At 40.9% G+C, this 72,089-nt stretch overlaps 3 non-coding genes across 3 annotated transcripts; all 3 read right to left on the reverse strand.

Moving 5' to 3' along the window:
• Nucleotides 1–1,986: 1,986 nt before the first annotated feature.
• On the reverse strand, nucleotides 1,987–2,093 carry LOC127117120 (small nucleolar RNA R71). The gene has a single exon (XR_007801880.1). It is a non-coding gene; the product is annotated as a small nucleolar RNA R71 (small nucleolar RNA).
• Nucleotides 2,094–38,683: 36,590 nt separating this feature from the next.
• Nucleotides 38,684–38,790, reverse strand: LOC127117064 (small nucleolar RNA R71). Its single transcript, XR_007801825.1, has one exon. It is a non-coding gene; the product is annotated as a small nucleolar RNA R71 (small nucleolar RNA).
• A 26,654-nt stretch (nucleotides 38,791–65,444) lies between these two features.
• LOC127116684 (small nucleolar RNA R71) lies at nucleotides 65,445–65,551 on the reverse strand. The gene has a single exon (XR_007801485.1). It is a non-coding gene; the product is annotated as a small nucleolar RNA R71 (small nucleolar RNA).
• Between the last annotated feature and the right edge of the window lie 6,538 nt (nucleotides 65,552–72,089).

A 72,089-nucleotide genomic window follows, 5' to 3' on the forward strand; every position in this document is an offset into this window, starting at 1 on the left:
AGCCATGACTCATTAGCCCTCAACCAATAGGTAACCGCCACGTTCCAATGAACTTTCCCATTTCCACACATGGCGAGCGCCATGAAGGGGTGGCGGGCGCCACCTTTGTATTTCACGTTCCCACTAAGGAGAAGTTGAAGGGCACCGTGGTCTTTGTAAGCTGCTGAATTCCTCTATAAATAGGTCGTTCTAGTTCATTTCCAAATCATCCAACTTAGTTTACAACACTAAAACTAAATTTATCATCTGTAAAAGCGGTAATCCGTCACATCGAGGGGTTATCGCACCTTAGTGAGACTGAGGTGGAGCACTTCGATTTTGTTGTCGTCTTTATCTTCAGAGTCGAAGGTTTATTTTCCTTGTACCAGATTTAAAGCCTCTGTTTAGAGCGGGTTCTTATTTAATCAATTTTATTTATTTTACTTGTCATGCTTTACTTTATTTAATTTCTGTCATGCTTTACTTTATTTAATTTTTGTTCACGCTTTACTTTATTTAATTTTTGTCCCCAATTTACTTTATTTAATTTCTATCCACACTTTACTTTATTTAATTCCTGTCATTGCCTTTACTTTATTTAAATTTCTCGTCGTTATCTTTATTGCTCGTTTTAATTATTTTACACGCTTTACTCGTTCTTTACGCCTTACATTCTAAAACAACTTTTCATCATAATCGATATCGTCGTGATTGTTTGTATTACCATGTCTGGCTAAATCTTTCAAAGGTTAGAATGTAAGGATCGCAGTTAAAGAGATGTTTCACATATTGAATCTGTAGAAATGCTTTAAAGGTTGTTTTGATTTTTAACTTGAGTTTTCTGAAACAAACTTGGTTAGTTTTAACTATTCAAGGAGTGCGAAAGCACCCTGGCTTAGTTAACTAGGAATTTTTATCACTTTACGGAAAAACGATTTTTGAAACTGTTTTCGAACGCGTTGATAGATTTAAAATCAGGAAACTCCTTGGGTAAAACTTTCCAAATCAAAATAACTTTTCAACTAAGTTTACGAGTCTGATTTCTTAAAAATAGGTTTACTACTTTAGCGTTCAGCGCACCTTTTATAAGTGACAATAAAAACACTTAATTTAAGGGTAAACTCGATTCTGAATACGCGAAAGCGACAGTTCCTGTTAAATGGATTCTTTTTAAGAGTAGAAAATATTACCCCATAAGTAGTTCTATTTAGACAATCGAAACATCGTTTACCTGACGTGAAATACATTCAAACCTGTCTTTATCTGCACTGCATTTATTATTTACCGTTATTTTGCAATATCAATATCTCTTTTATACCACCTTAGATAAACATCGTAACGATAGTAATCGATAGATTGACGATTTGGTCTTTGTGGGATCAATATTCTTTTATATTACTCTGACGCGATTCGGGAACTTGCGAACACATCGATCAAGTTTTTGGCGCCGTTGTCGGAGACTAACTTCGTCAAATTTCGTACCCTGTTGTTACACCGTCTAGACTAAGGCATTATTAGCCGGTAAATGCGAAGAACCCATAGTACCGGAAATTTAGTAGATCCTTTACCGGAACCCGAACGTTACACTCGTACACGCCTCTTACTCATCCGAATTAAGAAAGCTATGGCCGAGAATCGCAACCGAAGACCTCTTAAGGAATTTGCCCAACCCTCTGATGCGGAACCTAGTTCTAGTATAGTAAACCCCCTTATTCCTGCCAGCAATTTTGAACTAAAACCATATTTACTGCAATTAGTGCAACAGAACCAATTCGCGGGTCTCGCTACTGAGAACCCAAATCAACATTTAAAAGTCTTTATCCAACTGGCCGACACCTTTAAATCCAACGGTGCTTCACCTGATGCGATCCTTTTAAGATTATTTCCTTTCTCCCTCAGGGATAGAGCATGTTCATGGTTAGATTCACTTCCAGCTAATTCAATAACTACCTGGGAAGACCTTAGGAGAGTATTCCTTGCTAGATATTTTCCCCCAGTAAGACTGCCGTTCTTCGGAACCAAATAACTAGATTTACTCAAAACCAAGGAGAATCACTCTTTGAAGCTTGGGAGAGATATAAAGAGTTGTTAAGAGTCTGTCCACACCATGGCCTAGAACAATGGCTGATCGTTCATACCTTCTACAATGGACTCCATTATAACACAAAGATGAGCATCGACGCTGCCGCTGGTGGCACATTGATGAACAAACCTTACCTTGAAGCTTGTGACCTAATTGAGGATATGGCCCAAAACCATTACCAATGGGGAACTGAACGAGCATCAATAGAGAAAAAGGAGACCCAAGGTGGAATACATGAGATAAGCTCTATGGACATGATGCAGGAGAAAATGGACGCTTTAGCCCTTAAGGTCGAACATATGTCTACAAACACTAACACCGCATCAGTAGTCCACACAGGGTGTGAACTCTGTGGATCTAAAGGACACGAATCGGCGGAATGTAACCTTTTGAACGAACTGAACACCGACCAAGTGAATTACGCCCAAGGTAACCCATATTCAAACACCTACAACCCTGGATGGAAGAATCACCCGAATTTTCCCTATAAAAACCAGAACCCTATCCGAAATTATGCACCTCAGAGACCACAAGGTTATCAAGCCCAAAAACCAAATCAACTTATGCAAGTTGTACCCCAGAAGCCTAACCTTGAGAAGATCATGTAGAGCTTTATATCAGGCTAGACTCAGCAAAATAAAGAATTCCTAAACCAGAACATTCACGTAAACGAACTGATAATGCAATTAGGGACCAAGGTTGATCAGATAACTACTCACAACAAGATGCTTGAAACTCAGATCTCACAGGTAGCACAAAACTAAGCCCCACAAACTACACCTGAAGGACAATTCCTTGGACAACCTCAACCAAACCCTCGAGGGCGAGCTAACGCTATCTCATTACGAAGTAGGACCGCTTACGAGGGGCCTCATAACCCAGCAACGAGCGAGTCAAAAGCTTCTAAAGAAAATATACCTACCAACCAAGAAAAGGGACCGATCGAACCCGAAAAACAAGCCGACCAAGAAGGAGAAGCCAAGGATAAAACTTACAAACCACCACCCCCTTACAAACCACCAATCCCATATCCGCAAAGACTTAAACAAACCAAAATCAATAACCAATAACAAAAATTTATAAAAGTAATAGAGAAGCTTCATGTAGAGATTCCTTTCACCGAAGCCATCATCCATATTCCATCTAACGCCAAATTTCTCAAAGACATCTTAACCAACAAGTGTAGGCTTGACAATCCCAAACCCTTGGAATGCAACTTTATTTCCGAGAATAAACTTGCTAAAAAGGAGAAAGACCCTGGTAGTTTTTCTATACCTTGCATTCTATAGAGTCATGTGATCGACAAAGCTTTCCTAGACTTAGGCGCTAGTGTGAGTTTAATGCCCTTAGCTATGTGTAAAAGGTTAAACTTAGGAGAATTACAACCAACTAAGATATCCCTCCAATTAGTCGATAGGTCTTTTAAGTATCCTGTAGGAATTTTAGAAGATATCCCAGTTAGGATCGGTCAACTTTATATCCCAACAGACTTTGTGGTCATGGATATCAAGGAAGACGACGACATCCTTATCCTTTTAGGTAGACCATTTTTATCAACAGCCGGAGCTACAATAGATGTCAAAAGAGGAAAATTAACTTTCGAAGTAGGGGATGAAAAGATAGAGTTTATTCTTTCAAAATTCCTGATGGCACCAATCATAGGAGACGCATGTTACACGATCGATATCATAGATAAATGCATAAGGGAATTTGATCGAGAAGAACCCGTGATCAAACCATTTTCAAACCCGAATGAAAAGGATGACGAGCTAGAAGAAATGGAACCTCACACTAACGAATGTTTGGATCTTACTCCATACCTTTCACCAAATTCTCAAAAACCAGCTCAAGAACTTAAGGAACTGCCCAATAACCTAAGATATGAGTTTTTGGACAAAGAAATGAACCGCCCACTAATAGTTAGTGCCACCTTAAACCAAAATGAGACAAACCAACTCTTGAATGTTTTACGAAGATACCCCTCTGCCTTAGGATATAACATCTCCGATTTAAAAGGTATAAGCCCATCCGTGTGTATGCACAAGATCTCGCTAGAGGAAGATTCAAAACCTTCCAGAGAACATTAGAGAAGAATCAACCTTGTAATGAGCGATGTGGTAAAGAAGGAAGCCCTTAAACTGCTAGAGGTTGGTATAATCTATCAGATTTCTGATAGTAAATGGGTAAGTCTTGTACATGTGGTACCCAAAAAGGGAGGCATCACAGTCAAGCAGAACAAGAAGGGCGAGCATGTAGCTAAACATATAGAAGGCGGATGGCGTATGTTCGTAGATTATAGGAAGCTCAGTAAGGTAACTAGGAAAGACCATTTCCCCCTTCCATTCATAGACCAAATGCTTGAGCGTCTTGCCAGACACTCTTACTTTTGTTATCTGGATGGATATTCTGGATTTTTCCAAATACCCATACACCGCGAGGATCAAGAGAAAACAACCTTTACCTGTCCTTACGGAACATTTGCTTACAAACGAATGTCATTTGAACTCTATAATGCGCCAGCTACTTTCCAACATTGTATGATGTCAATCTTCGGAGATTATCTCGACGGAATTATGGAAGTATTTATGGACGATTTCTCGGTGTGTGGGTTCGACTTTGAGAATTGCCTCATTAATCTTGATAAAATCCTAGATAGATGCGTAGAAGTTAACCTTGTGTTAAATTGGGAGAAGTGCCAATTTATGGTTAAAGAAGGCATAGTGTTAGGACATATAATATCTGAAAGAGGCATTGAGATCGACAAAGCAAAGATAGAAGTTATAGAAAACCTTAACCCTCCTAAGACAGTTAGAGAAGTCTGTAGTTTTCTTGGACACGCCGGTTTCTACCGACGCTTCATCAAAGATTTCTCTAAAATAACAAAACCCCTGACCGGCCTTCTGATGAAAGACATTGAATTCATTTTCGATGAAAATGTATCGAAGCCTTTAATCAGTTAAAACAAGCACTAATTTCAGCACCCATTTTACAAACTCCGGATTGGACTAAACCCTTTGAAATAACGTGTGATGCTAGCAATTTCGCTATAGGAGCTGTTTTAGGGCAAAGAAAAGATAATAAATTACATGTAATATATTATGCTAGTAGAACCCTAGATGTCGCTCAACTAAATTATACAACAACAGAGAAGGAACTCCTAGCTGTAGTTTTCGCAATCGATAAATTTAGGTCTTATCTTATCGGATCTAAGATTATAGTCTATACAGACCATGCAGCTATTCGTTACCTTCTAAGCAAAAAGGATACGAAACCTAGATTACTCAGATGGATCATTTTGCTACAAGAGTTCGACTTAGATATTCGAGACAAAAAAGGAACAGAAAACGTAGTTGCTGACCATCTTTCCAGACTAGAACATTTGAAGCCAGACCATTCAAGCACATCCAAGACATACGCTAAGATCCTTCAAGCTGGTCTTTATTGGCCAACACTATAGCGTGATGTCCATACTTATATTGTCCAATGTGACCGGTGCCAGCGCGCTGGAAACATCTCAAGATGCGACGAAATGCCTTTGAAGAACATCCAAGAAGTGGAATTATTTGACGTTTGGGGTATTGATTTCATGGGACCTTTTCCATCTTCGATGGGAAACAAGTACATTTTGGTAGTCGTTGACTATGTGTCCAAATGGATAGAAGCTATAGCCTCACCCACTAACGACACAAGAGTAGTCATCAAGATGTTTAAGAATAATATTTTTCCCAGATTTGGAGTACCACGACTTGTCATAAGGGATGGTGGATCACATTTTATATCCAGGATATTTGATAAACTCTTAAGAAAGTATGGAGTAAAACACAGAGTAACAACACCATATCATCCCCAAACTAATGGTCAAGTGGAAGTATCTAACAGAGAGATTAAGCAAATCTTGGAGAAAACTGTTTCAATATCCAGAAAAGATTGGTCCGAAAAGCTAACAGATGCATTGTGGGCTTACAAAACTGCTTACAAAACCCCTATTGGAACTATGCCATACCAGTTAGTCTACGCGAAGTCATGCCACTTACCTTTTGAACTCAAGCACAAGGCATATTGGGCCATCAAGACCCTGAATTTGGATTACCTGGCATCTGACGAGAAGCGAATCCTCGATATCCACAAATTGGAGGAACTCCGCCAGAACGCTTACGAGAATGCCGTTATATACAAAGAAAGAACCAAAGCATGGCATGACAAAAGGGTTGTGAAAAAGGACTTTAATATAGGAGACTCTGTTCTCTTTTTCAATTCGAGATTACGACTTTTTCCAGGTAAGCTACGTTCGAGATGGACAGGCCCCTTTAAGGTTTCCAAAATCCTAAAATCTGGAGCAGTTGAAATTCGGAACAATTCCTGTAATCCGTTTGTGGTAAATGGACAAAGACTGAAGCAATATCAAGGAGGTGACATCCCCACAGAATGCCCTAGCCATACTCTGATCGACCCTCTAGTTTCTGCCTCCGATATATAAAGTTGGAATCGTAAAGCTAACGACGTTAAACAAGCGATGCATGGGAGGCAACCCATGATTTATTTTCCTTTGCTTTACTTTTACTATTTCAATTTATACGTTTATTTGTTATATATATATATATATATATATATATATATATATATATATATATATATATATATATATATATATATATATATATATATATATATATATATATTATATATATATATAATATATATATATATATATATATAATATATATATATATATATATATATATATATATAATATATATATAATATATATATATATATAATATATATATATATATATATATATATGTTTAGACAAACATTTACAATATTTGCGATTTCAGGTGTCCTCTATTTTTAACCTAACTTTTCAGGATGGAGAATTTCGACACTATGCCAGTGATCTTTCGTGACCCAGTTCAGGAGCAGCGCTATGCCATGCTTTTCCAGCGCCCAATGCTGCCCACCAGATATCCTGATTCAAGCTGCATGGAGGCATTAGGCATTGAGCCTAGTGTCAGACATTTGTGCAATCAGTTGCAATGGGATGAGTATACTGATGCGATGCATGGGACTTACAGGAACCTCACTTTGGAGTTCTTGAGCTCGCTGAACTACGAGCCCTATATTGGTCATGCTAGTGATGGTGGCTACATTAATTTCAGGTTGTTTGGGACAGAATACACCTTCAACCACAAGCGTTTCGGTGACTTACTTGGATTTCAGACTGCTTATGATGCCTCATCTGAGCTCCCCATGAGCTATTTCCTGAGTAGAGACGTTGAGAAGTTCTGGAGTGACATTACATATGGAGGTAGCCCTGACCCTTCCACCCAAGTCTCTAACAAGATTCATAATTCTGCTTTCAGATACTTTCAGATGATTATTGCCCACACCTTCCTGGGGAAGAGTGACACTGATACACATGTAAGTGCTGAAGAGATTTTCTTCATGTACTGTACCACTCAGTCACGCCTAGTAGATTGCGGAGCTTTTCTGATCGAGAGTCTCTATCTCAATGCTCGCTCCGCTGTGAGCCCCATATACGTTGGAAGCATGGTGACTCATATAGCCCCCGCCCTAGGACTTGATAGAAGACTATTTCACCTGAAGTCTTACTGTAGCTATACTTTGATGGATATTGACTTCTGTCTTGACCGTGGCCTCATGAGGAGATATTCCTTCCAATTGGATCAATCTTTGCTCCACAATCTTTGATCTTTACTACCATACCAGGATGAGTTCTTCTCAACTTCTGCTTGACCGGCAGGCATTCAAGCTTCAATGACAATCTATGCTCCACAATCTGAGAATTCAAACCAGGAATGTCTTGATAAGACCAAGCAAACATATCAGAATACTCTCGAAGAATATTAATAAACCCCTTTTTAGCTTCTCGACCCAGTTGAGACCCAATCTTGATTTCCCTCACATCATCATCGGAACCCAAGTTGACTACTTCAATATGCTCTTCAAACGACTGAATGCCTTTCTGATCACATTGAATCACACCACATTTTTGACTCGGATTTCACATGTTTATTAGGTCTTTATTATCATTTTTCTTGTGTTATGCTCTCTTTTATGTTGTTTTCATATATTTAGCTCTTTCGGGACCCTTTTCAAAGAAACGAAGCAAAAAGACCAAAAATTAGGGTTTTTCGGCAAATATTGTACACATGGCGGCCGATATAGGAGAAACCATGACTCATCAGCCCTCAACCAGGAGGTAACCGCCACTTTCCCATGAACTTTCCCATTTCCACACATGGCGGGCGCCATGAAGAGGTGGCGGGTGCCACCTTTGTATTTCACGTTCCCACTAAGGAGAAGTTGAAGGGCACCATGGTCTTTACAAGCTGTTGAATTCCTCTATAAACAGGTCGTTCTAGTTCATTTCCAAATCATCCAACTTAGTTTACAACACTAACACTATATTTATCATCTGTAAAAGAGGTAATCCATTACAACGAGGGGTTATCGCACCTTAGTGAGATTGAGTTGGAGCACTTCGATTTTGCTGTAGTCTTTATCTTCAGAGTCGAAGGTTTATTTTCTTTGTACCAGATTTAAAGCCTCCATTTGGAGCAGGTTCTTATTTAATCGCTTTTATTTATTTTACTTGTCATGCTTTACTTTATTTAATTTCTATCATGCTTTACTTTATGTAACTTTTGTCCACGCTTTACTTTATTTAATTTCTGTCCACGCTTTACTTTATTTAATTTTTATCCTTGCTTTACTTTATTTAATTCTTGCCATTGCCTTTAATTTATTTAAGTTTCTCGCTGTTATCTTTATTGCACGTTTTAATTATTTTACACGCTTTACTCGTTCTTTACGCCTTACATTCTAAAACAACTTTTCATCATGATCGATATCGTCGTGATTGTTTGTATTACCATGTCTGGCTAAATCTTTCAAAGGTTAGAATGTAAGGATCGCAGTTAAAGAGATGTTTCACATATTGAATCTGTAGAAATACCTTAAAGGCTGTTTTATTTTTTAACTTGAGTTTTCTGAAACAAACTTGGTTAGTTTTAACTATTCAAGGAGTGCGAAAGCACCCTGGCTTAGTTAACTAGGAATTTTTATCACTTCAAGGAAAAACGATTTTTTAAACTGTTTTCGGACACGTTGGTAGATTTAAAATTAGGAAACTCCTTGGGTAAAACTTTCCAAATCAAAGTCACTTTTCATCTAAGTTTACGAGTCTTATTTCTTAAAAATAAGTTTACTACTTTAGCGTTATACGTACCTTTTATAAGTGACAATAAAAGGCCTTAATTTAAGGGTAAACTCTATTCTGAATACGCGAAAGCCACAGTTCCTGTTAAATGGATTCTTTTCAAGGGTAGAAAATATTGCCCCATAAGTAGTTCTATTTAGACAATCGAAACATCGTTTAACTGACGTGAAATACATTCAAACCTATCTTTATCTGCACTACATTTATTATTTACCATTATTTTGCAACATCAATATCTCTTTTATACCGTCTTAGATAAACATCGTAACGATAGTAATTGATAGATTGACGATTTGGTCTCTGTGGGATCGATATTCTTTTATATTACTCTGACGCAATTCGTGCACTTGCGAACACAACGATCAATTTTTCCTCGTGCTCAAGCAAACGAGATATCTCATCAGATATTTCTTCATCATCATTCTCTTCCTCAACTTCAAACACAGGGAAATCAAAGGTTGGAGAGGGAGTAGGATCATTATATTCAATGGGTTTAAGAACCAACCTGCATAATGATTTGATATTTTGATTTTAGAGAAGTTGAGTGCAAACAAATATTATGTGGATGGAAAGATTATTATTTATTTATGTTTTTTTGTGATTACCATTTCCAGAAAAAACAAAAAGTAAAAATAAAACATCATAGATGTGGATGAAAAAAATTGTATTTCATTGATGATAATAAGGAAAATGCCCAACAATGTTAACTTCTCCCTTAGGCATAGGAGAAGGATTTTTATCAAAAATAATAAAAACAAATTACTTAGAACGGTGAATGACAGTAGGAACATCAACAACAAACCAATTGTTGCTAGTCTAACCATGCATCACAAAGTTGTCACAAACTTCGTCTTCATAACCATTGTCCTCAATAATGGCAACTGAGTGTTGATCATTCTCAAGAATGAACCCTCCACTGCGGAATACTAGTTGCATAACCTTGACATTGGCGTTGAATGACCCCGGTTGAAATCCGAGTCCTTCTCTGTTCTTATTCTCAGCGACTTCCATAACACGGCCCCACTTGTCAATACTGCCAGCCTGAATAGCCTCTTGTGCATCTTTTAAAGAAGACATGGGTGCCCCATCTTTCTTTAATTCGTCAACAATAGACAAAGCTTGGAACGGAATTCCAACTTCCTCCTCATCATCAACGTAAGTGAAAGATGACAAGTGGCTCACCAATAATGCCTTTTCCCCACCAACAACAACAAGCTTACCGTTCTTCACAAATTTCAACTTTTGGTGTAGAGTAGACGTCACAGCTCCAACTTCATGAAGCTATAGGCCGGATGGATATCCATTACCTGGAAAGTAATTTGGAAATCACTCGGACATATGTTCACCGAAAGGTCCACTTCTCCAATGACAGTTTTACGAGAACTGTTAAACACTTTGACAATTGCGCCGTTGTACCTTATTGGCGCCCTTGATAAGAGAGTCTTGATAGAGTAGACTGTGGAAACACATTCAGTGATGATCCAGTATAAAACAAAACATTGGACAAAGCGTCCTCCTTACAATTCATCGAAATGTGCAGTGCCAAATTGCGATTTTTGCCTTCCTCAGGAAGCTCTTCATTACAAAAACTCAAATTGTTACAAGTGATGTTGGCAACAATGTGGTCAAACTGATCAACAGTAACATCGCGTTCAACATAATCCTGTTCCAACCCTTTCTCTTTATTAATCGTAACACCTCATCATCATCGTTAGTCTTCAATTTACTGGATTCACTAGACTGACACGTTGGAGCACTAATCGGATTAACTACAGGAACCTCTGCCTTCTTACTTACGGGAACATCTTCTACAGTGTTTGGAAAAACCGGACTGAACACCCGACCACTACGGGTCACATTTGCAATATATGAAATATTTACCAATGAGCCTGCAACTGGTAGAGGAACCTCTTAACCATTTTAATCATAGTGGCATTATACTGGTATGCCATAACTTTATCGGATTCATAGGGGACAGGGCCCACTAACCATATCACCAAAGGTGATACCGATCCATTGAAATTATTGTTGTTGCTGCTATCAAACTGAATGACTACCCGCTCAGGGGTCTTAAATACTAGCATTATCACATTCACATCATTTCCCATATCCCTTAACTGTTGAATCTGGATTACATTCTCATCCATCAACTTATGGATATCCCTTTTGACAATCATACACGCATGGGGGTTAACACTTCAAATGACACAATCATCATGTTTATGTTCATAGTCACTAATTCAATACAGAGTTCTATGCATTTCCACCAGAGATCTGCGGATACGCCTCACATCAAAAACTCTTAAATTTCTTGGACAGTTGTCCACCATGTTGATAGAAGCGTTACCATGAGCAGGCAACAAATTAGCTTTCACATTTGGCGCTCTGTCCTCAAAGGACACCATACCACTCTTTACAAGCTTCTGGAATTCATACTTCTAAAGGTAGCATTTCTCTATATCATGACCAGGAACTCCCTGGTGAAAAGCACAATGAAGATCGGGCTTGAACCACCATGGTAGTGGCTCAGGAATTTGTGGAGGGTTTCTCGGCTAAATAAGATTCCTGAGTACCAAAGACAGGTATAACTTTGCATACCTCATAGGAATAGGGTAAAAAGAGACCTTCTTCCTCTCGAAGTTTTGTTGATGATTGTTGTTGTTGTAGTTGGTTCTTTGTTGTGGTTATTGCTGATGTTATTGTTGAATTGGAACTTATTTATTGGGTGAATTATTGGAAAAAAAAAACGGAATCACTGGTGAAACTTGGTGTTGATGCTGACGAGGTTGAGAACTTTTCCTTACAATAGGCCTCATTTGCCTACCCACTGCAACTAAATTAGCCTCTCCTTCTTTCTTCTTAGAAAAACTCCCACCATACTTCTTGCTAGCTGACGCCTTATCTTTAGACAAACGCCCTTCACGGACTCCTTCCTCTAGCCTCATCCCCATGTTTACCATTTCGGTAAAATCACTAGGGGCACTTGCAATCATGTGTTCATAATAAAATGAACTCAGAGTTTTCAAGAATATCTTGGTCATCTCCCTTTCTTCTAAAGGTGGACTGATCTGAGCAGCAAGCTCTCTCCATATCTGAGTATATTCTTTAAATGTCTCTTTGTCCTTCTAAGACATAGACCTCAATTGGTCTCTATCTGGTTCCATATTGTAGCACCTCAAATTTGCACCTCCCATTTGTACATTCATTTCATTTTTAGGTCATTAGCATTGCATAGCATGTTGCATTTCATCAGTCAAAACTGATCAGGAGAATCCATCTGTGCAAGAGAGCAAAAGCATTTCCATGAGACAAAGGCCCTATGGTTGTTCTAGAGAGCTTACATGACCCAAGGTTCATTTTGATGCAACTTGACCATTGGTTTGAGGTTCAAAGTCCACAGTGCATGACCAAGTCATCTGAGGCCCATAAAAGTCAACTGAAAGTCAACTGAGGGCTAGGAGATGGAAGAATGGTTTGAGACACTTCATTCATGTCCCAAAGAAGGTTATTCAACATGTCAAACATCTACATTGAAGATTTTGAAGCCAGATCAAAAGTTTCCAAAAATGGAAGGTGACCTATAATTAAAAGCTTCCCAAAATGGAAAGTTTTTGATTCAAATTCAACTTGATCTTGCATCATCAAAGAAGCTTCAAATGAAATTTTGTCCAAAATGAAAGTTGAAGATCTCTTTCTCCCATTTCCAAAAAGTTCAAGATCATGAGCATCTGATGAATGGTTGAGGAGATATGGTCAAATCATTTCCAAGTGTACATGGAACTTCAAATGGCCATAACTTTTGGTTCATAACTCCAAATTTGGTGGTTCTTTTTGCAAAATGCTTGTCATGACATGAAGTTTCCAAAACATCCATCACATTGCATGAAATTTGAACATATGATCATTTATGCAATCAAGTCAATTTTGGAGGGAAAATCATAAATTTGAAATTGGTGCATCATGGGAACAAATGACCATTGCTAACATGTGCATGGGAAGATTTTGAGTGAAAATGAGCTCCCATATGGTACTGTTCACGTTTGGAATTGCCATGCACCACCAAATTTCCATTTTTTGCCATGCACCCTTATTTTGCTTAACTTCAACTAAACCTTGATTAATTTTAATTAAAATAGGATTAGCACATGGTATATATACTAAATCCTAACAGAAATTCAAGAGGTTAATCACAATTCACCATTTCTAGATCTAGTTTTCATCTCCCTCCAAAATTTTCTTCAAATCAAAATCCAATTTCTTCAACATAACACCTTGTTATTGTTGAAGATTCATGATCAGTGAGTTGAATAGAGTGTGAATTAAGTGTTTGTTTGAGGAATTTGTGCAAGAACCAAGCAGTTGAAGCTCAAAACTCAAAGATGGAAATTCAGAATTAAGCTAGATCTACACATTTTCAAACTTCCTTTTCTTCATCAAACATCATCACAAGCATTCTGGACTGGATTTGGATCATTTAAAGCCTTGGATCGTGCGTTTTTAGGAACTGCTCTTCAAGAAGTTCAGTTTTCGAATCTCACAATTCTTAAATCCATTAACATGTTTAGGTAGAGCTTTTCATGCTGGTTAATCTGATATAAAATTTGTGTGAAATGGATGTGAAATGAATGGGTTATGCTTGATTAAAGTTTGACATGTCAAAATGATTTTGCTCGTATCTCTTAATCCATGGCTTGTTAGGCTTAGATATTGATTGATCTGTAACCTACATTGGAAGAGCTTTCTGTTGATGTATGCATTTCGAAATTCTGGAAATAATTTCTGAACACCTGCATTGTAGTGCCACCGTCTTCGCGAAGAAGACGGTGGAAACCTCCACGCAACGTACACGTATGATACGCGTACGACCTGCTATAATTTTGACATTACACGTACCATACGCGTAGCAGCACTAGGGTTTTGTAGGGTTCAGGCGCGCACACGCTTCGATTCCTGCATGCTGCATGTTTTCAAATTTCTTTTCCATTTCTTCTTTCCCTTTAAATTACATGCTACTTGCTTCTTTTCATTTTATTTTTTTCATCAACTTAGAAAAATCATAACAATTTGAAAAATGATCCAAAAAATGCCTGGTTTTTTGCTACTTGTTCCTTAGAATGTCTAGTATTTTATGATGATAATTGCTGAAGTGGTGCATGGCTGGTTCTTTATTTGTGTTAGAGAATGTGAACCTGCGTGCTTTTATGACCTTGCCTTGCTCTTTCTATCATGAAATGCTTGATATTGATCCAAATTGCTTGAAATTTTGCATGATACTTCTTGACATGTTTTTGGACCTTTGAGAATTGATTGTGCATTTTTCCCATTTACCATTTCTGTTTTATGCTTATGTTTGCATGGTGTGACAATTTGTGTCACACATTTGATTGTCTTGCTTATGCAATTTGATTTCCATACCAAATGACCTCTAATGCTTCTGATTTTTTGTGTGATAATCATGTTAGCTGTGTTGAATGTTCATGAATTTTTCCAGAATTATTTGAATCATTTCTGTTTTGATTGGGAATTTTCATTCTTAATGTTCAAATGTGTGCCTTGAATTGGTCATTAACTTCTCTTGCCTATTACATGAACTTGCCTATTGCTTTTGGTTTGGTCCTTTTTAGGAATTGTTCTTGATTGGTTAAATATGATTCATGTTGAGTTTGAAGTTCTGTTTTGGATTTTTGATCCTCTTTTGACTCTAGGCTTTGACCTAGTGGTTTGTTACTTACATTTGAGTTGTGAATTTCAGGTTCAAGTGTACATCTCCATGGTTGATGTTGCTCCTTCATTTGAGCTTGACTATTTGTTGTTGTTGGCTAACATTTGCTTATTTTGTAGGCCTTGAGGACAATTCACTTGTGTTTATGGCTCATGTGTTGCATATTGGGTTGTCTGTCTGATTCTGACTGTTGATTGTTTGTCTGGATTTTGTACTGATTGGTTTAGCTGTTTCCACAGGTACCTAAGTTGCTTTAAGTTCATCTGAACTTTGCTTTGCTTGCTTGTGGTTTGCTTACCACTGAGGTATAATTCCTTGATCTTCATGTAGTCTGGAAGACCTGTCATGTTACTTTGGCGGGCACCTGTCTGAAGCCCTCCTTAAGAGGCAATGTTTGTGGTTGTTTAATTTTGTGCCAAGCAGGTAAAGACCTCTTAAAAGGCAATTGGCAGATAAAAGGGATGTGCAATCCATCCCCTGCTATTCAGTTGTGTCATTCACTTTGCTCACACCATGTATTGATGCACTTTGAATAAGAACCCAAGATCTTGTTGTGTCAGTCATGTGGAGAAGAGTTCCTACATTCTGAACTCCCACACTTTCTATTTGATTCAAGCTCTCCCAGGCCAGGGATAAGAGCTATGAGGCATAACCCTCATCTCCATTTCATCTGCTTCACCCTAACTCTCAATGTTAGGGTTAAGAGCTAACCACACTGAATTCCAGTTGGCTTGTTTGTCGAGGTTGACATGACCCCTTGACTAAAGCCTAGCCTTGTGTGAGCCAATTGTTTGCATATAGTGTGTGCTACTTGTGCTTATGTTTGATGATGTGCTGTTTAGGCTAGCTTGCTTCTGGTGCAAGTTAGGATAGAGACCTCAACATAGGGATCTTATGCATGACAACTTCTAGGCTCGAGTCGTAGTCTCCCTAGTAGCTTGTTATCTCCCTTTGTCTCTGGTTAGGATAGAAGTTCTTTCCCTGTTTAGGGGAACTATGTCGCCCTGATCCTCATACCAGATGAGGTACGTAGGCAAGAGATGAGTTGATCTCTCCGGGCGCCCTTTTTCTTTTTCAACCCTTTGTGTGTCTTGGAGTCTGACATAAGTCCAGCGATTGGCAGTTGGTTTCCTGTGTCTTGTTTGCTTGTTGGAGTCTGACATAAGTCCAGCGATTGGCAGTCGGTTTCCTGTTTGTGTTTTGTTTGGCGTGCGTTAGCCGAGCTACGAGTGCTCTGATTCTTCTCCGGTCAGAGAAGATACGTATGCATAGGATGCGACATCCTAGCGAGCACGTTTCCCCTGTCCCGAACTACGTCGACTCTGATGTCTGTGTCTGACAGACTACGTAGGCCCAGGATACGATATCCTGCCGAGTCCGTTTCTTTTGTCTTTCTGTGTTTCCTTCCAGCCTTGTGCAGTGTTTGAGCAGTCTTTAGCAACCTCTCTTCTATTCTTTCTGAGCGTGGATCCCGTCGAGTACGACGGATGCGTAGGGGTGCTAATACCTTCCCTTCGCATAACCGACTCCCGATCCCATCTTTCTCCGGTCGCGAGACCATTCCTTTCCAGGTTTACTTCGAGCGTTTCCTTTCCCTCTTTGGGATAAATAACGCACGGTGGCGGCTCTGTTGTTTCATTTTCCCGCCGGTTTTTCGCGTAATGCGACAGCTGGCGACTCTGCTGGGGAGAAAGAAAAGTTGACCTCTTGCTGGTCCATCTTCCCTAAGCGAGTCAGTCCTAGCGCTCTTTAGGATAGGGTTTGGTTGCTTTTATTGCTTTATTTATTGCATTTATGATTATTATGTTGTATATATGTGCATTATGTGTTTGCATGCATCATATTATCATTGTGCTGGCTGTGTATCTGTCTCTCTGTGGGGTGGGAGTTACAAGAGGTAAAAGGCCCAATACCCAGGCTATGAGTGAACTTTAGGACACCTAGGAATAGAGTGATTCATGGGAAGCGGGTGGTATTGCGCCACTTAGCGGAACATGATATCACGAGCAGTTCAGACTCTGATGGGGTATTATTGGTACATACATCGGGTGTGTACAGGATGATATTCTTGAAAGGGTTGTTTATCCTGCGTTTCTCTTGACCTTACCCTGGCCTAGATGATACCCGTGAGTGGGGAGGGAATGAATCATTACAGGTACAGTTGGTGACTTGATCTGTTGGTGACTGTATTCTGTTGGTGACTCTTGGCTCCTGTTGATGACTTGGTTCTGCAGAATGGGTTCCAGATGACTTTGGGTTTCAGATGACTTTGTGGTTCCGAATTCAGGCCGAAGCTTTGATCCTGTGCTCCGTGATACACAGCCAACCGGTCGTGTTTGCATCATTTGCATCATAGCATATTTATTTTCAAAAAAAAAATAATGCAATAAAAAAAAGAAATGACAAAAAAGAAGAAAAGAAAAGAAAAAAGCTAATCTCCTCATGCATATCATTTCTCAGGTTCATTCAGGAGTCTATTCACTGTGAGAGATGGCAATCGTTCCAGAGGTGAAAAGGAAGACGTGCACCTACAATTTTCACCGTGAGCCATTGACATCTTTGATAGAGTTGAGCAACCTTGTGACCGACGGTAATCAGAAGGTGTTTGTTGATCAGTATGGGGATTTGTTGACACTGTTGAAGATGGTGGTAGATCCAGTACCGTTGCAGACCCTCCTACAGTTTTATGAACCAGAGCTCCGTTGTTTCACTTTCCAGGATTAACAGTTAGCACCCACTCTTGAGGAGTATTCCATCCTGATGAATGTCCAGATCAGATATCAGGTTCCCTTTATAGATGTGCCAAAGGAGGTTGATTTCAGGGTTGTTGCCAGAGCTCTTTATTTGAGTATCAAAGAAGTGAGTGACAATTGGAAGTCAAGTGGGGATGTTGTGGGTTTGCCTTTGAAGTACCTGGTGAGGATGGCTAAAGAGGAAGCAAAGAAAGGAAATTGGGAAGCGTTCAACGCTCAGTTGGCTATCATGATCTATGGGATTGTGTTGTTTCCAAGTATGCCTAATTTTGTGGACTTTGCGGCTATCACTATTTTCCTTGGAGGAAATCCAGTTCCTACCTTGTTAGCTGACACTTACTATGCTATACACAGTAGACATGGTAAGGGTGGAGCTATCAGATGCTGTCTTTCGTTGCTACTCAGATGGTTCTTGTCCTTGTTGCCAACCAGTGGACCTTTTGTGGATACTCAGAGCACTCGTAAGTAGACTCAGAGGATTATGTCTCACACATCCTATGACATCAAGTGGCAAGCTTACAGGTTGAATGTGTGTAGTGTCATCATGAGTTGTGGGGAGTTTCATAATGTGCCACTCATAGGGACTAAGGGTTGCATCAATTACAACCCGGTTCTTTCTCTTCGCCAGTTGGGGTTTGTTATGAATGGAAGACCACTAGATGCTGAGATAGCTGAGAGTGTGTATTTTGAGAAGCGGAGTGACCCGGCTAGATTGGAGCAAGTGGGAAGAGCTTGGAAGACTATTGGTGTCAAAGGGGGAGCTGTGTTGGGGAAAAAGTTTGCAATTGCTATGCCTGATTACATTGATTGGGTCAGGAATAGAGTTGTGACTTTGTTGTTGCCCTATGATAGGATGGAGCCATTGCAAGAACAACCACCTTTAATCCTTTCTGAGAATGTGCCTGCTGAGCACTACAAACAAGCCTTAATGGAGAATCGTCGGTTGAAAGATAAGGAACAAGATATCCAGATGGAGCTTTACAAAGCCAAAGCTGACAAGTTGAACTTGGCTCATCAACTCAAAGGCATGGAAGGTGAGGATGCTAGTAGATTGAAGAGCAAGAAGAAGTCTTATGAGGAGTTAGAGACATTGTTGAATGAAGAACACCGTGAGTACTTGAAGTTGCAGAAAGCTGAAGCCAATTACCAGAAGAAGATAAGAGACTTGGAAAAGCAGCTTAGGGACAAAGATGTTCAGTTGAAGAAGGAAGTAGACCTGAGACGTGCATCAGAGAGTCAACTTGGAGGAGAAGTTGTGGAGCTCATAAGGCAACTGAAGGAGAAGCTCACTCCTCTGCCTGAGTGTTCAGAATGTGACCTGTTGATAGACCAGTGCCAGTATCTGAAGACTCTCATTCCGGGAGGGCACCCTTCTTAGCTTGTATCTGTTGTTTATGTTGAGAATCACCTCCAGGCTTGTTGGATGGGATTCAATGTTGTACTCTGATCATTTGGATCTTTGTTTGAATATTGTTGTATGATCCTAGTTGCTCATGTCTATAGATGAGATTGTTGATGTTTTACCTTGTGCTCATTATTCTGGGTAGGTTTCTTTTTTGTTGTTCATTGTTGCAGGTTGCCATTTCTTGAAAGATGAATTAGGCTCTTGAATGCCTGAGAAATGAACATATCATGTGCATCATACGCATCATTAGCATCATACACATATCATTTTTCATTACAGGTGTTCTTGATCGAGACTTTTCACTCTGGTTCCTGTTTTAGGCAGGATTGCTGATCAACGTCCGCACCGCTACGCAACCCGACTGAATCAAAAGAGGAATATGGACCAAGTGCAAGCTGAGTTGGCTGAGATGAGGGCTAACATGGCCCAATTCATGACCATGATGCAAGGGGTCGTTCAAGGGCAAGAGGAGCTGCGTGCCTTAGCCCAGAGACAGGAAGCCGTGCTCCCACCTGCCAGTCGTGCTTCGCTAGTGGGTATTCCTGTGAATGATAATGTTGTTGCTGCCACCGTCCCTGTCAATGATTATGCTGTGGGTGATGAATTGAGGGGAATCAGAATCAATGGACAACCTCTTGCTGCAGAGACTGTTAATGCCAGAATGACCCGTGCTCTAGTGCGCCATCCTGCTCCGCTGGTTGACAGGCAGGAAGACATGTTCACCCTGCTCAGTGATGAAGAAGAAGTTGTAAGGGTTGAAGAGAGGGACAGAAAGGTTGATGCCCTAGCTGAGAAGATCAGAGCCATGGAGTGTCAGAACTCTTTGGGGTTTGATGTTACAAATATGGGCTTGGTTGATGGATTGAGAATTCCTTATAAGTTCAAAGCGCCTTCCTTTGACAAATACAACGACACTTCTTGTCCTCGCACCCATGTGCAGGCTTATTATAGAAAAATCTCCGCATACACTGACGATGAGAAAATGTGGATGTACTTTTTCCAGGATAGCTTGTCTAGAGCTTCCTTGGATTGGTACATGGAATTGAAGAGGGAGTCCATCAGAAGTTGGAGGGATTTGGGTGAAGCCTTTTTGAGGCAATATAAACACCATATGAATATGGCTCCGAGCCGAACGCAGTTACAGAGCTTATGTCAAAAATCTGGTGAAAGTTTCAAGGATTACGCCCAGAGATGGCGTGAATTGGCCGCAAGAGTGCAACCCCCTATGCTGGAGAGGGAGTTGACCGATATGTTCATCGGAACATTACAAGGAGTGTTCATGGACCGGATGGGAAGTTGCCCATTCGGTAGTTTCTCTGATGTTGTGATCTGTGGAGAGAGAACCGAGAGCCTCATTAAAGCGGGGAAGATTCAAGATGTTGGTTCTTCGTCTTCAAAGAAGCCATTTGCTGGGGCACCCCGAAGGAGGGAGGGTGAAACTAATGTCGTGCACAGTAGAAGAAATATGAACAGAGGGCAATACCGCCAGGTTGCTGCTGTAACCATTCCAGCACCTCAACCACGACAACAACAACAAAGAGCTCCACCACCACAACAACAACAACAACGTCCGTTTTAGCCGAGACAGAGAATGCCGGATCGTCGTTTCGACCCGTTGCCCATGACATATGCTGAGTTGCTGCCCGAATTGCTCAGGTTGGGGTTTGTTGAATTGCGTACAATGACTCCGTTGACAAAGATACCTGCTGGGTATGATGCCAACGTTCGTTGTGACTTCCATTCCGGTGCACCGGGGCACCACATTGAAAACTGTTGGGCTTTTCATAACAAGGTCCAAGACTTGATTGATGCCAAGACAATCAACTTTGCTCCAGTGCCTAACATTGTGAACAATCCTATGCCTCAGCATGGTGTGCATAGGGTGAATAATGTGGAAGGTGAGGAGGCCTTAGATTTGGTGGTGGATATCGATGACGTTCAGACGTCGCTGTTCGTTGTGAAAGAGCGTCTGTTGAATGGGGGAGTGTTCCCGGGCTGTTATGAGGGTTGTTCAGACTGTGCTGATTCAGAGAATGGTTGTATGCAGTTGAAGAATGGCATCCACGGTTTGATTGATGAGGGTTGTTTGCAGTTTGCTAGGGCTGTGAAAGAGCGTGGGATGGTGTCAACTGTCACCATTTATTTCAAACCGTCTGAAGGTTCTGGACGTGGCTAGAGAACTGTTAATGCTCCAGTAACTGTTGGTACTCCTGTTACCATTTCTGCTCCAGTAACTGTCAGTGCTCCCACTACTATTGTTGCTTCTGGAAGGAGACCTGTTGAGAATAGTAGGGTTGTGCCGTGGAAGTATGATAATGCTTATCGCAATAACAGAAGGGCAGAAAATCAGACCAGACCTGTGAGTCAGGTTCCAGTGACCATTGGTTTTCCAGGTAGAGCTCCAGTGATTGTTGGTCCTGTTGTGGATAATGTAGGGGGACCTGGAGGGTTTACAAGGAGAGGTCGTCTGTTTGCACCGCAGCCTTTGAGAGACAACAATGCTGAGGTCCTCGCCAAAGCAAAGGGGAAGCAAGCTATGGTTGATAGAGAACCTGTACAGAAAGAAGCGCCTGAGGGGTCATTTGAGAAAGATGTGGAGGAGTTTATGAAGATTATTAAGAAGAGTGACTACAAGATTGTAGATCAGTTGAACCAAACTCCGTCCAAGATTTCTATCCTCTCACTGTTATTGTGTTCTGAGGCACACCGTAACGCCTTGCTGAAAATGTTGAATCTGGCTTACGTGCCTCAGGAGATTTCTGTCAACCAGTTGGAGGGTGTTATTGCTAATGTGAGCACAAGGCACGGTTTGGGGTTCACAGACTTGGATCTGACGCCTGAAGGTCACAACCATAATAAAGCCCTGCATATCACTATGTGGTGCAAAGGCGCAGTGTTGTCGCATGTGCTGGTGGATACTGGCTCTTCGTTGAATGTGTTGCCCAAGAAGACTCTGAGCAAGATTGACGTTAAAGGGGTTGTCCTCACTCCAAGCGATCTCATTGTCCGTGCATTTGATGGATCCAAACAATCTGTTTTTGGTGAAGTCACGTTGCCAGTAAAGATTGGCCCAGAGGTATTTGATATTATCTTCTATGTGATGGATATCCAACCAGCATATAGTTGCTTATTGGGACGTCCCTGGATACATGGGGCTGGGGCAGTTTCGTCAACTCTCCATCAAAAGCTGAAGTATGTTTGGAACGGTCAGATCGTAACCGTGTGCGGCGAGGAGGACATTCTGGTGAGTCATTTATCCTCTTTCAAGTATGTGGAGGTGGATGGCGAGATCCATGAAACTCTATGCCAGGAATTTGAGACCGTTGCTCTTGAGAAGGTGGCTTTTGCTGAGCAGAAGAAGCCAAGTGCCTCAATTGCATCCTACAAGCAGGCTATGGAGGTTGTCAACTCGGGCAATGCAGAAGGTTGGGGCAAGATGGTTGATTTGCCCGTCAAAGAAGACAAATTCGGTATTGGTTATCAACCTCTGCAGGCAGAGCAGGGTGAGCAGAAAGGGCCGAGTACCTTTACCAGCGTTGGGCTGATGAACCATGGTGACGTCTTTGTAGCCGGTAGTGAAGACGGAGATAGTGATTATGATGTGAACAACTGGGTTCGACCGTGTGCTCCAGGGGAGTCGATCAACAATTGGACAGCTGAAGAGATGGTCCAAGTTACTCTTCAAACAGAGTAATTTTCTTTTGTTTTTCATTTTGCACAAAACCCTACGTTCTGCCCAATGCGTAGTGGTTCATTGTAGGGCCTCATCATGTTTTTCAATGATATCATTAATAAAGGACGTTTTGCAAACAATTTTGTGATCCCTGTCTTTCTGTTTTGTTTTTCATTTTTCAAAACAATAAAAATGGCAATGTTTTTGTTTTTGTGACTTTCTTGAACTCTTTTTTTCTAAAATAAAGCATTAAACATGCAGAATTGAGCTTACGGACTCCACTAAAAACAGTTCTGTTATGGCTCAGTATGATTTCAATAATCCCATCTACCAAGCTGAAGAGGAGAGTGAGGAAGATTGTGAACTCCCTAAAGAACTGGTCAGATTATTGAAGCAAGAGGAAAGGGTCATCCAACCTCATCAGGAGGAGTTGGAGATTATTAATCTTGGTACTGAGGACGCCAGAAGAGAGATCAAGATCGGGGCCGCTTTGAAGGAAGATGTCAAGAGAGGGATGATTGAGATGTTGAGAGAATATGTGGAGATATTCGCCTGGTCGTATCAAGATATGCCTGGGTTGGATACAGATATTGTGGTGCATAGGCTACCTCTCAGAGAAGATTGTCCTTCGGTGAAGCAGAAGCTTCGTAGAACTAGTCCTGATATGGCTGTTAAGATCAAGGAAGAGGTTCAGAAGCAGTTGGATGCGGGTTTTCTGACAGTGACCAACTATCCCCCGTGGGTGGCCAACATCGTTCCCGTGCCGAAGAAGGATGGCAAAGTCAGGATGTGTGTCGATTACCGGGATCTAAACAGAGCAAGTCCAAAAGATGACTTCCCATTACCTCACATTGATGTATTGGTTGATAATACTGCTCAATCCTCGGTTTTCTCTTTCATGGATGGATTTTCTGGCTATAATCAGATCAAGATGGCGCCAGAGGACATGGAAAAGACGACATTCATTACACCTTAGGGCACGTTCTGCTATAAGGTGATGCCATTTGGGCTGAAGAATGTTGGTGCTACCTATCAGAGGGCTATGACGACTCTCTTTCATGACATGATGCACAAAGAGATTGAGGTGTACGTGGATGACATGATCGCGATGTCTCAAACAGAAGAGGAGCACCTGGTAAATCTGCAGAAGTTGTTTGAAAGGCTGAGAAAGTTCAAACTGAGGCTGAATCCGAACAAGTGTACGTTTGGGGTGAGATCCGGAAAGCTGTTGGGCTTCATTGTCAATGAGAAAGGGATTGAGGTTGATCCCGCAAAAGTAAAAGATATTCAAGAGATGCCTAAACCGAAAACTGAAAAGCAGGCTCGTGGGTTTTTAGGGAGATTGAACTACATTGCACGGTTTGTATCTCACCTAACTGCCACGTGTGAACCGATATTCAAATTGCTAAGAAAGAATCAAGCAATCAAGTGGAATGATGACTGTCAGAAAGCTTTTGATAAGATAAAAGAGTATTTATAGAAACCTCCAATCCTTATACCTCCCGTTCCTGGGAGGCCTCTGATAATGTACCTGTCAGTGACTGAGAACTCGAGTGGGTGTGTATTGGGACAGCATGACGAGTCTGGTCGAAAGGAGCATGCCATATACTACCTTAGCAAAAAGTTTACCGACTATGAAATAAGATATTCGCAGCTCGAGAAAACTTGTTGTGCTTTGGCCTGGGCTGCTCGCCGACTGAGACAGTATATGTTGAACCATACTACCTTATTTATTTCTAAGATGGATCCAGTGAAGTACATCTTTGAGAAGCCGGCTCTCACCGGACATGTTTCTCGTTGGCAGATGATTTTAACAGAGTATGATATCCAGTACACGTCGCAGAAGGCCATCAAAGGTAGTATTCTGTCAGACTACCTTGCCGAGCAACCAATTGATGATTATCAGCCAATGATGTTTGAATTCCCTGATCAAGACATCATGTATCTTAAGATGAAAGATTGTGAAGAGCCTCTTGTCGAGGAAGGACCGGATCCTGATGACAAGTGGACATTGATGTTTGATGGGGTGGTGAATGTGAATGGCAACGGTGTTGGGGCAGTGCTCATTAATCCAAAAGGGGCTCATATACCTTTTTCTGCCAGACTAACTTTTGATGTAACCAACAACGAGGTTGAGTATGAAGCTTGCATCATGGGGATTGAAGAAGCCATCGATCTAAGGATCAAAACTCTGGACATTTATGGAGATTCCACTCTAGTGATTAACCAGGTCAATGGAGATTGGAATACTCACCAGCCGTATTTGATTCCTTATCGAGACTATACCAGAAGGATCCTGACTTTCTTCAAAAAGGTGAAGTTGTATCATGTCCCCCGAGATGAGAATCAGATGGCTGATGCCTTGGCTACTTTGTCTTCTATGATCAAAGTTCATTGGTGGAATCATGTACCACATGTTGCGGTGAATCGACTCGAGAGGCCTGCATATGTGTTTGCAGTTGAGTCTGTTGTTGATGAGAAGCCGTGGTACTATGATATCCAGAATTTCCTCAAGAGTCAGGAGTATCCTGAAGGAGCGTCAAAGAATGACAAGAAAACCCTGAGAAGGCTAGCTGGAAGCTTTTATTTGAATCAGGATGACGTGTTGTACAAGAGGAACTTTGACATGGTTCTGCTCAGATGCGTGGATAGACACGAAGCAGACATGTTGATGCAAGAAGTGCATGAAGGATCTTTTGGTACTCTTGCTGGTGGTCATGCAATGTCCAAGAAATTGTTGAGAGCCGGTTATTACTGGATGACTATGGAATCAGATTGTTTCAAATACGCTCGGAAGTGCCATAAATGTCAAATCTATGCTGATAAGGTGCATGTACCACCAAGCCCTCTGAATGTCATGAATTCGCCTTGGCCATTCGCGATGTGGGGCATTGATATGATTGGGAAGATTGAGCCTACCGCTTCTAATGGACATCGCTTCATCCTGGTTGCGATTGATTACTTCACCAAGTGGGTGGAAGTAGCTTCCTATGCTAATGTTACCAAACAAGTGGTTGCCCGGTTCATTAAGAAGGAAATCATCTGTCGTTATGGGGTTCCTGAGAGAATCATTACTGATAATGGTTCGAATCTCAATAACAAGATGATGAAGGAGCTTTGCAAAGATTTCAAGATTGAACATCACAATTCTTCTCCTTACAGACCAAAGATGAATGATGCTGTAGAGGCGGCAAACAAGAATATCAAGAAGATTGTGCAAAAGATGGTCGTGACGTACAAGGATTGGCATGAGATGCTGCCTTTCGCTTTGCAGGGGTACCGTACTTCAGTACGTACGTCGACCGGGGCAACCCCTTACTCCCTTGTGTATGGTATGGAAGCAGTCCTACCTGTTGAAGTGGAGATTCCCTCTCTGAGAGTCTTGTTGGATGTCAAGCTTGACGAAGCTGAGTGGATTCAAACAAGGTTTAATGAGTTGAGCCTTATCGAAGAGAGGAGGTTAGCGACTGTGTGCCATGGGCAGTTGTATCAGAGAAGGATGAAGAAAAGCCTTTGATCAAAAAGTGTGTCCTCGAAGCTATCAGACTGGTGATTTAGTTTTGAAGAGGATCCTTCCTCCCGGCACAGATAACAGGGGCAAATGGACTCCTAATTACGAAGGTCCATATGTTGTTAAAAAGGTTTTCTCCGGTGGAGCCTTGATGCTTACAACTATGGATGGTGAAGTTTTTCCGTCCCCTATTAACTCAGATGTAGTCAAAAAATACTTCGCATAAATTGACCCGCTGGACGAAAAGAATAAAATAGTCCAGGCAAAAAAGGGCATCCCGACGAACCAAAAAAAAAAGGGAAAAAAGGTTCGGGCAAAAGTTAGGGATAAAAAGAATGAAAAATATGTACACTCGGTAAGTCGAAAACCCGCAAGGGCGGCTTAGGCAAAAATGGGTATCCCGGTGGATTGAAAACCCGAAAGGGCGATTCAGGCAAAAGAGGGATTGAAGTGAAGACTACAGTCTGAGTTATCTGTACTTCATCGCGCTTCATCGTCTACCATCTCGAAAGATGTGATCGGTCCAGTCATTCTTCTCAGAAAGCAAGGGATTTGGGAGGAAATTGATGATCTGTGAGTCATAACAGAATTGGAAATAGTGGATGTCGTGTTCACATTGCCATTAGGATATATTTTTCCTTTTGTGCGCAATTACCTCTTCCTAGGAATTGTTTCCTGATGTATTCGCCTTTTCAGGCCCATTTTCAATCAATAAAAAGTCGTTATTCAGATAAATTTCTCTCTTGTTTTTATTTTACTATTTTGTTTGCAAAAACGTCCGAATTTTTGATAAACATTGCATATAAAAAACATGAAGGCTAGACAATAACGTGCAGAAAGATAAAACATTTGAAAATAATTTTGAATGTTGAGTACACTTGGGTGTATCTTGTCCATGCAATCCCCTGGGGCATGTGTGTCTTGAATTGTTTTGCAGGTTATTACCTTTGATTCCTGGCTGAAGTAGATAAGTCACGGTTTGTTCAGAAACGTTCCAGCACTGTCCCGTAGTGTGAGAGGTTGGTTTGTCTAATGCAAGTTCAAGACTTGTCTCTCCAGCATAGTCAAGATCAGGGATTCCTCAGCAGGGTTGAGGATGTTTCCCCAGCAGGCTTGGAAGTGGCTATTTCCCCAAGCAAGTCTGAAATCTGTTAGATTTGTTCTTCCCCAGCAGTCGGGTAACGGGTTCAAAGGCCATTCTATCCCCAGCTAGTCTGAATGTTAGTCCCCACTGAGTCTGAAGGTTGTTGTATCCCCAGTGGAGGTATCAGTGAGTAGTTTGTTCCTCAGCAGTCGGGTATGAAGTATTGTAATCCTCAGCATAGTCGTCAATGCCTTTCCCCAGCAGGGTTGTGATATTCTCCCCCAGCAATTTTGAAGAGGGTAGTTGTCTCAGCGGAGGTTTGTGTTGATGGTTTTCCCCCAGCGAAGTCCCCAAGCGGATCATGCTTGGTGAATATTATCCCCAGTAGAGTTTATCCTGCTCAAGGATTAACAGTTATCCTCAGTAGAGGTGAGCATTGGTTGTTTCCCCCAGCGGAGTTCCCAAGCGGATTGGATTCAGTGAAGTTGTCCCTGGTGGAATTTGTCCTTTCTCCAGCAGCAATGCTATTCGCCAGCACGGTTGAGAAGTTGGTGTGTTCTCCGGGCAGAGTCTCCCCAGAGTTGACTTGGTTTCCTCTGCCGTCCCCAGAGTAACAGATCAGCAAAGCACCCCCAGCAGTGCATCTCCCCACCAAGTCGGAGAATCTAATCAGATTTGTGCACACAGAGGAGCGACCATTTGCTTCCCAGCAGGAGTTCTCATCATTTTGTATCTTGCATGTAGTAAACATTGCATCCTCAAACCGCGTAGCATTTCCATTCAATATGGAGCATTACGCCATAGAAAAATTCAAACATATGCATTCATGTGTTAAACCTAATTGGACCATATCCCCAGCAGAGGCAGATCATTGTTCAACATCTGTACGGCACATTTGCTACAGTTGCTCTTGACAGACAGCATTCAGGGTTGATAATCCCCCAGAGAGGTTTATTTCCTCACCCGCTGGTGAAAGGAAAGGTTGATTCTCCCCAGTGAGATCCCCAGCAAGTGTTTGGCCTTGTCTCGACATATGTAGATGTCATCCTTGTGATACCCATGAGTGTCGTGGTTATCCCCGTGTGGGTTATGTTTTGGTGTCCGTAAACATCATCTTTCGACGTTCGTATCATCCTCTTTCAGTATTCCCATTCATCCGTTGATGTCTGGTCACCTCTCCGTTGGTGTCGATAAACGTTGAGTTTTTCCCATTCGTCTGTTGATGTCTGGTCGAGTCTTTCCATTCATCCGTTGATGTCTGGCCACCTCTCTGTTGGTATCGATAAACGTTGAGTTTTTCCCATTCGTCCGTTGACGTTTGGTTGTATCTCTTTCTCCCAGTTCATCCGTTGATGTCTGGTCACCTCTCCGTTGATGTCGATAAACGTTGAGTTTTTCCCATTCGTCCGTTGACGTTTGGTTGTGTCTCTTTCTCCCAGTTCATCCGTTGATGTCTGGCCACCTCTCCGTTGGTATCGATAAACGTTGAGTTTTTCGCATTCGTCTGTTGACGTTTGGTTGTATCTCTTTCTCCCAGTTCATCCGTTGATGTCTGGTCACCTCTCCGTTGGTTTCGGTAAACGTTGAGTTTTTCCCATTCGTCCGTTGACGTCTGGTCGAGTCTTTCAATTCATCCGTTGATGTCTGGCCACCTCTCCGTTGGTATCGATAAAGGTTGAGTTTTTCCCGTTCGTCCGTTGACGTTTGGTTGTATCTATTTCTCCTAGTTCATCCGTTGATGTCTGGTCACCTCTCCATTGGTGTCGATAAACGTCGAGTTTCTCCCGTTCGTCCGTTGACGTCTGGTCGAGTCTTCCCAGTTCATTTGTTGATGTCTGGTCACCTCTCCGTTGGTATCGATAAATGTTGAGTTTTTCCCATTCGTCCGTTGACGTCTGGTTGTATATCTTTTTCCCCAGGTCATCCGTTGATGTCTGGTCACCTCTCCGTTGGTGTCGGTAAATGTCGAGCTTCTCCCGTTCGTCCGTTGACGTCTGGTCGAGTCTTCCCATTCATCCGTTGATGTCTGGTCACCTCTCCGTTGGTTTCGGTAAACGTTGGGTTTTTCCCATTCGTCCGTTGACGTCTGGCTGGTTCCTTTTCATTGATAAAAAATCAAAATCCCTAGTGGAGTCGTTGGTAGACGTCTTGTCTGGTCCAGTGGTAAATATCAGATCCTAGTCGAAGTTGCCATTGGTGAACATTCTTTTCTTGGATCCCCGCAGAGTGCAAATTTCTATGGTTCTTTTGTATTCAATCCCTGTTTACCTTGAAGGTCTGACAGCCGTTGCTCTCATCCGTTCAGGTTCCCAGTTGATTGAATAGGGGCAGCTGTAGCACCTCAAATTTGCACCTCCCATTTGTACATTCATTTCATTTTTAGGTCATTAGCATTGCATAGCATGTTGCATTTCATCAGTCAAAACTGATCAGGAGAATCCATCTGTGCAAGAGAGCAAAAGCATTTCCATGAGACAAAAGCCCTATGGTTGTTCTAGAGAGCTTACATGACCCAAGGTTCATTTTGATGCAACTTGACCATTTGTTTGAGGTTCAAAGTCCACAGTGCATGACCAAGTCATCTGAGGCCCATAAAAGTCAACTGAAAGTCAACTGAGGGCTAGGAGATGGAAGAATGGTTTGAGACACTTCATTCATGTCCCAAAGAAGGTTATTCAACATGTCAAACATCTACATTGAAGATTTTGAAGCCAGATCAAAAGTTTCCAAAAATGGAAGGTGACCTATAATTGAAAGTTTCCCAAAATGGAAAGTTTTTGATTCAAATTCAACTTGATCTTGCATCATCAAAGAAGCTTCAAATGAAATTTTGTCCAACACGAAAGTTGAATATCTCTTTCTCCCATTTCCAAAAAGTCCAAGATCATGAGCATCTGATGAATGGTTGAGGAGATATGGTCAAATCATTGCCAAGTGTACATGGAACTTCAAATGGCCATAACTTTTGGTTCATAACTCCAAATTTGGTGGTTCTTTTTGCAAAATGCTTATCATGACATGAAGTTTCCAAAACATCCATCACATTGCATGAAATTTGAACATATGATCATTTGTGCATTCAAGTCAATTTTGGAGGGAAAATCATAAATTTGAAATTGGTGCATCATGGGAACAAATGACCATTGCTAACATGTGCATGGGAAGATTTTGAGTGAAAATGAGCTCCCATATGGTACTGTTCACGTTTGGAATTGCCATGCACCACCAAATTTCCATTTTTTGCCATGCACCCTTATTTTGCTTAACTTCAACTAAACCTTGATTAATTTTAATTAAAATAGGATTAGCACATGGTATATATACTAAATCCTAACAGAAATTCAAGAGGTTAATCACAATTCATCATTTCTAGATCTAGTTTTCATCTCCCTCCAAAATTTTCTTCAAATCAAAATCCAATTTCTTCAACATAACACCTTGTTATTGTTGAAGATTCATGATCAGTGAGTTGAATAGAGTGTGAATCAAGTGTTTGTTTGAGGAATTCGTGCAAGAACCAAGCAGTTGAAGCTCAAAACTCAAAGATGGAAATTCAGAATTAAGCTAGATCTACACGTTTTCAAGCTTCCTTTTCTTCATCAAACATCATCACAAGCATTCTGGACTGGATTTGGATCATTTAAAGCCTTGGATCGTGCGTTTTTAGGAACTGCTCTTCAAGAGGTTCAGTTTTCAAATCTCACAATTCTTAAATCCATTAACATGTTTAGGTAGAGCTTTTCATGCTGATTAATCTGATATAAAATTCGTGTGAAATGGATGTGAAATGAATGAGTTATGCTTGATTAAAGTTTGACATGTCAAAATGATTTTGCTCGTATCTCTTAATCCATGGCTTGTTAGGCTTAGATATTGATTGATCTGTAACCTACATTGGAAGAGCTTTCTGTTGATGTATGCATTTCGAAATTCTGGAAATAATTTCTGAACACCTGCACTGTAGCGCCACCGTCTTCGCGAAGAAGACGGTGGAAACCTCCACGCAACGTACGCGTATCATACGCGTACGACCTGCTATAATTTTGACATTACGCGTACCAGCGCTAGGGTTTTGTCTGGTTCAGGCGCGCACACGCTTCGATTCCTGCATGCTGCATGTTTTCAAATTTCTTTTCCATTTCTTCTTTCCCTTTAAATTACATGCTACTTGCTTCATTTCATTTTATTTTTTTCATCAACTTAGAAAAATCATAACAATTTGAAAAATGATCCAAAAAATGCCTGGTTTTTTGCTAATTGTTCCTTAGAATGTCTAGTATTTTATGATGATAATTGCTGAAGTGGTGCATGGTTGGTTTTTTTTGTGTGTTAGAGAATGTGAACCTGCGTGCTTTTATGACCTTGCCTTGCTCTTTCTATCATGAAATGCTTGATATTGATCCAAATTGCTTGAAATTTTGCATGATACTTCTTGACATGTTTTGCACCTTTGAGAATTGATTGTGCATTTTTCCCATTTACCATTTCTGTTTTATGCTTATGTTTGCATGGTGTGACAATTTGTGTCACACATTTGATTGTCTTGCTTATGCAATTTGATTTCCATACCAAATGATCCCTAATGCTTCTGATTTTTTCTATGATAATCATGTTAGCTGTGTTGAATTTTCATGAATTTTTCCAGAATTATTTGAATCATTTCTGTTTTGATTGGGAATTTTCATTCTTAATGTTCAAATGTGTGCCTTGAATTGGTTATTAATTTCTCTTGCCTATTACATGAACTTGCCTATTGCTTTTGGTTTGGTCCTTTTTAGGACTTGTTCTTGATTGGTTAAGTATGATTCATGTTGAGTTTGAAGTTCTGTTTTGGATTTTTGATCCTCTTTTGACTCTAGGCTTTGACCTAGTGGTTTGTTACTTACATTTGAGTTGTGAATTTCAGGTTCAAGTGTACATCTCCATGGTTGACGTTGCTCCTTCATTTGAGCTTGACCATTTGTTGTTGTTGGCTAACATTTGCTTGTTTTGTAGGCCTTGAGGACAATTCACTTGTGTTTATGGCTCATGTGTTGCATATTGGGTTGTCTGTCTAATTCTGACTGTTGATTGTTTGTCTGGATTTTGTACTGATTGGTTTAGCTGTTTCCACAGGTACCTAAGTTGCTTTAAGTTCATCTGAACTTTGCTTTGCTTGCTTGTGGTTTGCTTACCACTGAGGTATAATTCCTTGATCTTCATGTAGTCTGGAAGACCTGTCATGTTACTTTGGCGGGCACCTGTCTGAAGCCCTCCTTAAAAGGCAATGTTTGTGGTTGTTTAATTTTGTGCCAAGCAGGTAAAGACCTCTTAAAAGGCAATTGGCAGATAAAAGGGATGTGCAATCCATCCCCTGCTATTCAGTTGTGTCATTCACTTTGCTCACACCGTGTGTTGATGCACTTTGAATAAGAACCCAAGATCTTGTTGTGTCAGTCATGTGGAGAAGAGTTCCTACATTCTGAACTCCCACACTTTCTATTTGATTCAAGCTCTCCCAGGCCAGGGATAAGAGCTATGAGGCATAACCCTCATCTCCATTTCATCTGCTTCACCCTAACTCTCAATGTTAGGGTTAAGAGCTAACCACACCCCATTCCAGTTGGCTTGTTTGTCGAGGTTGACATGACCCCTTGACTAAAGCCTTGCCTTGTGTGAGCCAATTGTTTGCATATAGTGTGTGCTACTTGTGCTTATGTTTGATGATGTGCTGTTTAGGCTAGCTTGCTTCCGGTGCAAGTTAGGATAGAGACCTCAACATAGGGATCTTATGCATGACAACTTCTAGGCTCGAGTCGTAGTCTCCCTAGTAGCTTGTTATCTCCCCTTGTCTCTGGTTAGGATAGAAGTTCTTTCCCTGTTTAGGGGAACTACGTCGCCCTGATCCTCATACCAGATGAGGTATGTAGGCAGGAGATGAGTTGATCTCTCCGGGAGCCCTTTTTCTTTTTCAACCCTTTGTGTGTGTTGGAGTCTGACATAAGTCCAGCGATTGCAGTTGGTTTCCTGTGTCTTGTTTGCTTGTTGGAGTCTGACATAAGTCCAGCGATTGGCAGTCGGTTTCCTGTTTGTGTTTTGTTTGGCGTGCGTTAGCCGAGCTACGAGTGCTCTGATTCTTCTCAGGTCAGAGAAGATACATATGCATAGGATGCGACATCCTAGCGAGCACGTTTCCCTTGTCCCGAACTACGTCGACTCTGATGTCTGTGTCTGACAGACTACGTAGGCCCAAGATGCGATATCCTGCCGAGTTCGTTTCTTTTGTCTTTCTGTGTTTCCTTCCAGCCTTGTGCAGTGTTTGAGCAGTCTTTAGCAACCTCTCTTCTATTCTTTCTGAGCGTGGATCCCGTCGAGTACAACGGATACGTAGGGGTGCTAATACCTTCCCTTCGCATAACCAACTCTCGATCCCATCTTTCTCTGGTCGCGAGACCATTCCTTTCCAGGTTTACTTCGAGCGTTTCCTTTCCCTCTTTGGGATAAATAACGCACGGTGGCGGCTCTGTTGTTTCGTTTTCCCCCCGGTTTTTCGCGTAATGCGACACATATCAATGTTGTACTTATACTACTTGACAGAGGCCTCACCCAAGTCATTGAAAGTACGAATGCTAGCGCTATCTAGGCTCATATACCATCTCAGGGCAGCTCCAGTCAAATTGTCTTGGAAGTAGTGAATCAACAACTGATAATTATCAGTTTGAGTAGACATTTTCCTGGCATACATAACGAGATGGCTCAAAGGACAAGTATTCCTTTTATACTTTTCAAAGTCTAGGACCTTGAATTTCACCGGAATTTTAACATTGGGAACCAAGCAGAGTTCAACAACACTCTTTCCAAACAAATCCTTCCTCTCAGAGTCTTCAACTCTTTGCGCGGCTCAAGGAATTGATCTTTCATCTCATCCATCTTTTCAAAGACGTTTGGACCTTCAGACGGCTCAGAGTGGTAGATAGTCTCCTCAACATGAGGCATAGTATGAACCATGGGAGGAGGTACTGACATGACCGGGATAGATGCTTGCAAAGAAACAAACGTGGGCGCATACCCTTCTGGCACGAAATTTGGTGGCATTCCCCAAGGGCATCCAGTAGGCATAGCAGGAATGGGCTGGCTGGCAGCAGTTGCAGTTACAGACGGCGAAGCGATCTCAGAAATGACAGTCCTCTGAGGAGGTGGAGTTGCAGGAGACGGTGACGGATGGTTCTGAGCAACAATCACAAATTTCATCAGTGTTGTAAGTCTGGCGATCTCATCCTTCAGCTCTCTATTATCTTGCTCTAAATGCTCCATTCTTTGCAGTTGATTAGCACGAATGTTGTAGTGGTGAGTCAACTTGGCTGATACACAGAAGAAGAACTGATAAGACACCTGGCTGAAGTAACTTGTTATGCAAATGATGCATGAAATACAATGTCTTTTATTGTTTTTAATTTCAAGGAATACATGAAGCCTTATTTGCAAATATATATATATATATATATATATATATATATATAATAACAATTAATAATTACAATTCGATTGGCCATAAAAATCTCTTTTTATTCAGCAAATTTGGAAGGATTACACTGAGTATAATTTCAGAAACCAAAGTACAAATACAAGAGAAAAGGAAAATGTCATCCTAAGGATCCCTAGCAACTACATCAGATGATCTGGCTATGGGGGCATACTTCCTGCGGATGAGTCGAATCTCGGACTCAAAGGATGTCTTCATCTAAGCCTTCTCGAGGACAAGTTGATCAACAATCTTCTTCCAAGCACCGGAAGGTCGAGGCATGCTAGAGGAAGATAAACCCTCTGGCTCTCTTTGTCTCTTCACCGCACGGTCTTCAAGAATCTCAATAAGTGTATCCTTGTCTTTAGACTCAAACTGCAATTCCTTAGGCTTTTGGCTCAAAGCATGGAACCGCTCTTCCCACACATCTATCTCTTGTTTCATCTTATTGACTGCGTCTTCCAACTCCTCTACATTTTGGTTAGGGAGAGTTGATGGCTCAGCCATAACCAAAGACATAAATCTTTCACAAGTGTATGGCATCTTCAGCTCCAAAGCACTCTTCTTCATCCAAATAGTGTACACTTCCAAGGCTACACAGTTATGTGGACCAAGCTCGGATCTTCCTTTACTATGCACATTATGCCAAGCATGTATCATCCTTTTCTTCAAATGTTGGGAATCTTTACCCTCCTGATAGAATAGACCCTTTAACTGAATGTTATTAGTTTATCTCTCAAGGGGAACCCAAGTTAACGACGAGCCAATGTTGGGTTGTAGTTGATTCCTCCTTGTGTACCAATGAAAGGCATATTAGAGAACTCACCACAACTATTAATAATGTTCAAGCTACCCAATGCAAAACCATACCAAATAATATCATCATTAGTGAGAGACATAAGTCTCTGGGACCACCGTAGACATTGTCGGTTCTCCATGAAAGCAAGCATCTGAGGCAAGTGCAAAATAAACCACTTATACAAGAGAGGAGTACATCACATAATAGTCCCACCACCTTTAGAATTCCTCAAATGCAAAGAGAAATACATGTCACCCAACAAAGTCGGAATAGGATTCCCAATCAAGAAAATTCTAATGGTGTTAACATCAACAAAACCGTCAATATTAGGGAACAAAGCTAGACCATAGATGAGCAATATAAAGATAGCTTCAAAAGCATCCATGTTACCGGCTTGAGCAAAAACAGTTGCTCTACCAATGAGAAACTCAGAAGTCAACCCAAGATTACCTCCTTTATTCACCAAATGAGCATCAATCTCAGATTTCTTCAGATGAAGAGCTTCAGCTATGACATGGGATCTAGAAATCTCCTCTAATCCACTGAAAGGTACCTTGTCAGATACAGGTATACCCAAGAGATGGGCATACTCCTCCAACATGGGTTCAAGCTGATTGTCTGGAAATGTGAAGCACCGATAGAGAGGATCATAGAACTGAACCAAAACACTCAGAAGTCTTTCAACCACATCCTTAGATAACACGGACAAGAGCTTCCCATAATGTTGCTTGAAGTCCAAGGGATCTAATACAAACGATGGCAACTTCCTTAGCTCTTTCAAATTAAGACATTTGAAACTATACTTCTTAGTGTTCCTTCGTCCATAATTCATGGTCTGAAAATATTTGTAAATAAGACCTTAGTTTCCTTGAAATTAATTTTTTGTGATGAATGTCGTGATGCACATGTATGCATGAATGCAATAATCACATACAAGGGATCGCACACAAAGCAAACACAAACAAAGGTCAAGGGATGGATCAAGTCGTCATTAAGATCAATCATTGATGACACTGAATTTCACCATATTTTCGACTCCGATTTCGTATGCATTTTAATTTTTTTAATATTATTTTGTTATGTTATTCCTATGTTTTTCTTTCTTTTCAGGTTTTCAGTCTAATCGGAGCCCCGATAGAGAAAAGGAGTGAAAATGAGCTAAAAAGACTAAAAATCAGCATTTTGCACTTGTGGCTCCCACTGTGGCTGGCGCCATGGGTCCAACCATGACGTGTCATAGTTCAACTTCTCGTCAACTTCCACGCCTCCCACTATCTCCACTTTGGCGCCACAATTTACCCTTATGGCGGGCGCCATGGTGTTGTGACGGGCGCCACAAGAAGAAAGAAGTTTCCCTCCCAAATTCAAACTGAATGGCATCCTTGTCTTTTCCATTATTTTCCTTACTTATAAATAGAGACTCGATTTCATTTGTTTCATCATCCAAACTTAGAACAAACTTAGCTACAATTAGGCATATATTCAGTATTGTAAAAGTGGTAATCGCTTCACATTGGGGTGTTGCCACAACTGTGTAATCGAGTCTGTAATCGAGTTTGGAGCACTTTGGAAGGAAGTTAATCATGCCGCCATTTTCATTTCCGTTTCGCACTTTATTCAACCCTCTGACTGGAGCAGGTTTTTATTGCTTTACCTTTGTCTACTTTAATTTCTCGCATTGTCTTTACGACTTTCAACTTAAGTTTTCCCGCACTTAATTTTCGTTGGGTAAGATCGAAAGCCATCCAATGTCCTTTTAAACTTAGTTGTTTTTAACTATTTCAAATACAGCGAAAGCGCTTTGTTTAGTTCATTAGGAGTTTTTAACTTAAAAAGAAAAGTGATTTTAAAACTATCTTCGGACGTGTTTATAAGTTTAGAGTCTGGTTCGTGAGAGCCTCTTTTGGTTAAGAAATCCAGGTCAAAATACTTTTCAACTTAGTCAAGATACTATATTTCTTAAAAATAGGTTTACTACTCTAACGCAATGCGTGCCTTTTTATAAGTGACAATAAGAGGGTTTGATCAGGGAGTACAACTCGGTTCTGAATACGTGAAAGCGACAGTTCCCGTTAAATTAACTCTTTTCAAAGTAGGGAACACTGCCCATAAGTAATCCTATTAGCAAGTACTTGGATTATTAATTGATTATGTGAATTACATTCGAACCTGTCTTTATTAACTGAATTTTATTTAATACTTTATTTTTCATTGTACACTCTATAACCCCCTATTTCGATTACCTTAGATAAACACCGTAACAATAGATAACGATAGATTGACACTTGGTCTCTGTGGATTCGACAATCTTTTATATTACTCTGACGCGTTCGTATACTTGCGAAAAGCACGCATCAAGTTTTTGGCACCGTTACCGGGGACCAATTTCGTCAAATTTCGTACCCTGTTGTTATATCGTTTAGACTTAGGTTGTTACCCACCGGTCAATGCGAAGAACTCGCAACACCGGAAGGTTAGTATACCCTCTGGCGGAACCTGAACGTTACGCTCGCGCACGTTTATTTTTCCATAGAATTAGGAGAGCTATGGTCGAAGATCAAAACCAAAGACCTCTTAAGGATTTCGCCCAACCATCCAACGAAGAACCTAGTTCTAGTATAGTAAACCCAACCATCCCAGCTAATAATTTCGAACTTAAACCCTCCCTGTTGCAACTAGTGCAACAGAGACAATTTGCAGGTCTTGCTACTGAGAACCCAAACCAACATTTAAAAATCTTTCTCTAATTAACAGACACTTTTAAAACCAATGGAGCTTCTCCTGAGGCAACCCGTTTAAGATTATTCCCTTTTTCCCTCAGAGATAAAGCCCTATCATGGTTAGATTCCCTTCCACCCAATTCCATTACAACTTGGGATAACCTTAGAAGAGTATTCCCTGCTAGATACTTTCCCCCAAGTAAGACCGCTGTTCTTCAAAACCATATAACTAGATTTACCCAGAACCAAGGAGAATCGCTTTTCGAAGCTTGGGAGAGATATAAAGAACTGTTAAGAGCATGCCCACATCATGGTTTAGAAAATTGGTTAATCATTCAGACCTTCTATAATGGACTTCACTATAACACTAAGATGACCATCGATGCTGCCGCAGGCGGTGCACTAATGAACAAACCTTATCCTTAAGCTAGTGCCCTCATCGAAGATATGGCTCAAAACCATCAATCATGGGGAGTTGAACGAGAGACAGTTGAGAAGAAGGAAGCCCAAGGAGGAGTACATGAGTTAAGATCTATAGACATGATGCAGGCTAAAATGGATGCGTTGGCCCTCAAGGTCGAGCATATGTGCATAAACCCGAATACTGCAGCTGCAATTTCGTCGGATTGTGAGATATGTGGAACCAAAGGACACCAAAATAAGAACAATAACCCTATCCAAAATAATGCACCTCCGAGACAACCAGGTTACCAAGCCCCAAGACCAAATCAACCTATGTAACATGTACCACCAAAGCCAAGCCTTGAGAAAATTATGGAAAATTTTATCATTGCTTAAACCCAACAAAACAAAGAGTTCATGAACCAGAACATTCACGTTAATGAACTGATTACCCAGTTAGGAACCAAGGTTGACCAAATAGTTACTCACACCAAGATGCTTAAAAACCAAATCTCTCAGGTAGCTTTAAACCAAGCCCCCCAGACCACACCTAGAGGACAGTTCCCTGAACAACCTCAACAGAATCTGAGAGGGCAAGCCAATGCCATTACCCTACAAAATGGGAACGCTTATAATGAGCCACCATACCCAAGATTGAGTGAACCCAAAACTTCTAAGGAATATACCGAACCCACAAACAAAGTAAAGGAACCAGAGGAATCTGAAAAACAGGAAGGTCAAGAAAAAGGAGAAGAACCTAAAGATAAAACTTATGTACCACCCCCGCCATATAAACCACCGATACCATATCCGCAAAGACTCAAACAAACCCATATCAATAACCAGTATCAGAAATTTATTAAGGTTCTAGAAAAACTTCACGTAGAAATCCCTTTCACAGAATCCATCACCCAAATACCTTCTTATGCAAAGTTTCTCAAAGACATCTTTACCAACAAACGTAGACTCGACGATCTGAAGCCCTTGGAATGCAATTCTATTTCTGAGAATAAGTTAGCCAAAAAAGATAAAGATCCTGGAAATTTCTCCATTCCTTGTCTTTCGGGTAGTCATGTCATTGAAAAAGCTTTTCTAGACTTAGGAGCTAGTGTGAGCTTAATGCCTCTAGCAGTTTGTGAGAGGTTAAACTTAGGAGAATTACAGCCTACTAAGATGTCACTTCAGTTAGCCGATAGATTTGTTAAGTATCTGATAGGCATATTAGAAGATGTCCCTGTTAGGATAGGTCAGTTATTTATCCCTACTGATTTTGTTGTCATGGACATTAAAGAGGACAATGATATACCAATCCTTCTAGGTAGACCGTTCTTATGAACTGCAGGAGCCATAATAGATGTCAAGAGAGGAAAGTTGACCTTTGAGGTAGGTGACAAGAAAATAGAATTTATACTTTCAAAATTTCTTATGGCACCTGTGATGGGAGACACATGTTATGCCATAGATATCATTGATGAATGTGTTAGGGAATTAGAACAAGAAGAAATCATAAAAACGATTAAGTTGCCATCAACTCTCATATTGGAAGATGATGACTTTAGGAAACCCTACATAGATGATAACCTTTATGAATGTTTATCCCTTACCCCAGATCCTATGCCATGCCCTAATAAACCAACCTTAGAACTTAAGGAACTGCCTAAGAACCTGAGATATGAGTTCCTCAACGAAGAGATGAACTGTCCAGTTATAGTCAGTGCTACCTTGAGCCAAGAGGAAACAGACCAACTCTTAGATGTTTTATGAAGATATCCCTCAGCCTTAGGATATAATATCTCTGACATGAAAGGTATAAGCCCATCTGTATGCATGCATCGGATTTCGCTCGAAGAAGATTCAAAACCCTCCAGAGAACATCAGAGAAGAATAAACCCTATAATGAGTGATGTTGTTAAAAAAGAAGTTCTTAAGTTACTTGAGGCAGGTATAATCTATCAGATCTCGGATAGTAAGTGCGTGAGCCCTGTGCATGTAGTACCTAAAAAGGGAGGCATCACAGTCGTGCAAAACGATAAAGGCGAACATGTAGTAAAACGGATAGAAGGAGGATGGCGGATGTGCATAGACTACAGAAAGTTAAATAAAGCAACCAGGAAAGATCATTTCCCTTTACCATTTATAGACCAGATGTTGGAGCGTCTAGCCAAACACTCTTACTTCTGCTATCTAGATGGATACTCTGGATTCTTCCAAATACCTATCCACCCTGAAGATCAAGAAAAAACTACATTTACATGCCCTTATGGAACTTTTACCTACAGACGAATGACATTCGGCCTCTGCAATGCCCCAACTACTTTCCAACGCTGCATGATGTCAATCTTTGATGATTACCTAGATGGTATCATGGAAGTATTTATGGATGATTTCTCGGTTTACGGATTTGATTTCAAAAATTGTCTTGCTAACCTTGAGAAAATCCTGGAGAGATGCGTGGAGGTGAACCTCGTGCTAAACTGGGAAAAGTGTCATTTCATGGTCACCGAAGGGATTGTTTTAGGACATATAGTTTCCGAAAAAGGTATATAGGTAGATAGAGCTAAGATAGAAGTCATAGAGAACCTAAAACCACCCAAAACTATCAGAGAAGTCCGAAGTTTCCTTGGACATGCTGGATTCTATCGGCGTTTTATCAAGGACTTCTCCAAAATAACTAAACCTTTAACTGGCCTTTTAATGAAAGGTGCTGAATTCATTTTCGATGGAAAATGTAATGAAGCATTTAATCTTTTAAAATAAGCATTAATATCAACACCTATTATGCAACCCCCTGATTGGTCAGAACCTTTTGAGATAATGTGCGGCGCTAGTGATTATGTCGTTGGAGCCGTTCTAGGACAAAGGAAAGATAAAAAAATTACATGTGATTTATTATGCTAGTAGAACCCTAGATGCTGCCCAACTTAATTATGCAACAACTGAAAAGGAATTACTCGTTGTAGTTTTCGCTATAGACAAATTTAGATCTTATCTAGTAGGAACCAAAATTATAGTTTACACCGATCATGCTGCCATTCGTTACCTATTAAGTAAAAAAGATGCCAAGCCCAGGTTACTCCGATGGATTCTGTTACTACAAGAGTTTGATTTAGATATAAGAGATAAAAAGGGCTTTGAAAATGTAGTAGCTAATCACCTTTCTAGGCTAGAACACCTAAAACCAGACTTAGTACCCATAAATGATGATTTTGCCTATGATAGACTGATAGCTAGACTAGAAACCATCGAAGATAATAGCTTAGGCCCTCATGAGCACTTCCAAAAATCCTTAGCTGTAAGTAACGTCCATGGTATGTAGACTTTGTTAATTACCTAGCTGCTGATATCGTACCCCCTGATCTTGACTACCACCGGAAGAAGAAGTTCTTCAACGATGTGAGAAACTTTTATTGGGACGAACCGCTCCTTTTCAATAGAAACAAAGATATATATAGACATATTTTTGGTATTTTGGTTAGTAAACAAAGAAAAATAAAGTATGATACAATCATATTGTCGCAGCCTAAAAAATATAGTATGCGAAAAAACAACCGGCGAAGAAGAAAATGACAGAAGAGTCGCCACCGTGCGTTATTTATCCCAAAGGGGGGGGGGGAAAGGAAACGCTCGAAGTAAACCTGGAAAAAGGAAAGGAAAAGACATGTCTCACAACCAAATCTTGGGTTCGGGAGTCGATTATGCGAAGGGAAGGTATTAGCACCCCTACGCATTCGTAGTACTCTACGGGATCCACTCTTGTTGTTCTTGTCTAAAGGGTGTGGGTTTATCTAATGTACTATTTACTAAAAGAGGGGTTAAGAGAAAATGACTCGCACGGATGTCGCATCCACTGCATACGTATCTCATCTGAATATGAGAATCAGAGTCTTCGTAGCTCGGCTGACCTATGGGTTAAAGTGGAGTGTTCTCACTAAGACATCGCGTCTTATGCCTACGTATCTCATCTGGAATGAGAATAAGAGCAAGCCGTAGTTCGGCTAACTACGGGTTAAGGGTTGTGTTTTTGGGTGAACGACGTTACTACGCAATCTACCGGATGCTCGACCTTGGGAGACTTACTCGCCTGTAGTAGAAGGAGTTAACGTGTTCTTAGAAGAAGAAAAATCAATGAGTTGGTTTGTGGTTTAGGAATGCTCACGTAAAAAGGAAGTCCTAGACGAAGGAACAATGCTACCTTAATCGACATGCAAACGAGAGACTATATGAAGCCTAGCAATCCTATGGAGAGACGATCACACCATACAAAACAAACATGCATAAAGTAAACACGCCAACAAGGGGGCTCGAACATACATGGGTAGGGCTTTAGTTAAGAGGGGTCATATCAACCTCGACAAACAAGCCATGGAATAGTTAATCAAATGGGCTCTTAACCACTGACACTGAACGTCAGGGTGAGTAGATCAAAAGGGTAATGAGGGTAAGACCTCATAGCTCTTAACCCTGGACAGGGTGAGCTCATGACAAATAGTGGGGATTCAGAAAGGTGGAACCCTCTCCACTGACTAACCGGACAAAAGATCTTGGGCTTTTGCTATGAAGCATCGACACGTAGTACGAGCATAAAGAACGACACACAGAATAACGGGAGATTGACTACTAATCCCTTTTATCCGCCAATTGCCTCTTCGGGGAGGTCTTTAGCACTGGCGCCTCTTTTTGGAGGTCTTTAGGCACAAAAGTAAACAAACAAAAGAAAACATTGCCTCCTATTGAGGTCTTCCAGCTAAGAAAGTGGTAAAATGCGGGAAAGAAAAAGGATCAAGAGATCTACCACACGGATAAAGACCCGAAGTAACAACAACTAAAGAAATAAGAAACCCAGAGACCTCTCAAGCTGGCACCATCAAAGAAAGCAAGTCAATACAGGTAACCGAAATAAATCCCCAATTGGTATCCCACAAATAAAGTGGAATGCCAAGCAAGCTATCCTATTAGGAGTCATGTGAGCCCTCACAGAAACTCAACAAACAGGTTAGAGAAACAAGATAGGGTGCAATCAAGAGTTGCACCAAACAAAAGAATCATAGCAACAACAGTGTCAGGATAACAGTGCACAGATGCAATAGAAAGCATGTCGTAACAAACACAACACAGATTGGAGAGCAAACAGAAAGAAAACTATTGTCGCGATCGCTACTGCTTCGCTTAGCGAAGGCTTAGCGAAGCGTCGCTGCAGGCTCGCCTAACGATGCGGTTAGCGAATGCCTGCGGGTTCTGGATTTCCCATGGATAACAGTACGATTTCAGAAATTAAGTGGTCAAACATTCAAAGCATTGTTCTACACATTCATGCATATCTAAACCCGTGGGAAAAAACCGAACGATACCCACTCTTTCAACTCACCATAATACCTCGTACATTTAGAAATTTCAAATTGAAGGCACAAAATAATGGGAATAAGGCAAACCTGATTGGAGAGATCGAATGAAATTGAATTGCACCGTTGGGTTTGCAGAACAATCCTAGGGTTTATATGAGGTAGAATAGGTTCTTTGCAGATGGGTTCCCTTCAGTGTCCGGAGGCTGCTCTGAATCCTGTTAGCTTTTCTCTTTCCTTCTAGTCGGTGTGCCCTTTCTTAGGAGATGGAAGTCTAGAATTTATAACCTGATTTTCGTGGCTTTGTGGGCTCAAATGAGAGAGGTCCAAGTCCAAGATTTTCTGTTATATTTTTCAAAAACGCATGCGCTTCGCCTAGCGAAGAAATTGCTCGCCTAGCGAGCATGACAGTTCAGATTCGCTAAGCGAACCACGCTGCTCGCCTAACGAGCATGACAGCTCAGACACAAACTTTTGCTTATTCAAGATTAGCGTTTTGAATGATGAATAGACCCCATTTGAACATGTTGGAAGTAACTCAAGTCATTCCCTTGCGTTGACCGATCATCTACATAGAACCTACAAAGCGTCTTGGATGATACTCAAGCTTCTTTGTTCTAATTCTGATTGACATGATGAAATGCAATATGAAATGTTAAATGACCTAAAAATGAATGCATGAATGAAGGGGGCAAATTTTGGGGTATTACAGCTGCCCTTATTCAATCAACTGGAGACCCGAAAAGAAGATAGCAGCGGCTTTCGCACTTTCGGGGTATCAAGGGATTGAATACAATAAAAGCCTGAAAATTTGCACTGAAGTAAAGTGAAGTAACAATGCCTGTCAGAATCGGCAAAGAGGTGGTCTTGAAAGAAGAATCTGTCTGGTACGGTGAGAGTCGGTCTGAATACCGAAAAAGAATGTTAACCTGGATACCAAAATAAATGGTAACAAAGAAATAACCATGGCCTGAATGCCTTTCATCAGTTTGAATACTGGAAATGACTTCGATCTGAGCATCGGAAGATATGAGGTTATTAATATCGGTCTGAACACCGAGAGGCTGGCCCGAATGCAACTTCGGTCTGAATACCGGAAAATCTGGCCTGAATGCCACAAGTTGCGTCGACCTGAACGTTGGAAACTTCTTCGATCTGAACATCGGAAAATCGGCCTGAATGCCACTTCGGTCTGAATACCGGAAAATCGGCCTGAATGCCACTGCGGTCTGAATACCGGAAAATTGGCCTGAATGCCACTTCGGTCTGAATACCGGAAAATTGGCCTGAATGCCACTTCGGTCTGAATACCAGAAAACTGGCCTGAATGCCACAAGTTGCGTCGACCTGAACGTCGGAAACTTCTTCGATCTGAATATCGGAAAACTGGCCTGAATGCCACAAGTTGCGTCGACCTGAACGTCGGAAACTTCTTCGATCTGAATATCGGAAAACTGGTCTGAATGCCACTTCGGTCTGAATACCGGAAACCTTCATGCCTGTCAGCATCGGTAGAAATAGGGAAAATGCTAATTGAGAGTGGGCCAACGACCTATGCAGGGGATAGTAGAGATAAGTCGTGAACAATCTTCAGTCTGACTACTGGAAACAACTTCTGGGTTATCACTTGGGATACCGAGAATGCCTTATGCTTTACATGCGTATGTTTGAATTTTTCAATGGCGTAATGCTCCATGAAAATGGAAATGCTACGCAATTTGGGAGGATGCAATGCAATATGATTCTATATGCAGAGATGCAAAATGCTAGGTTAGAGAGAACGCCAAGCTGAGGCTAGGAATTCTGCTGGGGAAATGATCACCATCTTCTGGACCCTGGCAAGGCTACTGGAGATGCACATCACAAAGAACTCTGTGGGGAAGTGACCCGCCTCACGGTGTTCTAGCAATGACGAAATATCGAGACTCTGACTGGGGAGAGAATGGCATTGAGAACTTGCTGTTGAGGAAAGCGACGGTGGTTCTGGCAATCATAATCTGTGAGAGAGACGACTCGGCAGGGGAAACAAACACCGATACGGTAACGAGATTCTGCTTCAAGGAAAGAGACCATGGGTCTGGCATTGGGATTATCAATCTGGCATCGAACTCTAAGGAGCAACTGCTTCTGCTGGGAAGATACAGTCTGGCATTGTTAACTCCGTTTGGGATATACAGTCTGGCACTGTCAACTCTACTAGGGAGCGTATAATCTGAAGCACCTGCTTGGGGAAGTACAGCAGTGATAACCTGCTGGGGATTGAAGAATCCAACGCTTGGACCAGCTCTGCAGGGATAAGATACCAAATTCTAACTGTTGAGGAAAAACATCCGCGATAATCTGCTGGGAACCTCAAGGAAATGCCCCGAGTATACCTATTCTGAATAGACAACAATTTTAAATGTTTATTGAGCGTGTACCTGTAAAGCTCTTATGTTTCATGATGCAATGTTTATCAAAAATCTGGACGTCATTTTTGCACACAAAACAGTAAAATGAAAATGAACACAGAGATATACTAAATAACACAATTTTATTGATTGAGTGGCCTCTGAATAGGCATTTACATCAGGAAGCAATCCCTGGAAAGAGGTAATCGCACAAAAGATAAAAAACAGAAATTAATCTAACGGCAATGTGAAATGGATTTCTATCGGGTTCCAATTCTGCTATGACTCGCTCGTCTTCAAGATCCTCCAGATGATCAGCTTTCTGAAAAAGGTGATTGGACTGTTTCCTACCTTTCGAAAGTTTCTAGTTATCGACACGAGATGAGATTCAGAACTACTCAGAACGCAGTCGTTCGCTTAATCCCTAACTTTTTCCTGGATCGCCCTTTTCGGGTTTTCAATCCACCGGAATACCCATTTTTGCCTAAGTTGCCCTTTCAGGTTTTCAACTTACCGGGTGTACAATCTTTTCATTTTTTAATCCCTAATTTTTGCCCGAACCTTTTCATTTTCTTGGTTCTTCGGGATCCCATTTTTTGCCTGGACCATTCTTTTTATTGTCCAGCAGGTCTATTTTATGCGAAGTATTTTTTAACTGCGTCTGAGTTCACAGGGGAAGTGAAGTTTTCATCATCCATAGTTGCAAGCATTAAGGCCCCACCATCGAAAACCTTGGTAACAATATACGGTCCATCATAGTTAGGAGTCCACTTGCCTCTGTGATCTGTTTGAGGAGGAAGGATCCTTTTCAACACTAAATCTCCGACTTGGAAACATCGAGGACGCACTTTCTGATCAAAGGCTCTCTTCATCTGACTCTGATACAACTGCCCATGACAAATGGCTGCCATTCGCTTCTCTTCGATAAGACTTAACTCATTGAAGCTTGTCCGAATCCATTCAGCTTCGTCTAACTTGACATCCAACAGGACTCTTAGAGAAGGAATCTCCACTTCAATAGGTAGGACTGCTTCCATACCATACACAAGGGAGTAAGGGGTTGCCCCGGTCGACGTACGTACTGAAGTACGGTACCCATGCAAGGCGAAGGGTAGCATCTCATGCCAATCTCTGTACGTAACAACCATCTTCTGCACAATCTTCTTTATGTTCTTATTTACTGCCTCAACAACACCGTTCATCTTAGGACGATAAGGGGAAGAATTGTGATGCTGAATGTTGAAGTTCTTGCACAACTCTTTCATCAGTTTGTTATTGAGATTAGAACCATTTTTAGTAATGATTCTTTCGGGAATCCCATAACGACATATGATTTCTTTCTTGATGAATCGGGCAACCACATGTCTGGTGACATTCGCGAATGACGCTGCTTCGACCCACTTGGTGAAATAGTCGATGGCAACAAGGATGAAGCGATGCCCATTGGAGGCGGTCGGCTCAATCTTTCCAATCATATCAATGCCCCACATAGCAAAAGGCCACGGTGAAGACATCACATTCAAAGGATTTGGTGGCACATGTACCTTATCAGCATAAATCTGGCATTTATTGCACTTCTGAGCATATTTGAAACAATCAGATTCCATGGTCATCCAGTAATAACCTGCTCTCAACAATTTCTTAGCCATTTCCTGTCCGCCGGCATGAGTACCGAAGGAGCCTTCATGAACTTCCTGCATTAACATGTCTGCTTCGTGTCTATCCACGCATCTGAGCAAAACCATGTCGAAGTTCCTCTTATACAGCACATCGTCTTTGTTCAAGAAGAAACTGCCTGCCAATCTTCTAAAAGTCTTTCTATCATTGTTGGATGCCCCTACAGGGTACTCTTGATTCTTCAGAAAGCACTTGATGTCGTGGTACCAGGGCTTGTCATCAACTACCACTTCAGCAGCAAACACATGTGCGGCCCTATCAAGGCGCATAACATCAATCCTGGGAACATGGTTCCACCGAATCACCTTGATCATGGAGGATAGAGTAGCAAGAGCATCTGCCATCTGGTTCTCGTCACGAGGTATATGATACAGCTTTACTGTTGTGAAGAAAGTCAACAGTCTTCTCGTGTAGTCTCTGTAGGGGACCAGATTGGGCTGGAGGGTGTTCCAAACACCATTCACTTGATTGATCACTAGAGTTGAATCTCCGAAGATGTCCAGAGTCTTGATTCTCAAATCAATGGCTTGCTCAATACCCAAGATACAGGCTTTATACTCAGCTTCATTATTGGTGCACTCAAAAGTCAGGCAAGCGGTGAAAGGCATGTGGGCACCTTTCGGAGTAGTAATGACAGCACCAATTCCACTTCCTCTGGCATTGACAGCCCCATCAAACAACAAAGTCCACTTTTCATCTGGATCAGGTCCCTCCTCAACGATTGGCTCTTCGCAGTCTTTCATCTTGAGGAACATGATGTCTTCGTTTGGAAAATCAAACTTCATCGACTCATAATCATCAATCGGCTGCTGAGTAAGATAGTCTGACAAAATACTCCCCTTGATGGCTTTCTGGGATGTATACTGGATATCATACTCTGTCAGTACCATTTTCCAACGAGCAACCCTTCCGGTGAGAGCTGGCTTCTCAAATATATACTTGACTGGATCCATCTTGGAGATCAGTAAGGTTGTGTGAGTCAGCATGTATTGTCTCAATCGCTTAGCAGCCCATGCAAGTGCACAACATGTCTTTTCAAGCATTGAGTATCTCGACTCGCAGTCTGTGAATTTTTTACTCAGGTAGTAGATGTCATGCTCTTTCCTACCTGTCTCGTCGTGTTGACCGAGAACACAACCCATGGAATTGTCAAGTACCGTCAAATACATAATCAGTGGTCTCCCTGGGACCGGAGGCATAAGGATAGGAGGATTCTGTAAATACTCCATTATCTTTTTAAAATCCCTTTGACAATCATCATTCCACCTGATGGCCTGATCTTTTCTTAGCAACTTGAAAATTGGCTCACATGTGGCTGTTAGGTGAGAGATGAACCTTGCAATGTAGTTCAACCTTCCTAAGAAACCACGGACTTGCTTTTCGGTTCTTGGCTCAGGCATTTCCTGTATCGCTTTCACTTTGGCCGGATCTACCTCAATCCCTTTTTCACTAACAATAAAACCCAACAGTTTTCCAGATCTCACCCCGAAAGTACACTTGTTCGGATTAAGCCTTAGCTTGAATCTCCTCAAACGCTCAAACAGTTTCTGCAGATTCACCAAATGTTCTTCTTCTGTCCGAGATTTGGCAATTATATCGTCAACATAAACCTCGATTTCATCATGGATCATATCATGGAAAAGAGTTACCATAGCTCGTTGATATGTTGCCCCAACATTTTTTAGACCAAACGACATCACCTTGTAGCAGAAGGTGCCCCATGGGGTTATGAAAGTTGTCTTCTCCATGTCTTCTGGTGCCATCGTAATTTGATTATAGCCAGAAAAGCCATCCATGAAGGAGAATACCGAGAACTGAGCTGTGTTATCCACCAAAACGTCAATGTGAGGTAATGGGAAATCATCTTTAGGGCTAGCTCTGTTCAGATCCCGGTAGTCGACACACATCCGTACCTTCCCATCCTTCTTAGGTACTGGAACGATTTTTGCAACCCATGGCGGATAATTTGTAACCGCTAGAAACCCTGCATCCAACTGTTTTTGCACTTCTTCCTTTATCTTGACAACCATCTCTGGTCTTGTTCTTCTGAGCTTCTGCTTGACCGGAGGACAATCTTCTTTGAGAGGCAAGCGGTGTACCACGATGTCTGTGTCAAGCCCTGGCATGTCCTGATAAGACCAAGCGAAGATGTCAACATACTCTTGCAGCAATTCAATCAGCCCCTTCTTCACATCGTCTTCCAAAGCAACCCCTATCTTGATTTCTTTCTTGACGTCCTCGGTGCCAAGATTAATCACTTCAGTAGACTCTTGATGCGGTTGAATGACCCTTTCCTCTTGTTTTAATAACCTGGCAAGTTCTTCAGGGAGTTCACAGTCTTCATCACCATCTTCTTCAGTTTGAAAGATCGGATTTTCAAAGTCGAAGCGAGCCATAGCAGAACCCTTATCAATAGGATCCGGTGATGTGCATCTGCATGAGTGATGGAATGTGCTTATGAGTGTGAACAAAGAGTAAAAACTAAACAAAATATTGCCAAATATTTTTTTGATTTTTTTTTTAAAACTGCAAAAATAGAAAGACAGTGAACAAAATATTTTAATGCAAAAAGACGTTCTTTATTTATGATAAAAAATGCAGGTATCCACATAAATGAGCCTTACCATGAGTCATTACGCCCTGGGCGAAACGTAAGACTTGGATATGCATGAATAAACAAGAAAAATTACTCCTCCAGAAAAGTGACTTGGACAATCTCCTCGGAGGACCAATTATTGATTACTTCACTCGGGATCCTCGGACGCACCCAGTTATCGATGTCGCAATCACTATCCTCATCTTCATCGTTGACCGCAGAGACCTGGCCATACTGAATGATGCCAGCGCTGGAGAAAGTAATCGGCCCCTGACGAGTATGAAGTGTTGAAGTTGTAGAAGTCGGGGCTGGCTGATACCCAATCCCGAATTTGTCGTCTTTCGTTGGTACACCAACAGATGTCCCCAACCGGGGGCAACACCCGAATCCACCAAGGCCTGTGCCTGCTTGAAGGATGAGATAGAGGCACCCGCTTTAACCTCTTCCACCGGAGCTGCATCCTTGATCTGAACTGCCTCAAAGGCCTGACATAGAGTCTCATGAAATTCACCTTCTACCTCTACATACTTGAATGTAGACAGGTTACTGACCAGAATATCCTCCTTACCACAGACGGTGATAATCCTTCCATTGACTGGGAATTTAATCTTCTGATGTAAAGTTGAAGAGACTGCCCCAACATTGTGGATCCAAGGGCGACCCAGCAGGCAACTGTACAAAGGACCGATATCCATCACATAGAAGACAGTGTTGAAAGTTTGTGATCCAATCTGAATTGACAATTCTACCTCTCTGAACACCGACCTCTTAGAACCATCAAAGGTTCTCACAATAAGGTCTGAGGGCTTCAGGACCAAACCCTCCACTTCTAACCTCGATAGGGCTCTCTTGGGTAGCACATTGAGAGAGGAACCTGAATCCACCAGAACATGAGATGACACGGTGTCTCTGCATTCCATTGAGATGTGAAAAGCCTTGTTATGGTTGCGTCCAGCTGGTGTTAAGTCAGAATCAGTAAAACCTAACCCGTTGCCTGCATGAACATTGGCAACAATTCCTTCCAGTTGGTTCACTGAGATCTCCTGAGGCACATATGCAGCATTTAGGACTTTCAGCAGTGCCTCCCTGTGCGCCTCCGAACACAATAGGAGTGAGAGAATAGATATCTTAGACGGGGTCTGAATCAACTAATCGACTACCTTGTAGTCGCTTTTCTTTATGATCCTCAAGAGCCCATCCACATCCTTCGCAAAAGTAGGCTCAGAACCAGCCTGGGGTGTAGAGGCACCCTCTCTCATGACCTGCTTGCCTTTGGCTTTTGTCGCAGCATTAGCATTATCAGTTTGGGTAACGGGTGGTGAGAACAGTCTACCACTCTTGGTGAATCGCCCGATTCCACCAACATTGTCCACTGCGGGACCTTCAACTTCAAACTCAGACTTCTGACCCTCTTCTACCTTCAGTGGCCATTCTACCCCATGATCGTGCGTGTAAACACTTCCCCCATAATGCCAAGGAATGGCCCTTTCGCTGGCGAAAGGTAAAGGACTAGGGGTTGTGATAGTCATAGTGGATGGTCGCGCTGGTGGCACCGACTGCGCTTCTGGTACATTGATCTGATTAGTTGGGTAGAAAATGGTGATAGTAGCAACATCATGGTCATACTCTGAAATCTCATTCATTGAAATGTAAGCATCTGAAACATCAGAATCAAGTTCAATTACATCAGAATCAACCTCATTGGAAAAATTAACTACATCATCACGGATTACAGAATCAGTAGGAACAACATCTGCGAATTCATCAGTAGCGTCTTCAAACACTTCTCCCTCAACCCCTTCCACAGACTCTTGGACAGACAAGTCTTCAGCCTGGAGGATACCTTTGTCGAACAAGGCTTGGATACCCTGCTGTAGCTTCAAACAACCTCCATTCTGAGTAGCACAATCCAAACAACCCTTCCCACACCTGGGGAAAACATCGGCCTTCAACAAGTAGCCCTTGATATCCAACAACGGAGTCTTCAGCTTCAACACATCTTTGACGGATCTGGCTTCCCCTTCCATCATATTAACATTTGCACCACCATGCTAGGGCATGGGATTGTTGACGACATTAGGAGCCGGTGCAAGGTCGATGGCCTTTGAATCTATGAGGTCCTGAACTACGTGCTTAAAAGCTTTGCAGTTCTCAATATTGTGGCCAGGTGCCCCAGAGTGGAAGCTACACCTAGCGCTGGTGTCGTAACCCACCAGAAGCCTACCAACAGGAGGAGCCAGAGTGCGTAACTGCACAAGTTGTAATTATTGAAGACTAGAAAGAAACTGAGCGTAAGACATTGGAAGATTATCGAAACGCCGGTCCATCATCCTCTACCTCTGTTGGTAGGCGGGTTTGTTACCCGGTTGTTGTTGTTGGTACTGAGTTTGCTGATGTTGTGGTTGTTGTTGTTGTAGTGGTGCTGCAGCCGGAATGGTCACAGCCGCAACATACGGTTGCTGATGATAGTTCTGAAAGTTATTCCTCTTGTTATCCCTGTTATGATAAGAAGATATGGCACTTGCATCCCCTTCTCTCCTCTTCTGTCCCTGAATGAACGGCTTCTTCACCCCTGATGAAGATCCACCTCCACTCTGGGTCTTGTATGTCTTCAAGTAATTCTCCACCCTCTCTCCGGTAGAGACTACATCAGCAAAGTTGGAGGCATTGCAACCCACCAGGCGCTCCAAATAAGGTCCGGGCAGAGTGTTCATGAACATGTTAGACATTTCCTTCTCCAACATAGGAGGTTGAACACGGGAAGCTGTCTCCCTCCAGCATTGAGCGTATTCTCTGAAGCACTCATTGCTTTTAAGAGACAGATTCTGAAGTTGAGTTCTGTTCGGAGCCATGTCTGCATTATACTGATACTGCTTCACGAAAGCCTCAGCCAAATCCCTCCAGCAGCGAATGTGGGCTTTGTCCAGCCTCATATACCATTCCAGGGATGCCCCAGCTAGGCTATCCTGGAAAAAGTACATAAGCAACTTTTGATCGTCAGAGTATGCAACCATTTTACGGAAATAGGCTTGCACATGGGTCTTTGGGCAAGAGTTGTCACTGTATTTGTCAAATATCGGGACCTTGAATTTCGGTGGCACCCTCACGCCTGGGACCAATCCCAAGTCAGCAACATCCACACCAAGAGCATTCTGCCCTTCCACAGCTTTCAGCCTCTCCTCTAATCTTCTAAACATGGGGTCCATGCCATGGCCCATGCCAAAGTCTTCCTGCAGTAGGGGAAATTGATCGTCCTGATCATCATGAACGGGCTGTTGACCAGGGTTGCCATGTAGGATCGGGGTAGGCCCCGGTCCACAGGGTCCGTTAGCCTCTCCAGCTGGGGGATCAGTCAACGTCTCTGGTTGAGTAGTGGCGGGATTCCTCTGCATCATCTGCCTGAGCTCTTGTTGTCCCTAAGCCACCCCTTGAACCACATCCATGAATTGATTCATGCGAATCTTCATCTCGGTGAACTCTGCTTGTAGGCTTTCCATTACTCTTTGCTGGTTTCTGCGGGTACCGTACCGGTGAATGCCTGAGTTAGCTATCCTGCTGATGGGACACCAAACAAACCGAGAACACTGCGGCGGTACCTGTTATGCAAGACATGCTAATGTGTATGCAAATGCAATTACATGTTTATCAATTCCAAAAAGGTATTCTAACCCCTTGATTCCAGTCTCACATTAGATAAACAATGGAAGAAGATCGAGTCGTTCGGAGAACCAGAAAACCCCGACTAGAATCAAGAAGAAGATATAAACCCCCGGGAATAGATAAACATGCGTTAAATGATATGAATGCAAAATGATATGATGCAATGCAGTGACATGCAAATCAAGGTTGCTGTATCTGCTTGAATATCTGTTGGGTCGCACTGTCTGAAGAGAAACCCACCGAGGAATATAATACAAGATCAGAACTCGGCTCCAGAAAACCGGGTTGGTTGGAGGTTAAGGTTTCCTGAATTTAGCCCGCCCCTCACTGGTAGGTTCTAAGAACAGAAGTTCGTTAGCTTCAGCCCTTCAGTCGAGAATAATACGTTTACCACTGAAGGTTTGGTATTATTACGAGACAAAAGACCTCCACTGACTCCCTTCAACAGGGTATCCTAATAGCAAGTTCCCAGTCTCGGGGTCCTCGAATTGATCGGCGAGAATGCACCCACCAGAGCTAACATAATCACGTCTCGGAGGAGAGGCCTCGACTGAGTTCTCGGCAAATGGTCACTAGAGTCGACGATTTCTAGAGGAATAGCATGTCGTTATGGAACACCCATAGGACAAAATACATCCAAAAGAAACCTCATCTGGGTGTGGGTCTTCATGAACGACTTAACGTAGCAACACGCCACGCAAGCCTCATGACTATCCACTTTAAAACCTGTGTGTACACTCAAGCCTGGGTAATGGGCTTATCTCTCATAGAACATCCCATCCCAACAAATAAACAAACCAACAGCAGAGCTAACAGATACAACAATGACATGTACACAATGCAATAAAGCAGGTAAATGCTGAAAAATAAATAACTGTACAAAAGAATGAACACCCAACAAACAAACAACCTACAAAAGCTAGGAGGGACTCGCTTAGGGAGATCATAAGGTCCCCAGCAGAGTCGCCAGCTGTCGCAGCCTAAAAAATATAGTATGCGAAAAAACAACCGGCGAAGAAGAAAATGACAGAAGAGTCGCCACCATGCGTTATTTATCCCAAAGGAGGGGGGGGGGAGAAAGGAAACGCTCGAAGTAAACCTGGAAAAAGGAAAGGAAAAGACAAGGTCTCGCAACCAAATCTTGGGTTCGGGAGTCGATTATGCGAAGGGAAGGTATTAGCACCTCTACGCATCCGTAGTACTCTACGGGATCCACTCTTGTTGTTCTTGTCTAAAGGGTGTGGGTTTATCTAATGTACTATTTACTAAAAGAGGGGTTAAGAGAAAATGACTCGCACGAATGTCGCATCCACTGCATACGTATCTCATCTGAATATGAGAATCAGAGTCTTCGTAGCTCGGCTGACCTATGGGTTAAAGTGGAGTGTGCTCGCTAAGACATCGCGTCTTATGCCTACGTATCTCATCTGGAATGAGAATCAGAGCAAGCCGTAGTTCGGCTAACTACGGGTTAAGGGTTGTGTTTTTGGGTGAACGACGTTACTACGCAATCTACCGGATGCTCGACCTTGGGAGACTTACTCGCCTGTAGTAGAAGGAGTTAACATGTTCTTAGGAGAAGAAAAATCAATGAGTTGTTTTGTGGTTTAGGAATGCTCACGCAAAAAGGAAGTCCTAGACGAAGGAACATTGCTACCTTAATCGACATGCAAACGATAGACTATACGAAGCCTAGCAATCCTATGGGGAGACGATCACACCATACAAAACAAACATGCATAAAGTAAACACGCCAACAAGGGGGCTCGAACATACATGGGTAGGGCTTTCGTCAAGAGGGGTCATATCAACCTCGACAAACAAGCCATGGAATAGGTAATCAAATAGTCTCTTAACCACTGACACTGAACGTCAGGGTGAGCAAATCAAAAGGGTAATGAGGGTAAGACTTCATAGCTCTTAACCCTGGACAGGGTGAGCTCATGACAAAAAGTGAGGATTCAGAAAGGTGGAACCCTCTCCACTGACTGACCGGACAAAAGATCTTGGGCTTTTGCTCTGAAGCATCGACACGTAGTGCGAGCATAAAGAACGACACACAGAATAACGGGGGATTGACTACTAATCCCTTTTATCCGTCAATTGCCTCTTCGGGGAGGTCTTTAGCACTGGCACCTCTTCTTGGAGGTCTTTAGGCACAAAAGTAAACAAACAAAAGAAAACATTGCCTCCTATTGAGGTCTTCCAGCTAAGAAAGCGGTAAAATACAGGAAAGAAAAAGGATCAAGAGATCTACCACACGGATAAAGACCCAAAGTAACAACAACTAAAGAAATAAGAAACCCAGAGACCTCTCAAGCTGGCACCATCAAAGAAAGCAAGTCAATACAGGTAACCGGAATAAATCCCCAAATGGTATCCCACAAATAAAGTGGAATTCCAAGAAAGCTATCCTTTCAGGAGTCATGTGAGCCCTCACAGAAACTCAACAAACAGGTTAGAGAAACAAGATAGGGTGCAATCAAGAGTTGCACCAAACAAAAGAATCATAGCAACAACAGTGTCAGGTGAACAGTGCACATATGCAATAGAAAGAATATCGTAACGAACACAACACAGATTGGAGAGCAAACAGAAAAAAAACTACTGTCGCGATCGCTACTGCTTCGCTTAGCGAAGGCTTAGCGAAGCGTCGCTGCAGGCTCGCCTAGCGATGCGGTTAGCGGATGCCTGCGGGTTCTGGATTTCCCATGGATAACAGTACGATTTCAGAAATTAAGGGGTCAAACATTCAAAGCATTATTCTACACATTCATGCATATCTAAACCCGTGGGTAAAAACCGAACGATACCCACTCTTTCAACTTCAGCATAATACCTCGTACATTTAGAAATTTCAAATTGAAGACACAAAATAATGGGAATAAGGCAAACCTGATTGGAGAGATCGAATGAAATTGAATTGCACCGTTGGGTTTGCAGAACAATCCTAGGGTTTATATGAGGTAGAATAGGTTCTTTGCAGATGGGTTCCCTTCAGTGTCCGGAGGCTGCTCTGAATTCTGTTAGCTTTTCTCTTTCCTTCTAGTCGGTCTGCCCTTTCTTGGGAGATGGAAGTCTAGAATTTATAACCTGATTTTCGTGGCTTTGTGGGCTCAAATGAGAGAGGTCCAAGTCCAAGATTTTCTGTTATATTTTTCAAAAACGTGTGCGCTTCGCCTAGCGAAGAAATTGCTCGCCTAGCGAGCATGACAGTTCAGATTCGCTAAGCGAACCACGCTGCTCGCCTAGCGAGCATGACAGCTCAGGCACAAACTTTTACTCCTTCAAGATTAGCGTTTTGAATGATGAATAGACCCCATTTGAACATGTTGGAAGTAACTCAAGTCATTCCCTTGCGTTGACCGATCATCTACATAGAACCCACAAAGTGTCTTGGATGATACTCAAGCTTCTTTGTTGTTGATGAATGTTGTTGTTAATGTTTGTTTAAAATATGATTTTATTATATCTTATGTGGTTTCACTGTTTTTTCAACCTCTTACCGAATATTTAATTTTTCAGATTGCATAAGAAAATTATAATATGATAGATAAAATTATATTAGAAAACATGTTACATGTTCAATTCTAGACTATAATTCTTTAACCTGTTATCGACATTTTGCTCTTTAACCGTTAGAACTCTGTTTAATATTTTTTAGTTCTTCAACCGCCCCTTTCTCCACCTTTAATTTTGTTTGCAAAGTAAATAATATTTTGTAAAATGAACTAGAGGTAAGGAAGTGGAGGTTGAAGAAATAGGAGCATTAAACAATGTTCTAATGGTTAAAGAGAGAAATGCAGATAACGAGTTGAAGAATTTGTGTCTAGCATTGAACGTGTAACTTGTTCTTCTAATATAACTTAATTTTTTGTATTATAATATTGTAGATCATATTGAAAGGTTATATGTTTAGTGAGCACTATCGAAATAAACATTTAACATAATTTATAAAAACTAACACAACTGTTGTGAAATATTATGCATTAAAGAATACTACAATGGTTGCTTGAAGTAACAGTTGGGATAGATAGCGCACTACATAGCTTATAATCACGTTCGCACGACCATGATAGAAAACATCATACATACAACCACCTCTTACCTCACAATGGTTGATCAGGCGTGATGGTATCCATTTTTCAATCGTTGTGAAATGAATTTTATGTTGTAGTGATTAAAAGACTAAGCACTTGACTAAATCTGCACATGTAAACACATGTGGAAAACATATCACCTTGTGTACTCAATTACTCAACAATCAACCATTATCTAATTTAAAAACTAAACACCTAATTTGTTGTTCATAAACTCAATTATTTAAGACTTGTATATCTCATTATACTCTTAAACTTTATATATAATTGTCTTTAGGTGATGATTCAAAGATTGCAAAAACTATGTTAACACCTTTTAGAATTTAAAATTTCAAACTCGCCATTGCTAAAGAAGATAATAAACAACCCTTTTTACCTTAGACAACCTTTAAAGCGTTGCCTATTTTAGCGTTGCTATAGGTATAGGCAGTGCTTTTTTTTTTAAGTAAAAGCACTGGCATAAGTCCCCTTTAGGAAGCACTTTATGACAAAAACGCTAGCGTAAGGCATCATTAGGCAGCGCTTTATGATAAAAGCACTGGCCTAAAGCATCGTTAGACAACACTTTCTGATAAAAGCGCTGGCGTAAGGCATCATTAGGCAATGTTTTCTGCAAAAAGCGCTGGTGTAAGATATCATTAGACAACACTTTCTGCTAAAAGTGTTGGCATAAGGCCTTATTAGAAAACACTTTCGGATAAAAGTCTTGGCGTAAGACATCATTACGCAATATTTTATGCTAAAAGTGCTGGCATAACTCATCATTTTGAAGCACTTTATGATAAAAATGCTTATGTAAGGCATCATTAGGCAACACTTTGTGATAAACAACGTGACATAAGAGATCATTATACAACATTTTTTGATAAAAGCGCTGACGTATATCATCACTTCAGCTCTAAATCTAAATCCAAATTTTTTAACTCCCGGTATGAAACTATCACTACTCAACATTTAAAATATATATATATATATATATATATATATATATATATATATATTATTTGAAATTAAATTGTGATGTTTAATAGTGTGGAGTAACAAATGTACCTCACTTTTTGTGAACCAAATTTTAACGTAGTACCAGAAATAAATACTAAATTATCACCCCAAAGGATATTGCATCGAAGAATAAAACATATGGAAATCACATAGTATGAGTTGACATAATTTTCGAGTTGGTTTTATGCTATGACCAAAATTAGAAAGGTGCGGTAGAGCATGCCTGCAATAAATCATCAGATGAGTTAAACTTTGTTTATTAGACGACCAAAACAAGGGCAATACTAATTCAATGTGCAACTTGAAAATTACTCATATCTAAGGGAGTTTACATAGCAGAGTATTGAAACATGTCCCATAAGCACGATTGAAGAGGCAATTCATATCAACTAGATTGATAATTCCTCCAGCCCTCTCTAGTGGAAAGATTTAAGGAATCTTCTAACTAAGTATTAACAAGGACATATTCTAACGATATAATTAACATATAAAAATATGACACTTCTTATACTATACCGCACTGAGGGCGTAAATCCACAATTGACACTACTGTTATGCATAAAAGATCTTGGTGCTTTATTGCTTAAAGTCCAAATCTTTCTTAGATTTGTTCTCTCTCATGAGTCTCATTCATCAAAGTATAAATGTATCTTGATCTGTATTGTAAAATCTTTACACCTAAAAGGATTATTAAATGTAGTTTTAGGAACTGTTACACCTAAAAAGCTTATTACATGTAGTTTAATTAACTCTTGATACCTTAAAAGCTCATTAAATTTCAGAACAATGCCAATTTATAAATGCTAATTAACAAACTTGAGAAGTAAAAAGACTAGGGCTCTTACCGAAGCAACACATGATAAAGAAACCATTAATACATCGTTTGAATCTACAAATCGGACCATTATTAATTGTATAAAATTATACTCTCAATATTTCAAAATAAATATCGCATTTGTAAAAAATAGTTGTCCCAGAATAAATGTAAGCTTTTAGTTTTCAATCCAAATTTAATTTTGATCTATCAATGTTAATTGTGTCATCTAATTAATATTCTTAATTTTTTTTTCACTTTACATTCATGATAATTAAAATGCACTAATTGTCAATACGGATAATTTGTTAAAATCGTCTTTCATTTATCATATTTTATTAATCTATACGAAAGTGTCAGATATGACACTTATTTTAAGACGAAGGGCATATCTTTTATTTATATTATTATTATTATTATTATTATTATTTATTTTTAATGTTATTCAAATTCTTAAATAAAAAATTTATTAAACCCTAATTTATAAGAAATATTTTCAATTGAAAATAATTATATTAAAAGATATTTTTAAATTTTATTTATAAAAATGATTTGATTGCAATATATGTCTTAAATTATAATCAAATGTGACATATTCAATTAAACAAAATTGAAAATGTGAGTACATGGATGTGTACTTAAAGAAATTAATTGTAATATATTATTAGACATTGTAATAACAAATTGTCATCACAACCCCAAACTTAATTTGTTGCTTGTTGATGCCACTGAAATTCACCGTATTTTCGACTCTGATTTCGCAGGCATTTTAGTTGTTTTATTGTTATTACTATGTTTTTCTTTATTTTCAGGTTTTCAATCTAATCGGAGCCTCAATCGAGAAAATGAGCGAAAATGAGCTAAAAGCCATAAAATCAGCATTTTACACTTGTGGCGGGCGCCATGGGTCCTGTAACACCCTTCTAAAAATACCCCAAATATTTAATTAAAACCACAAAATATAATCAGAGTAGATATGCAATTAAGGGTGTCACACTTGACACTTCACACCATTCACCAAAATATCCTGTCATGCTCATTTATTTAATCAAAATAAAACATTTGCATAATTCGCAGCGGATAAAATCTAACAACAATGCAAAACATGTAACACATTACATGTAAACTTGTTCAACAATCAACAATGAAAAACAAGTAAAACATCCCGTCCCGATGTTACATCTACCAGAGCATGACCCACTAAGGAACTACACTAGACTCCAAGGACTAGCTTCTACTCAATCACTGCTCGTTACCTGAAACATAGTTGTAAGGGTGAGTTCCTCAATCGATATAATAAGCATTATAAAATATCATGTAATGCTAAGTAACTTAACGCATTCATCACCCAAATCAGATTACACATTCAGCAATGGTAACATCAACTCAAAATCATATTCAACACAAACACAAAACACACGTATAATATTGGAATACATCCATTCATATTATACGCCATACATACATTATGCAATGAGACTCCATGCATGCGGTACCGACTATTCGTGAACACATAGTTCAACCTCACCGATCAAATCCAGATACGGCTACCAAGCTCACTAGTCCCACTCATTTGAGACCTAGTGACTCACTCACTAATTCCTCACCATGGGAATTAGCTACCACCCCAAGGGCTATGATATGCACGCTAATCACCTAGCATGCAAACATCAACAATAATCCACAATACTCACTCACTAATTCCTCACCATGGGAATTAGCTACCACCATAAAGGCCATAATATGCACGCTAAATCAACTAGCATGCAAACATCAACAATCCACAATGGACATATGCTCACACTCTAAGCCATAAAACAATCCATTCCACAATTGCATACATAATAGATACATTCACAGCATTATGCATACCATCATACATCATCAGCATATTATCACAAAAATCATATCATGTCATGTCAATTAATAATCACAGTATTAGCACACTCTACTAATACCTACACTGCTCAAAACAACGGGAAACGATCCCTACTATATCATACATCAGCTAAAATTACATTACTCAGCTGAACAACCAAAAACTGCACAACAACAGCACAGAAAAATCACAATTCTGCCCATACGCGTATTGCCTAGTCCCATACGCGTATGGCCCATTTCTCAGCCAATCCCATACGCGTATTGCCTGCCTCATACGCGTATGCTACGCGTACCACATCCTCATACGCGTACCAACAGAGACAAAACCACGTTCAAAACATCATCTTCCTCATCCATACGCGTATGGACTCACCCCATACGCGTACCACTCATATGCTACGTGTAAAACGCGCGTATGGCGCGTATCAGCGCCCATTTCCTCCCTACCAGGCCATCTCATACGCGTATTGCCTAGTGCCATACGCGTATGACCAGAAACAACATTTCCATATCTGCTATGGGTTTTCTCTGCTACGAGATTCCTCAGATCCAACCTCCCACAGTCCAATTTTACACAGTGTTCGTTCATATCATCTAACACGAATCATACCCTATTCAATTTCACAAATTCTAACATTATTCCATCTAATTCTTATGAACTTTCTTCAATTATAACTCATATCACATTCATCCATAAGTTCATAAATTTCAACATTCATCATTCTAATCAGAGTCAAATCAATGGTTTATCACTACCCATTACATGTTAACCCATAATACCCATCAAACGACGATAAACCCCCCTTACCTGAGTTAATCCGGCAATTGATTCTTCGACCTTCTTCTCCTGCTCTTCCTCTTTGCCCTTTTCTCACTTTCTGTCGCTTCTCTGGTTTTCACGTGAAAAAAAACCCTTTTTACCAAATGGAACTCTTTATATATATATTCCAACTTTATTATTCCAATTTATATTATTCCAATAATAATAATTCCAATAATATTCCAATTATTTAATTAAATTAATAAATATATTATTAAACTTAATTTAAATAATTATCATATTTTATCGGGGTGTTACAGGTCCAGCCATGACGTGTCCCAGTCTCAACCTCTCCTCAACTGCCACGCCTCCCACGATCTCCACTTGGGCGTTGCAATTTCCTCCTGTGGCGGGCGCCATGATGTTATGGCGGGCGCCACAAGAACAAAATGGTTCCTGTCCATTTTCAAACTTAGGGGCATCCTTGTTATCTCCATGTTTTTTTCTTGCCTATAAATAGAGCCTTGATTTCATTTGTTTCACCATCCAAACTTAGTTACAACTAGGAATATATCAGTATTGTGTAAAAGTGGTAATCGCTTCACATTGGAGTGTTGCCACACTGTGTAATTGAGTCTGTAATCGAGTTTGGAGCACTTTGGAAGGAAGTTTAATCCTGCCGCCATTTTCATTTCTATTCCGCACTTTATTCGACCCTCCGATTGGAGCCGGTTTTATTGCTTTACCTTTGTCTACTTTATTTTTCCGCACTGCCTTTATTTTGTTTACTTTCCCGCACTCGCAATTTACTTTATTTATTTCTCGTACTGCACTACTTTCCTTTATTTCTTTCACCGCACTACTTTTATTTACTTTCCTGAACCCGCACTACTTTAACTTATTTTCCGCACTCGCACTACTTTTATTTACTTTCCTGCACTCGCACTTATTACCTTTTTTTTAAAAGTCTTTTATTTATCCGCTTTTATGAGAAAAATTAAAATGCATTTTTACTTTACCATATCTGGCTAAACCTATAAAGGTTAGAATGTATGGATCGTAATTGAACCGATAATCCGTACAATTGTTCGTAGAAACACTTAAGGGCTATTTTGACTTTCAACTTAAGTTTTCCCGCACTTAATTTCCGTTGGGTAAGATCGAAATTCGTTTGACGTCTGTTTAAACTTAGTTGTTTTTAACTATTTCAAATACAGCGAAAGCACTTTGTTTAGTTCATTAGGAGTTTTTAACTTAAAAAGAAAAGTGATTTTAAAACTATTTTCGGACGCGTTTATAAGTTTAGAGTCTGGTTCGTGAGAACCTCTTTTGGTTAAGAAAATTCAGGTCAAAATAATTTTCAACTTAGTCAAGACACTATATTTCTTAAAAATAGGTTTACTACTCTAACGCAATGTGCGCCTTTTTATAAGTGACAATAAGAGGGTTTGATTAGGGAGTATAACTCGGTTCTGAATACGCGAAAGCGACAATTCCCGTTAAATTGGTTCTTTTCAAAGTAGGAAACACTGCCCATAAGTAATTCTATTAGGAAGTACTTGGATTATTAATTGATTATGTGAATTACATTCGAACCTGTCTTTCTTAATTGAATTAATTTAATACTTTATTTTTCATTGTGCACTCTAAAAATCCTGTTTCGGTCAGCTTTGATAAACACCGTAACAATAGATAATGATAGATTGACATTTGGTCTCTGTGGATTCGACAATATTTTATATTACGCTGACGCGTTCGTATACTTGCCAAAAACACGCATCAAGTTTTTGGCGCCGTTGCCGGGGACCAATTTCATCAAATTTCGTACCCTGTTGTTATGTCGTTTAGACTTAGGTTGTTACCTGCCGGTCAATGCGAAGGACTCGTAGCACCAGAAGCTTAGTAGATCCTCTGGCGGAACTTGAACGTTACGCTCGCGCACGTTTATTTTTCCATAGAATTAGGAGAGCTATGGCCGAAGATCAAAATCAAAAACCTCTTAAGGATTTCGCCCAACCATCCAACAAAGAACCTAGTTCTAGTATAGTAAACCCAACCATCCCAGCTAATAATTTCGAACTTAAACCATCCCTGTTGTAACTAGTGCAACATAGACAATTCGCAGGTCTTTCTACTGAGATCCCAAACCAACATTTAAAAATATTTCTCCAATTAGCAGACACTTTTAAAACCAATGAAGCTTCTCCTGAGGCGATCCGTTTAAGATTATTCCCTTTCTCCCTCAGAGATAAAGCCCTATCATGGTTAGATTCCCTTCCATCCAATTCCATAACAACTTGGGAAAACCTTAGAAAAGTATTCCTTGCTAGATACTTTCCCCTAAGACGCCGTTCTTTGAAACCAAATAACCAGATTCACCCAGAATCAAGGAGAATCGTTGTTCGAAGCTTGGGAGAGATATAAAGAGCTGTTAAGAGCATGGCCATATCATGGTTTAGAAAATTGGTTAATCATTCAGACCTTCTATAATGGACTTCACTATAACACTAAGATGACCATCGACGCCGCCGCAGGTGGCGCACTGATGAACAAACCTTACCTTAAGTTACTGCCCTTATCGAAGATATGGCTCAAAACCATCAATCATGGGGAGTTGAACGAGCGACAGTTGAGAAGAAGGAAGCCCAAGGAGGAGTACATGAGTTAAGCTCTATAGACATGATGCAAGCTAAAATGGACGTGTTAGCCCTCAAGGTCGAGCATATGTGTATAAACTCGAATACTGCAGATGCAGTTTCGTCGGATTGTGAGATATGTGGAACCAAAGGACACCAATCTGCAGAATGCAATCTCTTAAACGAAACCAACTCTGAGCAACTGAACTACGCCCAAGGGAACCCATATTCGAATACCTACAACCCTGGATGGAGGAATCACCCGAACTTCTCATATAAGAACAATAATCCTATCCAAAATACTGCACCTCCGAGACAACCAGGTTACCAAGCCCCAAGACCAAATCAACCTATGCAACCTGTGCCACCAAAGCTGAGCCTTGAGAAAATTGTGGAAAATTTTATCACTGCTCAAACCCAACAAAAAAAAGAGTTCATGAACCAGAACATTCACGTTAACGAACTGATTACCCAGTTAGGAACCAAGGTTGACCAAATAGTTACTCACAATAAGATGCTTGAAACCCAGATCTCTCAGGTAGCCTTAAACGAAGCCCCCCAGACTACACCTGGAAGACAGTTCCCTGGACAACCTCAACATAGTCCGAGAGGACAAGCCAATGCCATTACCCTACGAAGTGGGACCGCTTTTGATGAGCCATTTAACCCAAGATTGAGTGAACCCAACACTTCTAAGGAATATACCGAACCCACGGACGAAGTGAAGGAACTAGAGGAATCAGAAAAACAAGAAGGTCGAGAAAAAGGAGAAGAACCTAAAGACAAAACTTATGTACCACCCCCGCCATACAAACCACCGATACCATATCCACAAAGACTCAAACAGACCCAGATCAATAACCAGTATCAGAAATTCATTAAGGTTATAGAAAAACTTCACGTAGAAATCCCTTTCACATAAGCCATCATCCAAATACCTTCTTATGCAAAGTTTCTCAAAGACATCCTTACGAACAAACGTAGACTCGATGATCCGAAGCCCTTGGAATGCAATTCTATTTCCGAGAATAAGTTAGCCAAAAAAGATAAAGATCCTGGAAATTTCTCCATTCCTTGTATTTTGGGAAGTCATGTCATCGAAAAAGCTTTTCTAGACTTAGGAGCTAGTGTGAGCTTAATGCCTTTAGCAGTTTGTGAGAGGTTAAACTTAGGAGAATTATAACCTACTAAGATGTCACTTCAATTAGCCGATAGATCTGTTAAGTATCCGATAGGCATATTAGAAGATGTCCCTGTTAGGATAGGTCAGTTATTTATCCCTACTGATTTTGTTGTCATGGACTTTAAAGAGGATGATGATATACCAATCCTTCTAGGTAGACCATTCTTATCAACTGCAGGAGCCATAATAGATGTCAAGAGAGGAAAGTTGACCTTTGAGGTAGGTGATGAGAAGATAGAATTTATACTTTCCAAATTTCTTATGGCACCTGTGATGGGAGACGCATGTTATGCCATAGATATCATTGATGAATGTGTTAGGGAATTAGAACAAGAAGAAATCATAAAAACGATTAAGTTGCCATCAACTCTCATATTGGAAGATGATGACTTTAGGAAACCCTACATAGATGATAACCTTTATGAATGTTTATCCATTACCCCAGATCCTATGCCATGCCCTAATAAACCAACCTTAGAACTTAAGGAACTGCCTAAGAACCTGAGATATGAGTTCCTCAACGAAGAGATGAACTGTCCAGTTATAGTCAGTGCTACCTTGAGCCAAGAGGAAACAGACCAACTCTTAGATGTTTTACGAAGATATCCCTCAGCCTTAGGATATAATATCTCTGACATGAAAGGTATAAGCCCATCCGTATGCATGCATCGGATTTCGCTCGAAGAAGATTCAAAACCCTCCAGAGAACATCAGAGAAGAATAAACCATATAATGAGTGATGTTGTTAAAAGAGAAGTTCTTAAGCTGCTTGAGGCAGGTATAATCTATCAGATCTCGGATAGTAAGTGGGTGAGCCCTGTGCATGTAGTACCTAAAAAGGGAGGCATCATAGTAGTGCAAAACGATAAAGGCAAACATATAGCAAAACGGATAGAAGGAGGATGGCGGATGTGCATAGACTACAGAAAGTTAAATAAAGCAACTAGGAAGGATCATTTCCCTTTACCATTTATAGACCAGATGTTGGAGCGTCTGGCCAGACACTTTCACTTTTGCTATCTCGATGGATACTCTGGATTCTTCCAAATACCTATCCACCCCGAAGATCAAGAGAAAACTACCTTTACATGCCCTTATGGAACTTTTGCATATAGACGAATGCCATTCGAACTCTGTAATGCCCCAGCTACTTTCCAACGCTGCATGATGTCAATCTTTGCAAATTACCTAGATAGTATCATGGAATTATTTATGGATGATTTCTCGGTTTGCGGATTTGATTTCCAAAATTGTCTTGCTAACCTTGAGAAAATCTTGGAGAGATGCGTGGAGGTGAACCTTGTGCTAAACTTGGAAAAGTGTCATTTCATCGTCACCTAAGGGATTGTTTTAGGACATATAGATTCCGAAAAAGGTATTGAGGTAGATAAAGCTAAGATAGAAGTCATAGAGAATCTAAAACCACCCAAAACTATCAGAGAAGTCCGAAGTTTCCTTGGACATGCTGGATTCTATCGACGTTTTATCAAAGACTTATCTAAAATAACTAAACCTTTAACTGGCATTTTAATGAAAGATGCTGAATTCATTTTCGACGAAAAATGTAATGAAACATTTAATCTTTTAAAGCAAGCGTTGATTTCAGCACCCATTATGCAACCCCCTGATTGGTCAGAACCTTTTGAGATGATGTGTGACGTTAGTGATTATGCCGTTGGAGCCGTTCTAGGACAAAGGAAAGATAAAGAATTACATGTGATTTATTATGCCAGTAGAACCCTAGACGCCGCCCAACTTAACTACGCAACACCTGAAAAGGAACTACTAGCTGTAGTTTTTGCTATAGGCAAATTCAGATCTTATCTAGTAGGAGCCAAAATTATAGTTTACACCGATCATGCTGCCATTCGTTACCTATTAAGTAAAAAAGATGCCAAGCCCAGGTTACTCCGATGGATTCTGTTACTACAAGAGTTTGATTTAGATATCCGAGATAAAAAAGGCACTGAAAATGTAGTAGCTGATCACCTCTCTAGGCTAGAACACCTGAAACCAGACTTCGTACCCATAAATGATGATTTTGCCTATGATAGACTGATAGCTAAACTATAAGCCATTGAAGACGATAGCCTAGGCCCTCATGAGCACTTCCAAAAATCATTAGCTGTAAGTAACGTGCCATGGTATGCAGACTTTGTTAATTATCTAGCTGCTGATATCATACCCCCTGATCTTGACTACCACCAGAAGAAGAAGTTCTTTAACGATGTAAGAAACTTTTATTAGGACGAACCTCTCCTTTTCAAAAGGGGTAAAGACAACATTTTTCGTCGTTGCGTTCCAGAAGAGGAGGTAAAAAGTATAATTGAGCATTGTCACTCTGCACCCTATGGTTGACATGCGAGCACCTCTAAGACATACGCCAAGATTCTTCAAGTTGGCCTGTTCTGACCTACCATGTAGCGCGATATCCATGCTTGCATTGTCAAATGTTATAGATGCCAACGCACGGGAAATATTTCAAGACATGACGAAATGCCTCTAAGAAGCATTCAAGAAGTAGAACTCTTCGACGTTTGGGGTATAGATTTCATGGGACCTTTCCCACCATCCTTAGGAAACAAGTATATCTTAGTAGCTGTGGACTACGTGTCTAAGTGGATTGAAGCTATACCTGCACCTACAAATGATACTAGAGTGGTGATCAAGTTATTTAAAAACTATATATTCCCCAGATTTGGAACACCCCGTTTAGTCATAAGTGATGGAGGATCGCACTTCATATCGAGAATATTTGATAAACTTTTAAGCAAATATGGAGTTAGGCATAGAGTAGCAACACCATACCACCCACAGACTAGTGCCCAAGTAGAAGTATCCAATAGGGAGATAAAAAAAATTCTAGAAAAAACTGTTTCTATATCTAGAAAAGACTGGTCTCAGAAGCTCCAAGAAGCATTATGGGCCTACAGAACCGCTTTCAAAACCCCTATAGGAACAACTCCCTACCAACTAGTATATGGAAAATCCTATCATTTACCTTTTGAATTAGAGCATAAGGCCTATTAGGTCATTAAAACTTTGAATTTGGATTATCTGACCGCTGGTGAAAAATGTATCCTTGACATCCACAAACTTGAAGAACTCAGGCAATCTGCCTATGAGAATGCCATAATATACAAAGAGAGAACCAAAGCTTGGCATGACAAAATAATTGTGAAAAAATATTTCAATATAGGCGACCCTGTTCTCCTGTTCAATTCTAGGTTACGACTTTTCACTGGGAAGCTGCGTTCAAGATGGACTGGCCCTTTCAAAGTATCTAAGATTCTGAGATCCGGAGCTGTAGAAATCAAGAACGAAACCTGTAGTCCATTCATTGTAAATGGGCAAAGACTGAAGCTCTATGAAGGAGGAGACATTCCAATAGACTACTCCAGGCACACTCTAATAGATCCACCAATTCCTATGTCAGATGTATAAGTTCCGATCGTCAAGCTAACGACGTTAAACAAGCGTTGCTTGGTAGGCAACCCACGGTTTTCTTATCTTATTTTACTTTTTCTGCATTTATTTACTTTATTTTATTTTTAATCATATTCTCGTCATGACTAAATATCGTTTGCAATGTTTGTGTTTTTGGGATCCTTTTCCCTAACCTTTGCAGGATGCAAAACTTTGATGACATGCACGTGGCTTTCAGAGATGACGCCTAGAGGGAGCGTTACATAGTTCTCTACCAGCGCCCTATGGCACCTACACGCTATCCGGACCAGGATTGCATGGACGCCCTAAGCATTGAGCCGAGCATCAGATTCCTATGCCACCAACTCCAATGGGATGAATTCGCTGATGACATGAACAACACCTACAGGAACCTGACTTTGGAGTTCCTTAGCTCGTTTGCTTAGGATCCTTACTCCGGACCAGATGGACATGTTATTTTCAGGTTATTCGGGACTGAGTACTCTTTCAGCCAGAAGGAGTTCGGTGACTTGTTAGGTTTTTAGACTACCCCCGATGCTATCCCTGAGACGCCGATGGGATACTTTCTGAGTAGGGAAGTGGAGAAATTCTGGAGCGATATCTCTGATGGAGGGAGTCAGAATCCTTCCACCCAGTTGTCCCAGGTTATCCACAACCCTACTATGAGGTATTTCCAGATGATACTGGTGCACTTTTTTCTTGGAAGACCAGATGCTGAAACTCTGTTGAGTGAGGAGGAGATATTTTTGTTATTCTGGGCATCCCAGTCACGCCCTGTGGCATGTGGGAATTTTCTGCTGTGTGGCCTTAGCAGTGTTGCCAGATCATCCGAGGGAATTATTCATGTAGGAGGGATTATCATGCAGATTGCCACTGCCTTAGGCCTGTCCCACAAGCTGCTCCATCTCAGAACTTTATGTGGCTATACTACTATGGATATTGATTTCTGCTTGGATAGAGGATTGATGAGGAGAGCCTCTTTAAATCTCAGACAGTTCATATTGTTGATTGATAGCGAGACAATACACTACTTTACACTGCCAGACCCGATGATGACCAGTGTTCATGACCCAGATAACTGGAGTTATGCTTTGGAAGGTCATGGAGAGCTGTTGAGGAGCCTAGATCCCCTCCTGTTACTGATTATACTCCTACGCCGCTTACACCCAGGATTACTGTGCTCTCTAATAATTTATCTTTGCAGCCCCCAGATGTCCACGCGCAGATTGTCGAGTGTCGCAGAGAGACTGCCAAGCTTAGGCAGGAGGTGGCTGACCTTACTTTACAGATTGAGGTATCCGATCTTACACATGCTACTGAGGTTGATTTTTTGTACCGAGAGATAGCGAAGCTTCGTCACGAGATAGCCGTACTTCGTGGATCCAGTCAGGCAGAGGAGCCCCTTGCTGTTTGAGCTTACCGTCTCGTTTACCTTTTCTTATTTATGCTTATATTATGTGTGTTTATTTCCTTTATATTCATATTATAGTCTAATAGTATTATTTATTTGTTTAATGTTTAAATTTTATTTTCATAAATTGTGCAAGCCTTATTCTATTAGGAAAAAACAATGAAAATGCTATCCGGACCCCCAGACCAAAAAAAGCATGGAGAAGCCCATACCAAAATCTTCAAATTTCGGCCCAGCTTCAAATTTTGCTCTTGTGGCACCTGCCATGGACCCTATGGCGCCCGCCACGGCGTCTGGTATATGCGGGGCAGATTCAAT

The sequence above is a fragment of the Lathyrus oleraceus genome, chromosome 1, assembly GCF_024323335.1.
Source record: "Lathyrus oleraceus cultivar Zhongwan6 chromosome 1, CAAS_Psat_ZW6_1.0, whole genome shotgun sequence".
Taxonomy (NCBI): Eukaryota; Viridiplantae; Streptophyta; class Magnoliopsida; order Fabales; family Fabaceae; genus Lathyrus; species Lathyrus oleraceus.